The sequence below is a fragment of the Lactuca sativa genome, chromosome 4 (assembly GCF_002870075.4).
Source record: "Lactuca sativa cultivar Salinas chromosome 4, Lsat_Salinas_v11, whole genome shotgun sequence".
NCBI classification, from domain to species: domain Eukaryota; kingdom Viridiplantae; phylum Streptophyta; class Magnoliopsida; order Asterales; family Asteraceae; genus Lactuca; species Lactuca sativa.
The window spans coordinates 79,955,516-80,027,604 of NC_056626.2; the positions used below are offsets into that span (position 1 = coordinate 79,955,516).

Below are 72,089 nucleotides of genomic sequence, written 5' to 3' on the forward strand. Positions count from 1 at the left end.
GATCTCATTTTATTAAGACTGATTACAGAATAGGCTGAAGAGAGTTTTTGTGTTTCGATCTCTTTTTCTACTTCAAGCCTAAGTCCCTATTTATAGGGAACTTACAAAAAGTATACTAAGTCTGATACACTGAAACTTCGCATGCTACACTTCGCATTTAAAATTGACTTAGTAAAATACATATAAAATGCGAATCATTACAAGACACTATTCGACTTTTACAACTTAACACCTACAGTTCAGGGATCCATCGGGAAAGGAGATCCCATTTCTAGTTTTTGTCATCAGGGGACAGGAGTGAGTGGGGCACCCTGTCTCCAAGAGAGACCTTTGCATGGGTGGATAGTTAAGGAGGTTACGCGAGCCATTCGCGAGGATCTGCCCGACATGGTTGTGAGGATCACTGATAGGTTGATTGCGAAGCTCCAGGATCAGACAGTTGTTGTTCAGTCGACGGGCGGTGTCAACAAGGTAACGCAGGAACGAGAGACAGGCAGGGAATCAGAAAGGAAGAGGAAAACGGATGAAACTCAGGGAGCCGCAGATTCGGGCAAGAGGCCCAAGGGGTCGGATTTGAGGACGAGGAACTATCAGAGCCGCAGTCGATGCGGGAAGTGTGGTAAGACGCACATGGGTACATGCAGGCGTAGAAGTGGGGGCGATGCTGGATGTTTCAAGTGCGGCCAGATTGGCCATTTTAGCAGAAATTGTACTGTTACCATCGCCCAGGGACTTGATCTGATATGTTTCCATTGCAGTCAGAGGGGCCACAAGAAATCCCACTATCCGAGTTTGTATACAGCAGGGCAGGTGCCACCTCCTGCCCTTGGGACTTCAAGTACCTCTAGTGGTTGCCGAGGCCGGGCAAGGGCGCCCACGGCTCGGAGCCGAGTTTTCAGGTTGATTTCAGCAAGGATTCGAGCAGCGCTGAGTGATGGAGGTATGTATCTTTTACCTCCCTAACAATTATTATTCATGTTATTATTTGTTATGTTGTTGCATTGATATCAATAAGTATATGTGTTGCGGGTATTATATTACCTACTTGTGACGGAGTTTTATGCCATCTGCATACCATGGGATTAGAATGGTGAATTGGAGGCCGTTCCCTCTAGATCAGGTTACTTCAGATGCGGTGACTGTAACATGTATGTGTAAGATTCAATAGTGCCTTACTACTTGCGGAAGGCGTTAGTCGGGTAATGATCAGTTACATTCTCAGTAGTGATAATCCAAAGTTTTTAGTGGAGTAGCTAGCGGTTAGTAAGGAAGTGGGTTGGGGATGTGCACCCCCAAACGCAGGTTCTCGGGATGTAGTCCCTAAAGCAAATACAGTTAAGGATCGAAGGGTGCTCAGTCAGATAGCGAGAAGGGTGCGGATCTGGTAAGAGTTAGTTGGAGCGCTGGCAAGGGTAAACGTTGGCGGACAGCATATCGCCCTTTTAATGGAAGGAAGGTTGGGAATCCTTTCGACCAATGAGCAGTAAGGAATTAGCCGAATCCAAGTAGGGGAGAACCCTCCGAGTATACAAGGATAAGAGCCACGTAGACCCAGAATAAGTGCGCAGCCCCTAAGAAGAAAAGACAGTAGCACAGTGATTGATGGATTGAGGAGTTCAGAATTGGGAGTTTGAGGACCTTCCCAGCAGTTAGTTCATGTAATCGAGATGGTTAGAAGCTGGTTGGGAATCCGGGATTGGAGGACCACCTGTAGGGCTCAAGTGAGTCGGAATGAGGATCCTGAGATGCTTTCGTATTAGTAGCCAGTGACAGAGCTAGCATGCAGGATTGTGTAGATTCAGGAGTTGGGAGTTTGGAAACTTTCCAACAATTGCTTCTTGTATCCGGATTAGTAGACGGTTGGTTTGGGAACCAAGCCGAAGAATTCCTCGGCGAAGCGCTAAGTATATCAAGGATATAAGATGTCGAGGTTGATGCAGTATTCAAAGACTGAGGGCTGGTTTTGAGAAATCAGGATGAGAAATCCCTAGCAGGACTAGGGATAGTCAGGATGTCGTCAGATAGTAGTAGTAGTGTTGTAAGTCTGCAGGGGTAGCCGTAGCATTCACTAGCAGTCAGATAGTAGTAGTAGTGTTATAAGTCTGCGGGGGTAGCCGTAGCATTCACTAGCAGTTAGATAGTAGTAGTAGTGGTGTAAGTCTGCGGGGGTAGCTGTAGCATTCACTAGCAGTCAGATAGTAGTAGTGGTGTTGTAAGTCTACAGGGGTAGCCGTAGCATTCACTAGTAGCCAGATAGTAGTAGTAGTGTTGTAAATCTGCGGGGAGTAGCCACAACATTTACTAGCAGTCAGATAGTAGTATAGTGTTGTAAGTCTGCGGAAGTAGCCGTAACACTCGTCCAGTTAGTAGATAGCATGAGCGCGTTATTGGGCGCCGGGGGGGGGGGGGGGGGGGGGGGAATAGTAGTACCCACCAGTTCGGGTGCAGCAGTGAAGATATGGGATTCCCGGGTTAGATTTCGGATTTTCCAAATGGTTCAGTTATGGTTAAGTCGGCGATTCGACAGTCGGATCGTCACCACAATTATGAGATCAGAGTAGCAGTGGATCGTTGGGGTTCGCATATGTTAAGGGCTACCATTAGTCTGGGAGCCATCATGTTGTTAGTCGTGGAATTGATGATGTCAGGATGTGACGTTTGGACCCGATCGGTGGATCGGAAGACTGTTAGAGCCACAATGACAGGATAACTAGTGGAAACTAGTTCCAGAGAAAGATTTAGTTTAGAAGTCGTGCGAGCGACTAAGTAAGGAGTCCTTTGACTCCACAGTTGAGTTGGAACTCAGTGTTTCAGGCAGTTCAGTGTTTCAGTCAGGTCAGTGTTTCAGGCAGTTCAGTGTATCAGGCAGTTCAGTGTTTCCGGCAGTTCAGTGTATCAGGCAGTTCAGTGTTTCAGGCAGTTCAGTGTTTCAGGCAGTTCAGTGTATCAGGCAGTTCAGTGTTTCAGGCAGTTCAGTGTATCAGGCAGTTCAGTGTTTCAGGCAGTTCAGTGTTTCAGTCCATTTAGTGTTTCAGGCAGTTCAGTGTTTCAGGCAGTTTAGTGTTTTAGGCAGTTCGGTGTTACAGGCAGTTCCGTGTTTCGGATAGTTGCAGTGTGAGGGTCAGTATTAGTATAGTTGGTTGATTTGGAAATGGCAAGTCCCTCTCAGCAGGATCAGTTGAGCCTTCTGCCAAGTATAAGTGATCTGTAAGGATAGTTAGGCAGGTAGCTTTTCTTTCAGAATGGAAGACTCGAGTTAGTAGGAGTTGAGTAATCAAATGAGAGATAAGTAGGCTGGTTCCAGCAGCATCGATTCAGTATGGATGGTAGAATGGATAGAACAGTTATAGATAGTCGAAGTATCTTCAGGAGTCGCTGGGGGCGACTAGGAGATTGCGATGGAGTGTAGTGACCGGTGGGAGTCCGGTAACTCAGATATCGGCAGATTAGTTGGACCAGGGTGGTCTCAGTGCATCCGGTAGGCGGATGAGGGGTAACGGAATTTTCAGTCAGAGGAAATAACGTTAAGGAAATTATGGAAAAGAGAAGGATTCAGTATGTACCAACATTAGTGACCAGCACTGTGAGTGGCTGGAGTGATGGACAAAAGGGTGTTAGTTTTGCCAGACAGAGAGTTGGAGGCAGTTCACAGGACAGTTGGCCATAGCAAACTTCGAGGACGAAGTTTAGTTTAAGTGGGGGAGAGTTGTAACACCCAAGATCAGAAAGGCCAAGAAAAGGAAAGAAACTCTAAGTCAAGGAGTGGACTCGCCGAGCCCAGGGAGGAACTCAACGAGTCGGAGCGGGATCCGGGGGATCGAGTAAGTGACCAACTCGGCGAGTCGGCTCGTGGACTCGGCGAGTTGGTTCTGAACGAGGAAAACCCTAAATCCGGGACTTGGAGCCTATTTAAACGTCTCATTCTCCTCCCTAGGGTTCCTTTACTGCCTCTCTACCCCATAACACCAAACCCTAGCCACCATATCCGTTTTAGAGCTAGATCTTGCCTTGAAGAGTGCATTAAAGCTTGGAGAAGGAAGAAAGGCCTTGGAGGTGCAAGAAGGGACTGTAGATCCGAGATTGAGAAGACATTTCAGACCTATTGGAGGTAATAAGTTGTTGCTTGGACTCCCTTTTGCACCTAGATCTATTCTTATGTGTGAGTTTTGGACATTTTTGGGATGATAAGTAACCATTTCGAGCTAGTGGTCCAGATCTGAGGTTGCTACCTCATATCCATGCTTGCTTTGGTCTAGAATCCCCTAAAGTATCAGCCCTTGGTATGTTGGAGAAGTATGTTTGCCATAAACCCTAGTTTGAATGTGTTTTGAGCCTAGATCTCTTTAGCTACACATAAAGTTTGCCACTTTATGTGAGGAATAGGCCTTAGAAGTATGGATCTATGAGTTGGAACCCCTGTTTGGCTCGAAAATCCACTGCATGGATTAAGTGTTGGATAAGGTGTCTAAGTCCATAACTTATTTGGTATATACTTGACCCGACCCGGCATGGTCCATTTGGGTTGCACTTCACCTGAACTATTTATGGATAATTTTATGAGAGTTATACACATATGTTTATTAATATATTATAAGTTATAATATATTAATATGAGGTCATGTTATTTAATTAGTCTTAGTCTTAAATTAATTATGAATTAATTTAGAGATTAAAAGGAAGACTAATTAGATTATGGGCTATTGGTTTTATATGGTGTGGGCTAACACTCATTTGTTAATGGGCTAGGCTTATATGGAAGTCCATGGATGATCCATGGAGCTTTTAACCCATGGATCCTTGGAAAAGGAAAGGTCATGGGTTATTAGGGTTTCACCCTAATCATGCACACTATATAAGCATGCTTATGTTGCATGAAATAGCCACTAGTGTCACTAGTGTGTGTGTTTGTGTGTGACCGATTTTATAAGTGTGTATACACTCTCTCAAAGTTTTCCAAGAGTTTGTGGTGATTTGTGATTCCATTTGAGGCATTCACACTATTGGTGCTTGGCCCTCAAACTCCTTAGGAATCAAACTCATCATCAAAAAGGTATGTAATCTCATCTAATTCTTTTATGTTTAAAAGTACCCCATGCCATGTTAAAAAGGTTATGAACCTTGGAAAAATTATTATTTTGCATGTATTTAGACAAACATAGATCCAAGGTTTATTAGGGTTGCATGCACACTTAGGAAGTGTTAGATTGCTCAAAACCCAACAGTGGTATCAGAGCCTAGGCTTGCTTGTTTGATACTTGATGCAAAATAGTAAAAAAAAAGTTGAAATTGTTGCTGTCTGGCTGATGGACTCGCCGAGTCAATGGGGGGACTCGCCGAGTTCAAGGCAAAATTCATCCTACTCGGCGAGTAGGTTCATGCACTCGGCGAGTAGAATGATCAGAATGCAGAGACTTTTGCTGCTGGAAATGGACTAGAAACATTACCCTAACCTATTTTGGTGTTTTAAAACTTGTTTTAGTTGGTGTAATGGTTGTTCTAATCCATTTACAATAGCATATATCAAAATTCCATGTTTTTTATGTGTTCATATAATTCTTGAAATTTTGATGATCATGTTCATGTTCTTATGAATTTAGAAGATGATAGGAATTATTTGCTGAATTGTTTAGAATTAATTCTTGATCATTTATGTGTTTTAATGGAGTCCATAATTTGTCCTCAAGTTATGGATATCCAAAGGTCACTTTTATTTAACACACACTTAAAACACATAAGTTACATGAAAATGAAGAGTCTTCATTTTTATGAACCTTTAATTCATAAGTTATGAAATGAAAAGTCTTGGATGGTTACAAAAGATGAAGAGTCTTGTCCTTAAGTTATGGAGGTTCAAGAGTCACTTCGTTAATAAATATATAAATAAAGTGTAACCTTAACTAATTCCATAAGTTATAAAATAAAGAAAAGTAATTATTTTATTAGTTTAAAGTCTTCCATAACTTGTCCTCAAGTTATGGAACTTGAAGAGTTTTTGGATTAAAACTACTTTAAACACATAAATCATGGAATTAATTAGTTTTGAATAGTTTCAAAACTTGCCCTCAAGTTTTGGAATTTGGAAAAGTTTCACACACTTTAACAAACTTTAATTCCAACACTTAGAATTTTAAAAGTTAAAATTCAACCCTTATACTATTTATAACATTAATGGTTAATTATATATATATATATATATATATATATATATATATATATATATATATATATATATATATATATGTATAAGAACAAGTCGTTTTACCGTTATTAGGCCTCATTCACGAAGCCGGTCTATAAGGTGGGTATAAGGTTGTTGCCTATTAAATGGCGACTTAATGGGTGTCCACTCTCACCCACCGCTTGCTTGACTGGTGGAGGGTCGTTAGCCGAACGGGTAGGACAATGACTTTAAATTCTCATTAAAAGTATAATGATTATTATAAAGTAACTAAATATTTTTTATTTAATTCCCAATCTTAGTTACTTTAGGAAAAATGTGAATTTGGTGCTAGCCCATGGAATTCACACTTTGTACCTTACCAAGTCGTTGGTGGAGCGTGTGTGGTTAACCGGCACACTAACTTGGACTAGTAAGGATCACGAAGGGTGACTTAATGTTTGTCATAGATCAATGGAGCGTGTGTGGTTAACCGGCACATTGATTAGGTGATAATATTAAGGGTACCAAGTGAATTGGTATGGTTATTCACACCTTGTTTTGTGATCCTCGGCATCCCAGTCACAAAATTTGAGAGGGCACACTCGAGATTGAAACATGCCATTGAAAAGTTCAATGAATCTCAAAAGATCTAGGAATTTCAAATCCAATTAAAAGCTAATAAATTATTTCGTTTTTCATGGTGGAAATTGGTGAATCGTCATTCGCCTACCTTCAAATATTTTATAGCTTGGATTACGACATCCCTCTTCCAAATTATAAAATATTGTGTTGGGTCCTAGCCTTAATATTTCATATTGGGTGTTATATTAAGGACTTTGAATCAACTAACTTGATTTTCTCCCATTATAGATGTCTGGTTCAGACAACTATGATCTTCCCAAATCTCTTGAAGATGGTGTCCCTCAACATCATGCTTCACTTCCTCCACCTCCTCCAATTATTCTCCCTCACTCACAAGTTCTTGAAAAGTTTAAAGTCACTCAATCCCTATTGGCAAGCATAGTCTATGTGTGCTCACATCTTGGAGATAAAGTCACATATTGACAAGCCGGGAGAGTTGGGTGTCAAAGTCCCGTGAAAGTTGGATGTTCAATCACTTTCTTAGTAACATAGTGAGTCTCTTTGGGACTACTATGAGACGGACTATGACATGACCCTTAATGATGTTATCTATTTGCTTGGTGTTGTGGAATCAGCAATGATTTGGAACACCAGTAAAGCAAATTTGATTAAAAGAACAACTTCCCAAGTCTTAAAGGGACATTGACAATGGTAGCATTGGATATCTAGAAAAAGATTTCTCTTCCCAATGGAAAGGGATCGGCTATAGTCAACTCGGTTGACCAAATAGTAAAGAGAAAGGCAAATTCTGAGATAGTCTCATGTGCCATTACCAAAGGGTCCATGTGTTTTGTTTCCAAAGGAAGGGGCATTGGTTGCGAAGCTGCCCTATTCACCTGAAAGGTCATAAGGTTGATCAAGTCAAGAGGTTTGACTCTACTTCGGGTAAAGTCCACTGTCTAACTCTATTAAGTTCCTATTTGGAGATTCCTATTACATAATGTGAATGGGTTACATGCTGATGTTTTAAGAATCAAAGAAAATATAGGAAGCTTAAAGTAAGTATATGTTGATTCTGATTGCAAAGGTGGGTTTTCGATCGCATGGTTCGGCAATTAGAATTTTGAGTTGTTGCTTAAGAGTTATAATATATTGCTTATGAATAGATAACAACAAGGTTTTCATGTGGATTGTAAGGATAAGTTTTTCCGCAAAGTTTTAAAATAAAAGAAAAAAAAGGTTTTAAGTTTATTTATTTTAAAAATATCCTTACAATGGCATCTGTGGAAAATTGTTGCTTATATGTTTCCAGTAATAGCAATATTGGAAAGTGGATTTGATTCTTTCATTTGTGGTAGTGACTGAATTTACCAAATGAAGAAAGTTTTTCATCACCCAAGTTTCAATTGGACAGAAACTTGGAATCATACAAGTTGTATTGTATAATGAATGAGAATTTTCATCTTTGAAAATTAAGACTAATTCTTTGATCACATGTATATGTGAGTCAATTGAAGGACTAAGGAATTAGGTACACTGGGTGTGCGCTGGTCAAGGTCCACCACAAAGATTGATTTGTCATGATTTACTAAAGATTAGTAAATATGATTATACTTATAAGGTTAAGTATAATTCTGTAACATTGGAAAGGTTACAATGTATGACAAAACAAATGAGAAGAATCAAATTAGGCAGAAAGATAAAAGTTTCTCAAATCTGAAAGGATGGGAGAGTACTTTAGTATCGTATTTCATGATCATCATAATGATTATGAAACCATATCACAAATTCATACTCTAAGGACATCTTAGTGCATTGTTATGGCTAAGAAGAGAGGTCATGAATTGTTGGATTGGTTAAAATCAAGAAGATGAGTCATACTTCGTTCCAAAAAAATTCTTAGAGTCATACTCCAAGATTGTAACTTTGAGTGACATAAAGGAAGTTTTATTAACACTAGTCAAATGTAAGAGTAAAATGTTTTCTACTCTTGTACATTTGAGATTGGTAAGTTGTGATGTCTTGGATGAGACAAAGACCAACTAAGACCCATTGTGAAAAGTGTTAGTCTTGATAAGAATCCGAACTATCCCTTGAATATTTGTTTTGTCAAGGAATGGTTCTTGACTGGGGAAACTTATATGTCAAGGGGACAGTGGGAGCCTTAAAGATCCTGAAAGAGTTTCAAGATTTAATCAAGAGTAAAATCTGTAATTTATCACTAGCACACAACTTAAGGTTTGCAACCTATCGTGTTGACATAATTCTTATTTCTGTACCTACTTCAAATAAGTTGAATTTGCATGTGAGTTATCAGAGTTCAATTTGGAAGCATTGGTGGGCCTTGTGCTACCAGGGTGACAAGAAACTAAGATTGAACAAGTTTAATCCATGTAAGGCTGAATTTGTCACTAACCTGATCTTGTGATTATGGTTTTGACAAATTCACATGGATAGGAACTCATACACTATAAAATCTAAGTGTCATAAGGTTTCTCTCCGATTCATGAAAATGATGGTGAGGAAACGCTTTCACTAAGTAGATTTTAGGTAGATATCAATTGTGTTATTTGCATTTTCAAAAGTCGTTAGTGGAGCGTGTGTGGTTAACCAGCACACTAACATGGACTTGTGAGAAATGGCAAATGCCCAAGCAATTGAGACTATGATTACGGCATCCCTTTTCATAGTTCTGAAAATTGTTTAGACACACATGTGAGCTATCTAAGAAAGGGTGTATGAATCTAAATTTCAGAAGTCCAGCAAATTTCTGGAAATATGTCAGAGCTAGTGGGAGCATAAGTGTTATGCTGATAATCATCATGTTAGTGGGAGCATGATTATTACGTTTAGTGTTGCAAGTTAGCAATGTTAATTATAGAAAACAAAGTTTCAATTCGTGAAGTTGCAGGGGTTGAAAATTTGTTTTGCTATAATTAAGGGAGAGGAAATTATACTTCATTTCAATTCTAAAGCTTAGATTGGGATTTTAATCATCTTTAGTCAAGAATATATATATGAATTTTATGTTGGAATGGTTCAACTTGAAGAAATTCTATATATATTGCGTTTTCAAAATTTGATTATGATTACGGCATCCCTTTTCATAGTTAAATTTTGAAAACATGGCAAATAAAAAATATTGTAGCAAAAGACTGGTCTAGTATCATGTCTTTATGTCAAACATCATGAATCGTGTCCCATATGCTTCGGATATAGGATCGATTGCATGTGTTATAATATTCATCTTTTCTAAATTTTCCAAATGCTTAAGGCATTGAGAAGAGAAAAACCTAGAACTGGATATGACTAAAGTGATTAAGCAATTGTCGAGGACAAATCTGAGGTTCGCCAAAGATTGGTTGCTCAGGGACAGTTGGAAGTATGATGTAAGTTGTCGGAAAGGACCATATTGACATATTCTGAAAAGAAGTAACTCTTGTTCGGAAGTGATAGTCAAAATGGGACTATGGAAATGTCTCCATAGGTGGAAGTTATTCAATATATGTAAGATTAGAAAACCTTAATGCAAGAAGGATGTTCAAAGCAATGTACTTTGAATATGAGACTTCCGTTCCATAGAAGTTGACCGTCTTTGGAATACTCTGTAATGACTGGTGACAAGGTTTTGGTGACTTTGTGAATAATCATTACAAGAGGAACATTGCATAAAAGTTTAAAATCTAACAGATTTTTTGGTAAATGATAGGAATCGGGGATTCTCACATTTACAATAAGGATTTGGGATTGTGAAATGAGTATCATTGGAATCATGTTCAATTGATCTACATCACAATGTAAGTATCATAAACAAACATAGTGTGCATACTTGGAGTATGGCATAACTATTGTTTAGAAAAACAAAGTGTACATGCTAGGAGCATGGGACGACTGTTGTTTTTATTCAAGTCTTAAGTTGATTGTTTGAAACATTATACAATGAATAATGTGTAATCAATATGGTGATAAATAAAAGGTGGTTCTATTTATATTCAAAAGGGTTCTGAGACCATATTGGATTCGATTATTATTGTGTTTCACTTTGCATGTTTTGACTTCCAAAATAGCTAGGTTATTCTTTCTGAATGACTAAGTTATTTAAACACTCCACAGTCGTTCATATGTTGGAAGTAGGTATGAATCAAGACTGTCATGAATCGAGTTTGTAGATGGCTAAATGGGTTTAGTCATAGCAATGGTTGCTACAACATTCATGAGTGCTCATAAGTTATGAGTATTGGAATAAACCCACGCTCAATTGTATCACTTCATGGAATTTATCTCGAGTGATCGTGAGACGGTAATATCATATAAATCTTCAAACCTAGAGATATGAGTTGTTACCTATGAGTTGGTTGTGCATTGATTGCACGTAAACGCATCAGTAACTTGATGTTATAAAACGTGCCTTTGTGTACAATTCAACAAGTAGTAGAACAAGCATATGAGTCGAAGTTTATCTGTTCCTTCTAGAAATAGAAGCGATATCTGGGCCCCTCGATGATTTTGTTGTGACCTATGTACCGGCCGGTCAGAACTAAAATTGATGTGTTCGATTAAGTTCTTTGTTAAACAAATCGAAAATCGGGAAACAAATTGCTGGACAATAAGTACGACGTTGTTCCATGTATTTGTCCGGCTGATATCATGAGAACAGAGGATTATATGATCACTTATCTAAAATGGCGCTTCATAGTTCAATAGAGTTTTCGAGAGCTACGATTACTGGTTGGTTCCTGAAGTAACATACGCAAATATAGTTATTAGACTTATCCAAGTGGGAGTCTGTTGGATAAGGTGTCTAAGTCCATAACTTATTTGGTATATACTTGACCCGACCCGGCATGGTCCATTTGGGTTGCATTTCACCCGAACTATTTATGGATAATTTTATGAGAGTTATACACATATGTTTATTAATATATTATAAGTTATAATATATTAATATGAAGTCATGTTATTTAATTAGTCTTAGTCTTAAATTAATTATGAATTAATTTAGAGATTAAAAGGAAGACTAATTAGATTATGGGCTATTGGTTTTATATGGTGTGGGCTAACACTCATTTGTTAATGGGCTAGGCTTATATGGAAGTCCATGGATGATCCATGGAGCTTTTAACCCATGGATCCTTGGAAAAGGAAATGTCATGGGTTATTAGGGTTTCACCCTAATCATGCACACTATATAAGCATGCTTATGTTGCATGAAATAGCCACTAGTGTCACTAGTGTGTGTGTTTGTGTGTGACCGATTTTATAAGTGTGTATACACTCTCTCAAAGTTTTCCAAGAGTTTGTGGTGATTTGTGATTCCATTTGAGGCATTCACACTATTGGTGCTTGGCCCTCAAACTCCTTAGGAATCAAACTCATCATCAAAAAGGTATGTAATCTCATCTAATTCTTTTATGTTTAAAAGTACCCCATGCCATGTTAGAAAGGTTATGAACCTTGGAAAAATTATTATTTTGCATGTATTTAGACAAACATAGATCCAAGGTTTATTAGGGTTGCATGCACACTTAGGAAGTGTTAGATTGCTCAAAACCCAACATTAAGAGTTGTAGCGACTCGGCGAGTCACATGGGTGAACTCGGCGAGTAGTATGAAGATGAGGAGGAACTCGACGAGTGGGATGAACAACTCGTCGAGTCGGATGAAGTTAGGCATGAACTCGGCGAGTTGGAAGAACAACTCGACGAGTTGGTTGAAGATTGCCTTGGGCTCGGCGAGTCTACTATTGAACTCGGCAAGTCAGGTCACGAAACCCCAAACCCTTCGAGTTGAGACTCGAATCAGTGAGTCGGGTGGTGACTCAGCGAGTTGGACAGGACAGGACACTGAAATAGTTGGACTCGGCGAGTCATGGACTGACTCGGCGAGTCGAGTCGCGAATAGAAAGACCCTGAGCATATGAACTCGGCGAGTCATTAGGAGGACTCGGCGAGTAGGGTTGACCTGGAAGGTTGACTTTGACCAGGATTTTGACTTTGACCAGAGTTGACTTAGTTGACTGTCATACTAAGTGTCATATTGATATTGGTAGCTCAGAGAGCTAGAGGAGCAGCAGCTCAGGGGATTGTCGAGTAGTAGCCAGAGGATTTTCGGCAGAGCTCAGCAGTTCAGGTGAGTTTCCTTCCAGTAGGAACAGGTCTAAGGCCACAATGCCGGCCCGTTTAGCTAGCAGTAGTTTCCGGATTTTGATCTGATGCAGTAGTTAGTATGTTTGATGCCTTCATGGCTCAGACAGGACTTATGGGTTATGTGTTACGGGCTACGGCCCGATGCAGTATGCAGTATGTGTGTGTTCATGCTAGTTGAAATGTTTATGTTATGTGATGTTCATTTGGTTTCCGGACTTCGGTCCGATGCAGGGGCAAGGCCCCAGTTAGTCCGGACTTCGGTCCGATGCAGGGGACAAGGTCCCAGTCAGTTTCCGGACTTCAGTCCGATGCAGGGGAAAGGTCCCAGTTAGTCCGGACTTCGGTCCGATGCAGGGGACAAGGTCCCAGTCAGTTTCCGGACTTCGGTCCGATGCAGGGGCAAGGCCCCAGTTAGTCCGGACTTTGGTCCGATGCAGGGGACAAGGTCCCAGTCAGTTTCCGGACTTCGGTCCGATGCAGGGGAAAGGCCCCAGTTAGTCCGGACTTCGGTCCGATGCAGGGGACAAGGTCCCAGTCAGTTTACGGACTTCGGTCCGATGCAGGGGGCAAGGCCCCAGTTAGTCCGGACTTCGGTCCGATGCAGGGGACAAGGTCCCAGTCAGTTTCCGGACTTCGTTCCGATACAGGGGGCAAGGCCCTAGTTAGTCCGGACCTCGGTCCGATGCAGTGGGCAAGGCCCAGTATGTGCTTTATATGTTATTGCATGGTATGTGGTAGTTTGGGGGAGCTCACTAAGCTTCGTGCTTACGGTTTTCAGTTTTTGTTTCAGGTACTCAGTTTTCAAAAAAGGAGCTCGGGAAGATTGCAGTGCACACACCGTAGTCAGTTAGCCTGGGAATGTTTGACTCTGATAATGAGATTATGTTTTGAATTTAATACTCGAAAGTTATGTTTTGACTTATGATACGTTTTTATAAATCTAGTTTTAGTAATGCTTTTACAGAAATTTTTAGTCGTGATTTTTGGGTCGTTACAATTTTACATCAACACACAATATCATTCACATATCATCGTAGCATCATTATGTCATATCACAACACTAACATGATTTGTCCTAATAATCATAGACAAATATTTCCAAGAAATTATTGGAGGAACAATTGGAAGAAATTATCGAGAACACACAAATTGATGACTTTCATGACACGCACACGGAAGTTCATTTAGAGCAATCTGTTGCTCAACAGAGGATTGAAGAAGGAAGGAAAAAGAGACAAAGGGAACAACCAAGACACTTGTGTGATTATCAAGTGAATCATCCCCCATCCGTCGACCACACGCTATCAGGTTCCAATCAAGACTCTTCCACGGTACACCCATTAACTCATTATGTTTCATATGAGAATTTTTCGAATACTCACAAAGATTTCTTGTCTGCCGTCACAAATCATGATGAGCCAAAATTATTTCATCAAGTAGCTCAAAGTGAAGATTGGAGGGAAGCCATGCAAAAAGAGATACGCGCCATTGAGCAAAATGGGACGTGGACTCTGGAACAATTAACGAAAGGAAAAAGGGCTATCTATTCAAAATGGATTTACAAGATTAAGTTCAAACCAAACGGCGAGGTAGAAAGATATAAGGCAAGACTCTTGGCGAAAGGTTTTACACAAATGGAGAGAGTGGATTACCACGACACGTTTGCGCCTGTTGCTAAAATGGTGACCTTGCGAACACTCCTAACCATTGTCGTGAAGCTGGGATGGGAGATACAACAATTAGACGTAAACAACGCTTTCCTTCATGGAGATTTAGAGGAGGAAGTTTATATGAAAATTCCTCAAGGGTTCTCCGAAAAGGATGAAACAAGGGTGTGCAGACTCAAAAATTCTATATATGGCTTAAAGCAGGCATCTCGAAATTGGTACTACAAATTCACAAAATCTCTTGTTGATCTTGGTTGCAAACAATCCAAGGCAGACCATTCCCTTTTCATTTACAAAGATGGTCGTACTCACGTTGCAGCTCTCATCTATGTAGATGATGTGATACATGTTGGAAACAATATGAAGTGGATTGAAAGAACAAAGTCCCATCTTGACAGATAATTCAGCATTAAGGACCTTGGACCCTTAAAATATCTTTTAGGAATTGAACTGGCGAGAACATCCGAAGGGTTGGTGTAATGCCCTGTTCTAAATCATTCAATTATGGAATTTCAGAGGCCAAGGCTAGGGGTTTTTTAGTCTTTTATGAATCTTAGAGGTATTATGTGAGAAGGTTTTGGACCGGGGTGCGTTTTTAGTGTTGGATTAGTGTCTAAGCCCGTAACTATATTTGGTATGTACTTGACCTGGTTATGCATGGTCCTTTTGGGTTGCCTTCACCAAAACAACTTGACAAGGTAATTTTATGAGAGAGAGAGAGAGAGAGAATATTATGATTTATTGATATATTATAAGAATAATATATTAAAGGAGAAATCATACTATTTAATTAATATTGGCCATAAGTAAATTAGGAAATAATTTGGTGACAAAAAGAGATTAATTCAATCAAGGGGCTTAAACTGTCAAATGTCTGATAGTTAGATTTAGGGTTGGTAAGCCTTATGGATCAAAGGGGGAACGAAATTATGATGGGGATCCATCAAAATTTCGTCCATAGGCCCTATTCCGGAAGGTTCCATGGGCTGTTGGTGGTTAAGTTGTCCATTAGGGTTTTGGCGGAAACCCTAGCAGCCTACAGTATAAATAGAGACCCCTATATGCAATTTTCGGCCACTTGATCCCAAGAGAAACCCTAGGACAGATTTTAGCATTCTCTCTCCTCTCTCATAATTGCCTTCTTGCTTGTGTGGTGTTTGTAAGCCATTAAAGGAGTTACACTTGTGACTCTAAGCTCCAAGGAGAAGAAGATTCAAGGTTTTTGAAAAGGTAAATATCTAGATCTGGTATAACTTGATATTTTTGAAATATGTATGCTAGATTAGGGTTTGTAAGTCTTGGATACAATTGCATGTACAATACAGAAACCTAGATCCAAGCTTTAGGGTTTTGCATGAGCACATAGGATGTTCTTTTGTATAAAACCCATCAGTGGTATCAGAGCCTGGTTGGATTCTGTTGTATGTGATGTAATAGTCGATTGTTTGCTGAAAATCGTTTTTCTGGCCTCTGCCCGACTCGACCCGACTCGGCGAGTCGGTATCTGGACTCGGCGAGTCGACCCAACTCGGCTAGTCCAGGTAGTGACTCGGCGAGTCCAAGAGTCAGGCAGAGGATATCTCTGGATTTCTTGCTGTTTTGCTAAAGGATAAATGCCAAAATCATTTTTAATGATAAAATCTGTATTTTATTATATTTAAATGATTATCCTTACCAAAACAAAAGATAATTTCAAATCATTTGAATAGTAGTTTCTTTATATGATAAATGTTCATTGTTTAAATAATTTGGTAATTATCTTGTGAATAAAATAGGATTAAGTCAAATATAGATAATCACAAAATTAATTGTTTAATTTATATTATTTGTTATTTGTGTTTTGAAAAGTTCAAAACTTGCCCTCAAGTTTTAGAATTTAAATTTTTGATTAAAATTAAAATTTTTGAATTATTTAAATTTCAAACCCTTAGAATTTTACAAGTTTAAAATTCAACCTTATACTTTATTTATTATAAGATCTATATATATATATATATATATATATATATATATATATATATGTGTGTGTGTATATATATATATATATATATATACATATATAAGAATAAGCTAGTCTTATCGCTAGTATGACTCATTCATGAAGCCGGTCTATAAGGGGGGTATAAGGTTGTTGCCTATAAAATGGCGCTTAATGGGTGTCCACTCTCACCCACCACTTCCTTGTTTGGTGGAGGGTCGTTAGCCGAACGGATAGGATAGGGCACTTAATTCCTCATTATAAGTAACTACAATGTTTTTACAAATTCCCAATCTTAGTTACTTTAGGGTAATATGTGAAAATGATGCTACTCCATGGAATTACACTTTGTTCCCTTGTCAAACGTTAGTAGAGCGCATGTGGTTAACCGGCACACTAATTTGGGATTGACATTGGTAGCGAAGGGTGGATCGATGTTTATCATAGATCAATGGAGCGTGTGTGGTTAACCGGCACATTGATTAGATGATAGTGACATTGAGTGCACCATGTTAATTCGCATGGTTATTCACACCTTGTTTGTGATCCTCGGTATCCCAGTCACAAACTTGAAGGGCATATCGAGATTTAAACATGCCATTGAAAAGTTCAATGAATCTCAAAAATATCTAGGAGTTTTCAAATACATTTAAAACTTAATTTCTTTTCGTTTTTCATGGTGAAAATTAGCGAATCGTCATTCACTTACCATCAAATTATTTACATTTAGATTACGGCATCCCTTTTCTAAGTTATAAATAATGTTGTTGGATCCTAGCCCTAAATTCTCATTTAGGTGTTTAATTGGGGATTCATTTCTAATTAAACTTTGTTCCTTTCTATTTTAGATGTCTAATAACAACAACAACAACAACAACAACGCTTTTGGGTCATTCTCGCCGATGAACTTGTGAACGAAAGTGACATTTGATGGGTCAATTTCAATGAGTGGATGAGATATATTCGTATGATCACTCGCTACGAGTACAAAGAGTATGTCCTTGATGAAAAGATTGAAAAGATCCACCCAGATACTGATACTACTGAAGAGTTGGCTACCTTTGACACCCATGAGCGTGATGCTACGAAAGTTCATTGCATCATGCTGGCCACCATGACCCTAGAACTCCAAAAGTCCTATGAGGACATGTATCACTACGAGATGCATCAGGATTTTCTGGAACGGTAACACAAGAGCGCAAGGTAAGAGCGATATGAGATCATCACTAATATGATCACCGCTAAGATGGGGAGTGGAGAATCCCTAACCTCTCATTTGCAGAAGATGCAGAGGTATGTTGATCGTCTTCTCAAATTAAATGTTAAATTTGATGAGGATTTGGCTATCGATATCATCCTCTACTCCTTGCCTTCCTGCTACAACCAGTTAAGAACCACATGAATAAGGAAGAGGTCTCCTTGAGTAAACTTCAAGGACTACTGAGGACTGCTAAGAGCAACCTTAAGGACAAATCTGTTGCATCAGCCCCTACTATGGCTGCTTTTGTGTTGGCAATTGGTCAAGGGAAGGGTAAAAAGATGAAGGCTCCTTCAAAGAGCTACCAAAAGGGAAAGCCTCGTGATGCTTCATCCTTTAGTGGGACCAAAGCAGGACCTGCTAAACCCTCCTCTGACCCTAAGGAAGTAGAGTGTTTCTATTTCCACGAGAAGGGCCACTGGAAACGAAGCTGCCCTAAATATCTGTAGGATATTAAAGATGGGAAGATAAAGCCCGCCTTTGCAGGTATGTAATCTATTAAATCTAACAACTCATCACTTGCTACTTCATGGTTCTTGATACAGGATGTGGTTTCCACATTTGTTCTAATTTGCAAGGCCTAAGAAAAAGTGGGGAGGTGGAGCATGGGAAGATAAACTTGATTATGGGAAACAGAAGATCGTCGCCTGTGACTAGAGTTGGAGTTTATTCTTTAGTGTTGAGTAATGGGTTAGGGTTGGATTAAAATAATTGTTGCTACTTGCTAGATATGGCAAAGCACATCATTTCTTTTCATGGATTATATAGACAGAGTTTCAGATATTCATTTGATAATAGTAATGGTTCTATTAATGTTTATTTGAATGGTGTTTTCTATTTCAATTCATTACATTGTAATGGAATATATGAATCTGTGTTGGTTGTAGATAACTTAGGAAATGATGTGTTGAATAATGATTCGCCTGATAGTTTAGACAAAGCATGCTTGTGGCATTGTCGCCTTGTCCATGTCAAAAAGAAACGCATAACCCAACTCTAAAAGGATGGAGTGTTGGAGTCATTCGACCTTAGGGACGATGACATGTGCGAGTCTTGTTTGCTTGGGAAGATGACCAAGTCACCCTTTACTGGCACTTGTGAAAGGGGTGAGGTTTTATTGGATCTTATACACATGGATGTGTGTGGGCCCTTTAGATCCACCACAAGGGATGCTTGTCGATTCTATGTGACTTTTACAGATGATTATAGCAGATATGGATATATCTACTTAATCAAGCATAAGTCAAACACCTTTGAAAAGTTCAAAGAGTTTAAGAATGAAGTGGAGAATCAGCTGGACAGGAAAATCAAGATGCTTCGATCTGATCAAGGAGGAGAGTACCTAAGTCTTAAGTTTCACGACTATCTAAAGAAATGCGGAATTGTTTCGCAATTGACGCCTCCTAGAACACCGCAATTGAATGGTGTGGATGAGAGACGTAATCGGACCTTGTTGTACATGGTTCGTTCTATGATGATTTGGGCTTCATTACCATAGCTTTCCGGGGGTATGCCTTAGAGACTGCCTCCCATATCCTTAACCTAGTTCCCACCAAAAAGGTTGCCAAAACACCTCACGAGATGTGGACAGGGAAAGCTCCCTCGTTGGAACATATCAAGGTTTGGGGTTGCGAGGCTTTCGTAAGACAAGAGGCTCACGACAAGCTCGAACATCGTAGTGAGAAGTGTCATTTCATCAGCTATCTACAGAAGTCTTTTGGCTATCTCTTCTATAGACCGAGTGACAATGTTGTCTTCGTTGCAAGAAGAAGGGTTTTCCGAGAAAGAGAACTCATAAGCCAAGAGGAAAGTGGGAGGAAAATTGATCTTGAAGAGATTCAAGAGCAGAGCGATGAAGGAACTGATGGGTTTTATACAAACAATCCTATATGTGCATGCAACCCTAATTGGATCTATGTTCTCACTATTCGACATACAAATTTATGAACACAAAAAGAAACCTGGGATACTCCTATGATTTTCAAAATCCATAAAGGAGAATAGAATACATACCTTTTGTTGTTATATAGCAATAACAACTAGTTCCTTGAATTTCCTTAGCTCTTGAAAGCAAGTACCACAAGTGTAGTACCTCTAATGGCTCACAAACACACTTTGGGTGATAGGATGAATATGAAAGAGAGGAAGGGAGGAAAGAGGCTCTAAAATTCGACCCTAATAGGGTTTCTCCAAGGGTTGGCCGAATTTAGTGCCTTAGGGTGCTATTTATATTTAAGGCTAACTAGGGTTTCAAGGTGGAAACCTTAATCCCTTAGCTTAGGGCCTAAGCAAGTCCATGAACTCCTTTCCTTAAGCCCTTGGACGAAAACTCCTAGATCCTTCTAGGATTTTTGTTCAAGCCTTAATAAAGGTGATCAAAAAGCCAAAGTCTCAACTACCAAATAATTACAAAACAGCCCCTGTACTTTTAATTAGTTCATTTAATCCCGAAATTAATTCCTAATTAATTTCTGATTAAATACTAATTAATAATGTGATTCCAAATTAATATATTATTCATATAATATATTAAAAAATAATATTTATACCCCAATTTATTATTCTTAACAATAAACCATCCTCTCTCCTCAACAATCATCATGTCTAGTCACCAGTGTGAAGACAACCCAAAAGGACCATGCTCACAATCAGGTCAAGTACATACCAAAATAGTTATGGACTTAGACACTAATCCAATAGTCTCCCACTTGGATAAGTCTAATAACTATTTTGCGTATGACTTCAAAACCTGATCAGCAATCGTAGCTTTCAAAAGCCGCTATCAACTCTGATCGTATCAGAAGCTTGTCATTTAGATAAGGGATCATATATTCCTCCATTCTTGATATCGCATAGATGTGAGACATGGATTGAAATCATTATCTCAGTCTATGTGTTATTTCCCGATTTCCGATTTATGACGATTGACAACAAACTACAATTGAACACAACAAATTAGTCCCGGCTTGGCAAAGCGCTTAGGGTGTCATCAGTAAATCATCGAGGGGCCACAGATATCGCTTTTATCCCATTTTGGGAAAAAGGAAGGAATAAACTTCAACTCAATGCTTACTTGTACTCACTCATCGAATCATACATAACAATAAGTTTTATAACACCAAGTTACTGGTGCGTTTACTTATCATCAATGTGCAACCGACCAGCAAATAACAACTCACACATCTCGGTTTCAAGAATAAACAATATTATTGACTTACAATCACTCGTGATAAAATCCATGAAGTGATTTTTGTGAGCGTGGGTTTAATCCAATACTCTAATCTTATCAAAGCAATCATGAACTCTGCAGCAAACTTGTGCTATGTCTAAACTCTTTAGACAATCTATAGACAGATTCATGACAGTCTTCCTTCATACCTACTCCCAACATATCACCGATTGTGGAGGTTCGAATAACCCAGTTATTCTGGAAGTCAAAACATGCAAAGAGAAACATAATGATAATACTTAATCCTATATGACCCCAAACTTGTGAGTATAAATAAAACACCTTTATTTAATCACCATATTGATTAATCATTATTCATTGTTTAATGTTTCAGATAATCAGCTTTACAACTCGAATTATAATCACAATTGTCCCATGCTCCAAGCATGCACACTTTGGTTTCCTATGGTCCATACTTTGTGAAATAGATCAATTGAAAAACTTTTCCAATGAAAATCATTTCACAATACCCAATCCTTATAATTAGTGTAAGAATACTAAATTCTTGCCACTTTTAGAATATGTCAAACTCTAATATTTTACGCAATGATCCTTTTGTGAAGTCACGGAACAAAAGTCACAAACACTCGGCCAATGAAATCACAAGGTACTCTATCAAAAATTGTTACAAAGCAATTCTATAGATGTGATGTCTCTCACTCAAAGTATATTCCTTTGAACATCCTTTTTGCATTAAATTTTCTAATCTAGACATAAATTCTTAATTTCCAACTCCCAATTATGGAAACATTTCCATATTTGCCATATGAAAACTCATTCTAAATAGAATCTTATCTATTCATAATAATGTCGATATGGTCCATCCAATACTATACTTCCAACTACTCACAAGCGACCAATCCTCGGCAAACTTTGGATCGTCCTTTGATAGTTGTTTAATTATTTTAGTTAAAACCGATTCTAGTGCCTTTTCCCTCTTAATGCCCTTGGCATTTGGAAAATTTTTAGAACGGTCAAATATTATAGCATATGCAATTGTTCCTATACTTGAAGTGTATGGGACATGATGCATAACATCTCTCATAAAGACATGATACTTTATCAGTCTTCTGCCATAATATTTTATTTTATGTGTCATGTTCTCACAATTCGAACTATGAAGAGGGATGCCATAATCATAATTAAATTTTGAGAATGCAGTATGTATCCTTGACTAAATTTATTAACATTCCACAATCTAAGCCTTTAGATTTGAAATGAAGCATAATATTCTCTCCCTTAATTATAGCAAAACAACTTTTCAAACCTTACGACTTTGCAAAGTATAACTCTTGGTTTCTATAATTAATATTTCTAACTTGCAATACTTTCCATAATAATCATGCTCCCGCTAACATGATGATTATTTCCTTATTGACATAACACTTATGCTCCCACTAGCTTTGACATGTATTCAAAAAATATTTGAACTTCTAGAAAACAATGCTTATTGAATTCCTTAAGTTCATATTTCTAATACCAGATGCTTTGAAAATCCTTTATCTAAGCTTCTTAACAAATTCAGAACTTATGTTACTAAGTCCTAAATGTTCAGACTAATTGTCAAATATCACAATTCGAACTATGAAGAGGGATGTCGTAATCATAATCGAATTTGAGAATACAATTTACACAACTGATATCTCCTTAAAATATCTCTTAGTGAAAGCATTTCCTCACAATCATTTTCATAAAGGAGGGAAACCTTATGACACTTAGATTTTATGATGTATGCATTCCTATCCATGTAAATTTGTCATAACAACAATCATAAGACAATGTTTGTGACAAATCCATCTCATATGGACAGAACTTGTTCAATCTCAATTTCCTGCCTCATGACAGCACGAGTGCCCACCATTGCTTCCAGGTTGTTAAGTAGCTCACCCTTACTTATCAATGTACTTTCCATTGATCAAGGTGCTTGCCTTTATGCGTTCAAATGAGAACTTATAGAACTCACACACATAGTTAATTCAAATGGAATGGCACAGAAACTAGATTATGTTAGTCACGATACGTTATAAACCTCAAGTCGTGCGCTAGTGATGATCAACTAGGTTTATTCTTGAATTTGTTCTTGAAACTTTACAAGACATTTAAGACTCCCACTGACTCCTTGACATATAAGGTTCTCTTGTCAAGAAAATTTTCTTGATAAACAAATATTCAAGAGTTAGTGTAGATTTTATCAAAACAAAACACTTCACAAAATTGGTCCTAGTTGGTCTTTGTCTTATCCAAGACATCACAACCTACCAATTTCAAATATCCAATAATAATAATAATACTTTTCCAAATTCCACATTTGATGAGTGTTATAAACCTACTTAAGACTTTTCACTCAAGTCGCAATCTTGACTCTAAGACTTGATATTTGAACGAATTATGATTAACTCCTTGATTTAACCATTTCTACAATTCTCTATTCCTCTTCATAGACATACATATGTACTAAGACTCATTTAGAGGACCAATTGAGAAATAGTTCTTAATCATTAAGATTTATCATAAAACACAATAAAAGGTACTATCCCTTCTTCTTAGAATAGAGAAACTTTTATCTTTCTGCCTAATTGATTCTTCTTATTTGTTCTGCAATTGATTGAAACTCTTTCAATCAGCTCAAAATTATACTTAATCTTATAAGTGTAACCATATTTACTAAACTTTAGTAAATCATGACGAATATCTTTGTTGCTCTTGTGGTAGACTTGATCAACGTACCACCTAGTGTACTCGATCTCCTAGTCCTTCAATTGACACTTTGTCAAAGAATTAGTCTAAATTTCCCAAATGTGAAAGTTTTCATTCATCATACAATACACGTTGCATGATTCCAAGTTTCTATCCACTTGAAACTTGGGTGATGAGAAACTCTCACTATTTGTTAAACTCTCGACACTTCCACAAATAACCTAATTAAGAATCCAATCCATTATTGCTAATAATAGAAACCTTCAAACATCAATTTTTCAAATACTCCATTGCAAGGATAAATAAATAAGATAAAATCAAAATTTATTTTATTGCGGAAAAATCTATCCTTACAATGCAATTCAATTGAAAAACTATATTATTACATACTTTTTAGCAATCTATTCTAACTCCAAGTAGTAGCTTAAGAATCTAATCTTCAAGCAATGCGATCGAAATCCATTTCTTCACGGTTAGATTCAGCTCACTTCTTCCCTTAAGCTTCCTATCTTTTCCTCGATCCTACAAAACATCAAAATGTAATCTTATCACATCATGTATTAAGAATCTAGAATAAGAACTTAAAAGAGTTGGTTAATGGATTTTACCTGAAGTAGAGTCATACGTCTTGACTCTCCCATCTCTTAGATTTCTCAGGTAAATAGGGCAGATTCGTCTCCAATGCCCTTCTTTTGGCAATAAAAGCAAATGGACTCTTTTGGAATGGCACATGGAACTATCTAAGAGTTTACCTTTTCTGGATTTCCAATGTCACCATTTTCAATGTCCATTGTAGTTTGGGAGTTTGATTCACCAGACAAATTTGCTTGACCAGCACGCCAAATCATTGCCGATTCAGCAGCTATAAGCAAATAGGTGAGATCAATGAGGGTCACGTCATGATCCATCATATAGTACTCTCTAAAGAACTCACTATATGATTCAAGAAGTGACTGAAGAGCCTAATCCATAGCCAACTCACCTGAAATCTCGACACCTAACATCCTTAACCTATCAATGTGTGACTTCACCTCTAAGACGTGTGCACACACAAGTTTCCCATCTTCGTGTTTACTTGCCAAAAGGGATTGAGTGATCTTGAACTTTTCAAGCCTTTGTACTTGGGGGTTAGGGAGAATAATTGGAGGAGGTGGAGGAAGTGAAGCATGATCTCGTGTTCCTCGATCGAATCGTGGAATATCATCTTCATGTGGAAAGCTTGTTCCACGGGATTTGGGAAGACCATAGTTGTCATACTTTGACATCTACAAAACCGGAGAAAAAATTCAACTTAGTTGATTGATTAAGTCCTTAATAAATCACCCAAATGAGATATTAAGGCTAGGACCCAACACAATATTCCACAACTTGAGAGAGGGATGCCGTAACCCAAATTGCAGAACATTTGAAGGCAAGTGAATGAAGATTCACAAATTTTCCACCATGAAAAACGAAAAAGAGATTTGGTTTTAAATGTATTGAAAATTTCCTAGATCCTTTGAGATTCATTGAAATTTTCAATGGCATGTTTAAATCTCGATATGCCCCTCGATTTGTGACTGGGATGCCGAGGATCACAAAACAGGGTGTGAATAACCATGCAAACTACATGGTGCCCCCCAATGTTACAGTCACCTATTCGATGTGCCGTTAACCACACACGCTCCACCGAACTATGACAAACATTGAGTCTCCCTTTGCTACCTTTGCTTAGAACCATTTAGTATGTCGGTTAACCACACATGCTCCACTAACGTCTTCGCAAGGGCACAAAGTGTAATTTCATGGAACTGCATCAATTCACTTTTGCTTAAATTAACTAAGATTGAGAATTTTGTAAAAACATTTAGTTACTTTATACTTCATTATACTTTTAATGGAAAGGGTTTGCCCTATCCTACCCGTTCGGCTAATGACCCTCCACTAATCAAGGAAGCGGTGGGTGAGAGTGGACACCCATTAAACGACCATTTTATAGGCCATAACCTTATACCCCCTTATAGATCAGCTTTGTGAATGAGGCCTACTAACGGTAAGACTAGCAGTTTAAGTTATACATATATAATATTATACTTTTAATGTTATATATAGTATAAGGGTGTATTTTACGCTTTTAAAATACAAGGTGGTTTAATTTAATAAATTACACTTTTAATTTGATTAAATATAAACCATATGATTATGGATTTATTAACTCTCTTTTATTAACTTAACAAAACCATAAGGGTGTAATTTGAACTTTTCAAAACTAGGGGTTTTAGAATTTAAACTTTAAAAATTAAACCTTTTAATCAAACAATTTAAATTCCAAAACTTGAGGGCAAGTTTTGAAACTTTTCAAAACAAATTAGGTTTTAATTTTATTCAAAATTTTTGAAAATCCAACCCTTAAATTTTAAAATTTTAAATATTAAAACATTGATTTAATAATTATCCAAAATTAAACAATTAATTTTAATTATTAAATCTTGTAGGATTATCAATTAATTTAATCTAATCCCATATACCCTAAGATTTGAAAATTTATGGAATGAGATAATTCATAAGATCTTTAATTATCTATTTAAGGAATCAAGGATAATAACAAGATATGGCATTATCCAAACCCCTAAAATTTAGGGATCATATCTAGGGGAGAAATCAATTTTCGAAATTCTAGGGTTAGGCAACCCTAAAATCGAAATCTTGGGGCCAAAGGAAAAAGTTTAGGAAACCCTACCAAAAATTTCGAAAGTTAGGGTTTAGAAACCCTAATTTTGAAAATCAAGCCTCCAGGGTTTATTAGCCATAAACCCTCATTGTCATATTCATACATTTGTATCAAATCTAATTGAAAACAAAAACCAATGGCTCTGATACCACTAATGGATTTTATACAAACAATCCTATGTGTGCATGCAACCCTAATTGGATCTATGTTCTCACTATTAGACATACAACTTTATGAACACAAAAAGAAACCTGGGATACTCCTATGATTTTCAAAATCCACAAAGGAGAATAGAATACATACCTTTTGTTGTTTTATAGCAATAACAACTAGTTCCTTGAATTTCCTTAGCTCTTGAAAGAAAGTACCATAAGTGTAGTACCTCTAATGGCTCACAAACACACTTTGGGTGAGAGGATGAATATGAGAGAGAGGAAGGGAGGCAAGAGGCTCTATAATTCGACACTAATAGGGTTTATCCAAGGGTTGGCTGAATTTAGTGCCTTAGCTAGGGTTTCATTTTTACTTAAGGCTAACTAGGTTTCAAGGTGGAAACCTTAATCCCTTAGCTTAGGGCCTAAGCAAGTCCATGAACTCCTTTCCTTAAGCCCTTGGACGAAAACTTCTAGATCCTTCTAGGATTTTTGTTCAAGCCTTAATAAAGGTGATCAAATAGCCCAAAGGTTCAACTATCAAATAATTACAAAACAGCCCCTGTACTTTTAATTAATTCCTTTAATCCCGAAATTAATTCCTAATTAATTTCTGATTAAATAATAATTAATAATATGATTCCAAATTAATATATTATTCATATAATATATTAAAAAAATAATATTTATACCCCAATTTATTAGTCTTAACAATAAACCATCCTCTATCCTCAATAATCATCCTGTCTAGTCACTAGTGTGAAGGCAACCCAAAAGGACCATGCTCACAATCGGGTCAAGTACATACCAAAATAGTTATGGACTTAGACATTAATCCAACAGGAACTTCTAACACTGGCACTCAACCCGAGGAGGAAACTCATGTTGAACAAATTGACTAGTCCTTACTTCTTAGACGTTCCAGTAGGGTTAGTGTTCAACCCCAGTTTTCTGGTTTTCATATTACGACTGAAGGGGATACATTTATTAATGATGAAACACTAATAAAATTGGATGAACCTAGCAGCTACAAGGAAGCCTTGGCAAGCTCGGAGTCTGCTAAATGGAAAGAGGCAATGGACAACGAGATTCAGTCCATGTATGACAACCAAGTTTGAAATTTTGTTGATAATGTCTCGGGTCGTCAGACAGTCGGGTGCAAGTGGATCTTCAAGAAGAAGACGGACATGGATGGGAATATGCACACTTATAAAGTGCGATTGGTTGCAAAGGGCTTTACTCAAACTCCTGGAGTTGACTATGATGAGACCTTCTCACCAATTGCGAAGATAAAGTCTATTAGGGTAATGCTCGCAATAGCTACGTTTCATGACTATGAAATATGGCAGATGAACATCAAAACTGCTTTTCTCAATGGGAAGTTGGCTGAGGATGTTTACATGAATCAGCCAGAGGGTTTTGTCGATGCGAAGCATCCCAATAGAGTGTGTAAGCTTGAGAAATCTATTTATGGATTGAAGCAAGCGTCTCGCAGATGGAATCTTTGTTTTGACGAGAAGGTCAAAGAGTTTGTTTTTCTGCAAACCGAAGATGAGTCATGTGTATATGTCAAAGCCAGTGGGAGTATAGTGAGCTTCCTCGTATTGTATGTCGATGACATAATACTCATAGGAAACTACATCCCAACCTTGCAGGAAGTCAAGTCCTGACTTGGGAAATGTTTCGCTATGAAGGACCTCGGAGAAGCTGCATATATTTTGGGAATAAGGATAGTAAGTAAAAGGAGTAAGAGACTGATAGGACTTAGTCAGGATACATACTTGGATAAGGTACTAAAGCGTTTTAGTATGGAAAATTCCAAGAAAGGGGAGTTACCAATCCAAAGCAATACCAAGCTGGGTAAGACTCAGAGCCCGAGTACAAAGGCTGAGATAGCTAAGATGAGTCGAGTACCTTACACTTCCGCAGTTGGCTCAATAATGTATGTTATGACTTGTACTCACCCTGATGTGGCATTTTCTTTGAGCATGGTCAGCAGATATCAGGTAAATCCTGGTAGAGCTCATTGGCCTGCAGTTAAGAGCATTCTTAAGTACCTTCGGAGGACCAAGGAATGGTTTCTAATCCTCGGTGGGAGTGATGACTTAAGGGTATGAGGGTACAGTGACGCTAGTTTTCAGACGGATCAGGATAATTACCGTTCACAGTCAGGTTGGGTCTTTACCCTTAATGGAGGAGCAGTGACATGAAAAAGTTCCAAGCAGGAGATTGTGGTTGATTCAACGTGTGGATCAGAGTACATTGCAGTGAATGAAGCGTCAAAGGAGGCAATATGGTTGAAAAACTTCATTGAAGACCTTGGAGTTGTGCCATCCATAAAGGAGCCCATGGAGATTTTCTGTGATAATGAAAGAGCGGTTGCCTTAACCAAGGAACCAAGGGATCACGGTAGATCCAGGCATATCGATAGAAAATACCATTTCATTAGACATCGGGTAGAAGAAGGACTCTTCATAGTGAAAAGAGTATCGTCAGAAGATAACCCAGTAGATCCCCTTACAAAGGGACTAAGCAGGGTTAAGCACTTGCAGCACGCTAGGAGCATTAGGCTAAAGGACGATATGAGTTTAGATTAGATAGATAGGAAACATGTAATAGATAATTTGTACTTGACATTTGATATAAATAAAGGTGCTTTATTTAAAGTTACTATCTTGTGTTGGTTATTTATCTATTGTTTCAGTTTTGAATGTTTTGACTTCCTAAATAATAAGATTATTCAAACGGTCCACAGTCGCTCATATGTTGGAAGTAGATATGAAAGAAGACTGTTATGAATTTGTTTGTAGATTGTCTAAAAGGTTTTAGACATATCAATGGTTTGCTGCAAAGTTCATGAGTGCTTATGAATTGTGATTTGAGCATTGGAATAAACCCGCGTTTGCTGGTATCACTTCATGGAATTTTACCTTGAGTGATCGCAATGCGATAATATCTTATAGTCTTAAAACATTGCTGGTTGGTTATGCATTGATGATGTGTAAACACATTAGTAACTTGATGTTATAAAACACATTATTGTGCGTGATTTAATTAGTAAATAGTAAAAGCATATGAGTCAAAGTTAATCTGTTCCTTTTATTCTAAGAGGATAAATGTGATATCTTGGCCACTCGATGATTTGGTTTGACTTATGTGTCGGGCCCGGTCAGAGCAAGGTTCATGTGTTCAACTAAGTTCTATGTCAAACAAATTAGAGATGGAGGAAAAAATTTTGGACAATAAGTATGTTCCATGTGATTTTCAGTATGATATCTAAAACACAGGACTATATGATCCCTTATCTAAAAAACAAGTTACTGATCAGAGTTGACAGCGGCGTATAAGAGTTATGATTGCTAAGCGGATCCTGAAGTCATATGTCAGATATAGTTACTAGACTTATCCAAGTGGGAGACTGTTGGATTAGTGTCTAAGCCAGTAACTATATTTGGTATGTACTTGACCCGGTTGTGCACGGTCCTTTTAGGTTGCCTTCACCAAAGCAACTTGACAAGGTAATTTTATGAGAGAGATAGAGAGAAGGGATATTATGATTTATTAATATATTATAAGAGTACTATATTAAAGGAGAAATCATATTATTTAATTATATTATTTAATTAATATTGGTCATAAGTTAATTAGGAATTAATTTGGTGACTAAAAAAGACTAATTAAATAAAGGGGCTTAAACTGTCAAATGTCTGATAGTTTGATTTAGGGTTGAGAAGCCTGATGGATCAAAGGGGGAATGAAATTATGATGGGGATCCATCAAAATTTCGTCCATATGCCCTATTCCATAAGGTTCCATGGGATGCTTGGTGGTTAAGTTGTCCATTAGGGTTTTGGCGGAAACCCTAGCAGCCTACGGTATAAATAGAGACCCCTATATGCAATTTTCGACCACTTGATCCCAAGAGAAAACCTAGGACCAATTTAGCATTCTTTGTCCTCTCTCATAATTGCCTTCTTGCTTGTGTGGTGTTTGTAAGCCACTAGAGGAGTTACACTTATGACTCTAATCTCCAAGAGGATGAAGATTCAAGATATTTGAAAAGGTAAATATCTAGATCTGGTATAACTTGATATTTTTGAAATATGTATGCTAGATAGGGTTTGTAAGTATTGGATACAATTTCATGTACAAATAGAGAAACCTAGATCCAATCTTTCAGGTTTTTCATGAGCACATAGGATGTTCTTTTGTATAAAACCCGTCAATTAGATGCATAGGGCTTCTCGCCACCTTTCCATAGGTATAAATTTAATCGAAAACATATCTAGAATGAAGGAGTTATGACACTTTGAAGATATTGACATTTATGGCCCCTTAATGGAAAAGTTGACAAGGCAGCCATGCATGCATTTTGCGACACACGTGGGTACGCCCAGCGTAAGCTGGGTTATGCCCAGCGTAGTGGAGCAGGTGAGCGCGGGTTTTTAAGGCATACGCCCAACGTACAAGGAGTACGCCCAACGTACGCTAAAAGCCTTTAAACCCCAATTTTGGGTTGAGCCACTATATAAAGAACATTAAGGCTCCATCCCTAGCCCCTTATCAGCCTCCCCAACTTCAAAGAAACCCTAGAACGCCCCAACCCTTCATTTTGTGAGATTGTGACCTTGGGAAGCTTAGTTTGGTGGTTTAAAGCTTGGAAGAGAAAAGAAGAAGAGCGGCAAGGAGGAACTTTGGATGCCAGGGCTTATAGATCTGAGATAACATCATCTTCTGGAACACTTTGAAGGTATAAAGCTCACAACTTTACTTATGGGTGCTTAGATCTAGTATGGTTTAGTTTTTGGTCCAAAGGTGAAAGCTTTGTGGCTTAAATCCGATTTCCAAACCAAGGGTTGCCTCCCTTGGTGCTAAATGACTCCCTAGAACAGAAAGTTGATATCTTGAAGGTCCAAATGAGTTCATGCATGAGTTAAGACCTTTTTCCATGGAAATAGATTATGGTTTTTGGAGTTGGAGCTTATGTGAGTCATGGAAGCCATAAAGTAAGCAACTTTATGGTTTAAGACATGGATTAAGACTTGGATCTAAGTTTGTAGCTTCTGAATTGGAGTATTAATCACTTAATAGAGAAAGGACTTAACAGGCTATTACGCTGAGCGTACATGCCGGTACGCCCAACGTACTCGTCATCAAGCTTGTACGCTAAGCGTACATTGGAGTACGCCCCATGTAACGCCACCAGATGGGCCTTGAGCTTTTGGGCCTCGGTGTGGGCTGTGCTTTGGACTTTGGGTCTTTGGGTCTTAGTGGGCCATGATGATTCAGTGAATACGGGCCCAATATAGCAAATTGGGCCATTAGTGGGCCATTAGTAGACTTAGAAAGAATTAAAGGGTTTGGGCCTTGGTTATGACCCACACCATAGCAGGGGTAAAATAGTCATTTTACCCATAGAAGGATCCTTATTGTGATTAAGTAATTTAATTGGTCATGATAGTCGGGGAGCAGCCAGAACAGCAGCCAGGGATTCTTTGCTCAGGATTTCAGCAGTCAGTTCTTCAAGGTGAGTTTCCTTCCGGTAGGAACGGGTCTACGGCCACAATGCCGACCCGTTTAGTTAGCAGTAGTTCCAGACTGCGGTCTGATGCAGTGTGTTCAGTATGCTTGATGTCTTTGTGATTCAGGCATGTCTATGTGTTATGAGTTTCGGACTACGGTCCGATGCAGCATGCAGTATATGTGTTTATGTTATATGTTATGATTATTCTATGCTATGTTCAGTTAGTTCCGGACTTCGGTCCAATGCAGAGGTCAAGGCCCTGGTTAGTTCCAAACTTTGGTCCGATGCAGAGGGCAAGGCCCTGGTTAGTTCTAGACTTTGGTCCGATGCAGAGGGCAAGGCCCTAGTTAGTTCCAGACTTTGGTCTGAAGCAGAGGGCAAGGCCCTAGTCAGTTCCGGACTTTGGTCTGATGCAGTGGGCAAGGACCAGTATGTGATTTATATGTTATTTTATGGTATAAGGTAGTTTGGGGGAGCTTACTAAGCTTCATGCTTACAGTTTTCAGTTTTGGTTTCAGGTACTTCCGGTAGCGGAAGGCAGAGCTTGGTGTGATCGCATGGTTTCAGTTTTGGTTTCATGCTTACAGTTTTCAGTTTTCAGTTTTGGCTTGTATTTTTGGGATGTTACAAGTTGGTATTAGAGCCTTGGTTTGAGGGATTCGAACATACTTTCGAGTGTGTCTGAACTCAATACGATTCTTAATCTATTAAGTCACAAAGTTGGCCCAAAAAGCATAAAATTTCCATTTTACCCTTTTGACAAAAAAATGCATCTTCTCATATATTCTTTCTCTTGAACTTACTCATCTAACCTCTCCTAAGTGACTTAAACTTATCTTTGCCATTTTCATGAAGTCGCAACTTCATATTCTCGTCTTTTTCTCATAATTGACCATTTTGTGATTTTGATCAATATTTAATTAAAAGTCAATTATCTAAATTTCAAGTTCTTATACGACTCTTCTAGTTGAACCTGTTTTTTTTAAACGAGCTGGTTTTTACGATTTTTACTGGTCCGACTTGATCCGACTCAACACGTCACAATTATTGTTGACTATCTGTTATTATAAACTTTACTTAATTAGGAAACCATGTTATCTTGTATTCTAGATTCATTATTGTCTATGGCTGCATTTTCAAAACATCTAATAGTGGGACGAATTTACTTGTGCAACTATCTTCTGTTTCTATGTGTTCTTTTGTATACATCTACTATTTATTTTGAACTTTTTATAAACATGTTTCTATTTGAAACCTTTGTATAAGTTGTGTTATTTAATCACTCGTTTGATTTCTCTCGTAATATGGTATTAGAGCGAATTGAGCTTCCGATCAATTTTTTGATCAGTAATCCGTGATTCATTTTTACTGATTTACCTTTTCTGATTGCATTTCTTTCGATTCAGCATCTCTGATTGTATTCCTTTCAATTCATCATCTTTTCATTTGTTTTTCGTTTTTCATTCAACATGGCGAATACGAATAACAATCAAGCATCAAATTCAAGTTCTTCTAGAATCAATATTTCTCCGATTGATGACAGAATGCATCCTTATTACCCACATCATTCTGATAGTCCCGGCTTTGTCAATTGTTACTGGTGACAATTATAGCTTGTGGAGTCCATCAATGCAGATCGCTCTATCTGTGAAGAACAAAACAGTATTTATCGATGGTACACTTTCTAAACGTAATTTTTCTAATCAATCCAATTATAATGCAACAATAAACTCATTATTTCCTTGATCCTAAGTTCTTTATCAAAAGAAATTTATGCAAGCCCCCAAAATACTGTCAAGAACACAAATAGAGACAGGCCTTACTGCACACATTGCAAATTTCAACGTCACACTATTGACAAATGTTAGAAGCTCCATGGATACCCTCGTCGTTACAAACCAAAGAACATATCCAGTCATGTTATTGATGTGAATACAAATGAGGATCTAAATGTTCAGATGTCCACCATCAACAATGATTTGGAAAATATGTTTGAAGGTTTTCTCAAGAACAATGCCAACAAGTTACGTCTTCCTTTGTAAATCACATGATTACTGTTACTCCTAATGACAAACCTACAACAGGTAAATGTTATTCTCTTTCTTTAAATTTTGGACAAAAATCACACAAGGGGATTATTGATTCTGGGGCAACTCGACATGTATGTCATGAAATTGCTATGGTCATGAATTAACGAAGAGTGCACCATGATATTATCAAATTTCCAAACAAAATCACTCTTCCTGTGAATTTCATTAGGGACATAAAAATTGATCATTTATTTGTTCTCAAAGATGTTTTATATGTCCCATATTTTGACCAGAGTTTGATCGCTGTTAGTGATTACTAAAGATCAAAGACTTATGATTCAATTTATATGTCATCGGTTTATATGTTATATGCGGTTTTGAGTTGCATGATAGTAATTGTTAGACAGTAGTAGGATAGCCTGTTTAGGTTATGCCTGAGTCTATGAGCTTATGTCGCATGCTAGTGCAGATTCTTGTTATGTGAATATGATTGCTTGATTATGTTATGGTTAGAATTTCCTTTGTCTGAATGTTGCTTACTCTGTGCTTTGTGGGATTCTGAGTGATGGGAGTTAGCTGTTAGGTGAATACGTTAAGTCACATGTAATCGGGATTGAATAATCTCAGAGTATTGGATTTGACCCCATTGCATAGCTCTCGTTTGAGTCTTAATCGTTGTAGGGATGAGTCCCTTACTAGAACGATTATCCAAGCCTCGTTACATGTGATGGTATTCAGGTGATGGCTAGTTGGCATTACGAGGAGACCTTCAGCAGCTGAGGACTGGTTTGGGGTCGGAGATTTCCCTAGGGTAAGCCTACGATGAATTTAGTACTAGGAGCAATAGTAGTAGTGAAAGTGACTTGGTGGAGTCGAGGTAACTCTTGAGGAAAGTATGGATAGATGTGGAAGGTAGTATGGGCCCGTACTAATGAAAGTAGAGGATCCGTACTCGATTTAAGAGGGGCCAAGGCAAAACTAAGGAACTTGTAGAGTATGTGTGTGATTCCCCAACAGTGATGTATATTCTGATAGTTATAGTGATATGTATTTTAATGGTTGTTACGGCATGTTTTCAGTATGGTGACGCTACGAGAGATACCAATTGGCAGTTCAGGTGCTAGGGTGGGATCTGGCTCAGGCTCTAGAGTCGGGCATTTTGGTGAATGGATAAGAGAGTTTATGTCATCGGAAATTATGCGCAACATCATTGATCCTACGCCTGTGGTATTCGGTTCGGTCAAGGAGGCCATTATGGAGCTTTTGGACAGTGGTCTTGAGGCCTTTCGGGCCGAGATTGTAGCACAGCAGGTGGGGGCTCATCTGGAGCCCGAAGTTTGTGGACCTCGGCGACCCTTCTGGAAGAGGAAGAGGGCTTTCGATCTAGCTCGGCTAGCTGGACAATTAGACGTTGCCATAGCTGGTGCCAGAGACCTGCGGGGTCGAAATGGTTACATAAGAAAGGAGGGAATGCGGGATGACGTGTGCAACAAGTCTAAGTGCGGCAGATGCGGATGGAAGGGTCATAGGCGCCAAGCATGCACAATAGAAGTAGATTTATGCCATCGTTGCCATCATCCTGGTCATGTCAGGGCGAATTTCCCCGCTCAGCAGTTGGAGCAGTTTCGGTACCATCGCAGGCTATGGAAGGAAGGATAATTAGAGGGTTCTTCAGGGCAGGTTACATGTATGAATCTTTCTCTCTCTATCATCTTATGCAATGATCCTATTGTTATGGTATTTCATCGATATTAGTAAGCATATGTATTGGAGTATTATATTACCTGCTTATGATTGAGTTATATGCCATCTGCATACCTTGGATTTTAGAATGATAGTTGAGGACATCCCTGTAGAGCAGGTTACTTTGGATGCAGTAACTATAGCAAGTATGAGTGAGACTCGGTAATGTCTCGCTATATTCGAGAAGGTGACATTTGGGTATAGATCGGTTATATCCTCAGCAGTGGTAAGCTTGAGTTCCCAGTGGAGTAACCAGAGGACGATATGATAGTAGTTCGAAGATGTTCCCCCTTAAGCGCAGGTTCTCAAGATGCAGTCACTATAGCAGGAACAATCGGGGATTGAAAGGTGCTTGATTAGTTGACAAGATTGGTTTAAGTCTGGTAAATGGATAGTTGAACCGCCAGCAGAGGTAAACATTGGTTGACAGCGAATCGACCCTTTAAATGATAGGAAGGATGGGGAATCCTTTTCAAGCTGTGAGCTGTAAGAGATTAGCCAGATCAAAGTGGGGGAGAACCCTTCAAGTATTTAGGGTCGGTAGTATGCTAAACTTAGAAGGGTTAGTGACCTTCGAGAAGAAAGGGAAAGCAGTCTGAGGGGTCGTGTGGGTAAAGGAGTTCAGGAGTTGGGAGTTTGGGAAACTTTCCAACGTTGGGTTCATGTAATTGAATTAGTAGAGGATTGTTTTGGGAAACCAAGCTGAAGATTTTCTCAACAGAACGTAAGTGTAGCAAGGATGTAAGACTACAAGATAGCTATAGCATCTGATAATTGAATGCTAGTCTGGGAAATCAATTTGGAGGATCGCCAACAGGACTCGGGTGAGGTAGGATGCATTTGAAGGAGTGGTCAGGGGTAGAGGCAACATGCAGAGCATGGTAGGACTGTGGGGGGTGGTGGCCGTAGCATTCACTAGTAGCCAGATAGTGATAGAGTGTAGTGATAGAGTGTTTTAAGTTTTCGGTTGTAGCCGTAGCATTCACTAGTAGCCAGATAGTGATAGAGTGTTGTAAGTCTGCGGGTGTAGCCATAGCATTCACTAGCATCCAGATAGTGATAGAGTGTTGTAAGCCTGCGGGTGTAGCCGTAGCATTCACTAGCAGCCAGATAGTGATGGAGTGGTGTGAGACTGCGGATGTAGCCGTAGCATTCACTAGCATCCAGATAGTGATAGAGTGTTGTAAGCCTACAGGTGTAGCCGTAGCATTCACTAGCAGCTAGATAGTGATGGAGTGGTGTGAGACTGTGGGTGTAGCCGTAACATTCACTAGATTGGTAGATGGCATGAGTGTGTTGGTAGAACGCAAAAGGAAAGAACAGTAGTACCCACCAGTTCGGGTGTAGCAATGAGGATATGGAAATTCACGGGTTGGATTTCGGAATTTCCCAAACAGATTAGACATGGTTAAGCCAGTGATAAGGTTGTAGAAGCACCACTACAACTATGAGAGCAAGGAAGCAGTGGACTGTTTAAGGACATTTATGACATAAGGCTACCAATGGTCAGGTGGCATTCACTACCAGTTTAATTAGCGGAGTGTAGGTGAAGGCCCGTGCGACAGTAGCTAGGCAAGTGAGACTAGAGGGATAGACCGCTCTAGGATATAGCCGGGTGAGACCTATGGGTGAGGCCCATGAGATTATAGTAGCACAGGTGGGACCTTAGGGTCAAGGCAGGGGATCGAGGATCCCATGACTTGTAGCGCCAGAGTGGCAAAGTAGATAGAGCATTTTTAGATAGCCGAAGTTTCTTCAGGAGTCGCTGGGAGCGAATAAGAGATTTGTGCGGGGCTATAGTGACCAGTGGGAGTCCGATAACCCAGATATTGACAGATCAGTTGGGACCAGGGTGGTCTCGGTTCATCCGGAAGACGGATAAGGGACAACAGAAGTTTCAGTTAGTGGTAGTAATGATAAGAGGAGTGGTATGAGGTGGCTAATTAACCGAGGGTGCTACGCCTCTCATAGCAGGGTTAGATAATCTCAAAGGGAAGGGTTTGACCTTGTTGCCCAGCTCTCGTATGATTCTTAACGGTTGCAGAGGTGAATCTTTTACTCAAAGGATTATCTGATCCATTCGCTTCGATGGGTGCTCAGCACTAAGTTATAGTAGTAAGAAGTATTCAGCTTGTATCGGCAGTAGTGACCAGCACTGGGAGTAGCTAGAATAATGGATACCGTGAAGGATATGTCCTTCACAGTGACAGAGAATGTGGTTAGCTATGGAACTTTGCCTTGGGAAGGCCAGAAAACGCGCAAGAAAAACGTGGTGAACCCCTAGGATGTCCAGTATAAGTACTCTGGGAGCACCGGAAGGATTGTCAGTTAAGTAAGTTGTGTTCTGAAGATTGATGGGATTAGAGTGCACTCGAGGTTATTATCTACAAGAACTAGAGTTAGTCAGAATGACTGGGCAGAAGGCCATTGGAGACAGTCCTCCGAGGATTGATTTGAGCAGGTGAAGTGAGTATCGGAAAGAAAGGCGGAGAGTAGATTGCAGGATAGTTGGTCGTAGTGGACTTCGAGGACGAAGTCTAGTTTAAGTGGGGGAGAGTTGTAATGCCCTGTTTTAAATCATTCAATTATGGAATTTCAGAGGCCAAGGCTAGGGGCGTTTTAGTCTTTTATGAATCTTAGAGGTATTATGTGAGAAGGTTTCAGACCGGGGTGTGTTGTTAGAAGCGTAGGGCTTCTCGCCACCTTTCCGTGGGTATAAAGTTCATCGGAAACAGATCTAGAATGAAGGAGTTATGACACTTTGAAGATATTGACATTTATGGCCCCTTAATGGAAAAGTTAACAAGACAGGCCATTCATGCGTTTTGGGACACGCATGGGTACGCCTAGCGTAGTGGAGCAGGTGAGCGCGGGTTTTTAAGGCATACGCCCAACGTACGAGGAGTACGCCCAACATACACTAAAATCCTTTAAACCCCAATTTTGGGTTGAGCCACTATATAAAGAACATTAAGGCTCCAACCCTAGCCCCTTATCAGCCTCCCCAACTTCAAAGAAACCCTAGAACGCCCCAACCCTTCATTTTGTGAGATCTTGACTTTGGGAAGCTTAGTTTGGTGGTTTAAAGCTTGGAAGAGAAAAGAAGAAGAGTGGCAAGGAGGAACTTTGGAGGCCAGGGCTTATAGATCTGAGATAACATCATCTTCTGGAACACTTTAAAGGTATAAATCACACAACTTTACTTATGGGTGCTTAGATCTAGTATGGTTTTTGGAGTTGGAGCTTATGTGAGTCATTGAAGCCATAAAGTAAGCAACTTTATGGTTTAAGATAAGGAATAAGACTTGGATCTAAGTTTGTAGCTTCTAAATTGGTGTATTAATCACTTAATAGAGAAAGGACTTAACAGGGTATTGCGCTGAGCGTACATGCCGGTACGCCCAACGTACTCGTCATCAAGCCTATACGCTAAGCGTACATTGGAATATGCCCCACGTAACGCTGCCAGATGGGCCTTGAGCATTTGGGCCTCAGTGTGGGTTGTGCTTTGGACTTTGGGTATTTAGGCCTTAGTGGGCCATGATGATTCAGTGAATATGGGCCAAGTATAGGTGTTTGACTTAGGATAAGGCCCAATAAAGGGATTTGGGCCCAATGTAGCAAATTGGGCCATTAGTGGGCCTTTAGTGGGCCATTGGTAGACTTAGAAAGAATTAAAGGGTTTGGCCCTTGGTTATGACCCATACCATAGCAGGGGTCATTTTACCCATAGAAGTTTATTCTGATTAAGTGATTTAATTGGTCATGATAGCCGGGGAGCAGCTGGAACAGCAGTCAGGGATTCTTTGCTCAGGCTTTCAGCAGTCATTTCTTCGAGGTGAGTTCCCTTCCGGTAGGAACGGGTCTACGACCACAATGTCGGACCGTTTAGTTAGCAGTAGTTCCAGACTGCGGTCCGATGCAGTATGTTCAGTATGCTTGATGTCTTTGTGATTCAGGCATGTCTATGTGTTATGAGTTTCGGACTACAGTTCGATGCAGTATGCAGTATATGTGATTATGTTATAAGTTATGATTATGTTATGCTATGTTCAGTTAGTTCCGGACTTCGGTCCGATGCAAAGGGCAAGGCCCTCGTTAGTTCCGGACTTTGGTCTGATGTAGAGGGTAAGGCCCTAGTTAGTTCCAGACTTCGGTCTGATGTAGAGAGAAAGGCCCTAGTCAGTTCTAGACTTCGGTCTGATGCAGTGGCCAAGGCCCAATATGTGATTTTATGTTATTGTATGGTATGAGGTAGTTTGGGGGAGCTCACTAAGCTTCATGCTTACATTTTTCAATTTTGGTTTCAGGTACTTCCGGTAGCGGAGGGCAGAACTCGGGGTGATCTCATGGCACACACCAAAGTTAGTCAGCCTAGGATGTTTACTCTGATAATAAGGACATGTTTTGAATTCATACTTTGAATTTATGTTATGACTTATGATATGGTTTTATAAATATGGTTTTAGTAACGTTTTCAAACGAAATTGTCGGCTTGTATTTTTGGGATGTTACAGTTGGTCCTTAGCCAACACAAATACACGTTGGATATCCTACAAGATAGTCGGTTATAGGGATTCCGACCTAGTTCCTTTCCCATGGAACCAAACTTCAAACTTAACAAAGCTGAAGAAGAAGAAGAAAATATTGACGCAAGCCAATATCGAAGACTCATAGGATGATTACTTTATCTACAAGTTACTCGCCCTGACATAGCCTATTCGGTTAGTGTACTGAGTCAATTTGTTGGAGATACAATGCGTGCCCACTTAGATGCAACTAATAGAGTCTTGCGATACCTTAAGACCACCGTTGGTCAATGGATGCTTCTCTTAAACGCCAATAATACCGACCTAGTGGCCAACTGTGATGCTGATTGGTTGGGACGCCCACTTAGTAGACGATCGAGGTCGGGTTGCGTGTTGTTGTTAGGAGGAGCCCCGATATCTTGGAAGTCGAAGAAATAGTCTGTTGTTTCATGTTCTTCGGCTGAAGCAGAGTACCGAGCAATGGCCATTGCTGTTAGCGAAGTCACTTGGGTTCGTTGGCTGTTGAAAGAAATCGATGTCATAGTGACTGGCCCTACACCTCTATTTTGCGATAACCAAGCAGCAAAACATATAGCAAATAATCCCGTTTTTCATGAATGGATGAAACACGTTGAGATGGATTTTTTTTTTGTTTGTGAACATGTTGAGCGCAAAGACATTGTTCCTGGTCACATCAACTCAACAAGTTGCCGACTTACTGACCAAGCCTCTTGGTTCTCACCTTTTACAAACCCTTTTGGTCAAGTTGGGCATTCGTAACTTACATGCTCCAACTTGAAGGGGAGTATTGGAATCCAGTTGTCATTCCCTTGATCTTCTCTCTATCGTATATATTGTTTACTTGTATAGCCCTTAATCTTAGCTCTTTCGTTTGTTTGTAATCCGTGTATTGTATAAATTCCATTTTACCTTAATAAAATACACACTCTTTTGGTACCGATTTGTATATCAACATCAAACTAAAAAAAATCATAACATACATATAACACCGAGGCATATGGAAACCGACAAAGTAACATTCAAGCAACTAAAATCATCATAACTTACAAATACCTCATAGAAAAAAACTCATAGAGTTCATAATTTACAATCACCACCAATATGACACCGCCATTATGTAAAATCAAGACAAAACATTTTATTCATGACATTAACCAAAATGTTGTTTTCACTATTGTGGGTTTGGAGGGCGACTATTAGCAGCAGAGACTCGCGAACCCCACTCTAGTAACTCTTTGCTTGTGTCATCTTTATGCACAAATATTTCTATGAAACACAGTGAATCCTTATGTGCTCCTATTGATGTAGCAATTGCTTCCACCAACTCCTCCTCCGTCCGAACCTGTTACCACAATTTAAGTAATTCATTTTGTGTTAAGAGTTAAAAATTTATTATTTTAAACCTCATAAGTTGTAAACACAAGAGAGAAAATGACTTATTAAGGTAATTAACTTTTCGGTATGTTCACATCTAGGTAACTATCTTTTTTTGTACACATTTAGGTAACAAACTTGTTGGAAGTGTCCACATATGACTATTATGACTTGCTATAGCCAGGTTAAATCCTAGATGTGAACATTTTCAACAAGTTCATTACCTAGATGTGTACAAAAAAATAGTTACCCAAACATGAACAAAACGAAAAGTAAAAATAAATTACAAAAATGATCCTTATGGTTTGGGAGAATTTGTGTTTTTGGTCCCTAACTTATTTTTTTAACTCGGATGGTCCCACTGTTTATTTTTGTTACGCGTTTGGTCCCTGTCTTACCTAAAAAGACTATTGTGTCCTTATTAATTTATTTTTTAATTAATTTTCTTATTTATGTATTTATTTTTTATATATTAAAAAAATTAATAGACCCCACATATCTGTATCTCCTCACCATAAACCTTAAACCATATTTGAGAAATTTAATTCGAATGATCCTTACTGTTTATTTTTTGTTGCGCGTTTGGTCTCTGTCTTATCTAAAGAGACTATTGTGTCCTTATTAATTTATTTTTTAATTAATTTTCTTTATTATGTATTTATTTTTTATATATTTAAAAAAAGTTATTAGACCTCACATATATGTATCTCCTCACCGTAAACCTAAAACCATATTTGAGAAATTTAATTTGGGTCTTACCTGTCACCATCCCATTTCTCATCCTCCCCAACTTCTATTTCTTTTCCATCTTTAGTAACATCGACATCTTCACCATCTTTCTTTTTTTGGTACTTCAACTCTGGCGAACCAACACCATACCTATTGTCTCTTCATCTTTAGTGGGTTATGGTGTTGATTTGACGGAGTTGAAAGACCGAAAGAAAAAAAGATGATGAAGACGCTGGTATCACTAAAGACGGAAAATAAATAGAAGTTGAGGAGGATGAGTGATGAGATGGTGAGGAGATATAGATATGTGGAATATACTATTTTTTTCTTAAATATATAAAGAATAAATACATAAATAAGAAAATAATTTAAAAAAATAAATTAATAAGGGCACAATAGTCTTTTTAGGTAAGACAGAGACCAAACTCGTAACAAAATTAAATAAAAGGGATAATCCGAGTTAAAAAATAAATAAATTAAAAAATAAACTGCAGGGATCATCCGAGTAGATACAAATATGTGGGGTCTATTAATTTTTTTTAAATATGTAAAAAGTAAATACATAAATAAAAAAATTAATTAAAAAATAAATTAATAAGGGCACAATAGTCTTTTTAGGTAAAACAGGGACCAAATGCGCAAAAAAAATAAACAGTAGAAACCATCCAAGTTAAAAAAAAATAATAATAAGTTAGGGACCGAAAACACAAATTCCCCCAAACCACAGAGACCATTCATGTAATTTACTTTTACTTTTCGTTTTGTTCATATTTGGGTAAGTATTTTTTTATACACATTTAGGTAACAAATTTGTTTAAAGCGTTCACATCTAGGATTTACCCTGCTATAACAAGTTATAATGGTCATATGTGAACGCTTCCAACAAGTTTGTTACTTAAATGTGTAAAAAAAAAAATTGTTACCTAAATATAAAAATACGGAAAAGTTAATTACCTTAATAAGTTATTTTTCTTAACACAAATGAAATATGATTTTTATAATATAACCTTCGAAGTCCAACATTTGCCTTCGCCATTGTGGATAGCATTGACAAGGCCAGTGTAGTCCCAATTCTTGATGACATTATAAGGCCCATCATGGATTTCCACTTCGATTGTGTAACCCCCGTTGTTGATTAGGAATATAATTGTATTTTGTCCACATCGAATCATTGTTGAAATATCTTGAGCTGTTACCTGATTAAAAAAAAGTTAACGATGAATTAAATATCATTTATTTATTTAACTTTGTACAAAATTATTTCCCATCTACGAAAATTAAAACAAATTGTTTAATGTTTAATAATCTGACCTGGAAACTACCATCGCCAATGCAAGCAATAACACGCTTGTGTTTGGCTGCTTGAGCATAACCCAGAGTCGCACCTACAGACCAACCAATTGATCCATATTGCATCTGGAATTCATAACTTTATAAAAATGAAAAGTATGTCAGTAAAAAAAAAATTATATTTTATAATTATATTGTAAAATTTGTTCATAATTTGCGAAATTTCTTACCCACAATTTTCAGGAAGACGAAGTTTTTGACAATTGAACCACGAGTCACCTGTCTCAGCAATTACAGCAGTTTCACCACTCAACATTTCCTGTCGATGAAATAAATGTTAACGACAAAGAAAAAACAAATAAACTTGTAACTTGATAAAAATAAATAAATAAATAAATAATCATACTTGAATATGTTTGAAGAGGATATTAACCCTAAGAGGTTCATCTTTCTCGTACTTCAAAGGCACGCCATTGGGCACAAAGATTCTCTGATAGTTCTCCAATGCTGTGTTGTTCTTTTTTACCTTTTTAGCTAAAGCGCTCAAGAAATCTGCCATGAACACCCACCCTAAAGAAGGACCATGTCCAATTGTCACACGATTAGGTTGAACGATGATGGATTTTTCTTTCTTTATCAACAATGAGTACCCAACAGAGCTATAATCATTGAAAATGGGTCCCACAAAAATGTACGCATCAGCTGATTCGACTATTTCGCCTACAAAATTGGTGCTGACTGCGCCCCAATAAGTGCCAATGAAGTTCGGGTGGTGTTCGGGTACAAGTCCTTTGGCTGATGGCATTATGGATATTGGATACCCTGAAGCTTCTGCGAATTCCATAAACGCTTTTTGAGCCTTTGAAACTCTCAATTTGGATCCGGCTATGATGACTGGTTTCACAGCTTTGTTTAAGAATTTTGCTGTTTCTTCTACTGCTGCTTGTAGCCCTAATGGATTGCTGGATCTGTAGAACATGTGGTGTGTAAATTATAGAAGTAATAGCAGTGAAATTTGTTCACTATAAATGTGTTGATGGATCATAAGACTTACATTGGTGGAAGAAAGTAAGGAACGGGTTCTCTGGCAAATGTAGGATGAGGAATTCCAGGCAGATTACAACTTATACTGATGTACACTGGTTTGCTTTCTTTCAACGCAGTTGAAATTGCAGTGTCAATTTGTTCATGTGCATCTTCCAAGTTATTCACCACTGCCTGTTGTTTCATTCATCATAAATCCATCAATATCATATAACAAGATCATATAAAAATCATTGTTACTCAATTTCAAAATCGATAAAATACAAAAGCTTTGGAAATTAAAATCAGCGTACCTGAGCACAAGTGACAGTTTGAAAACACTGCATTTCCTGTGTAAAATCCGGCAACCCAATTGTATGATGAAGAATCCGATTCGTCCCATAATCATTCGAATTGGGTCCACCGACTATACAAATCACGGGCAGATTCTCACTGTAAGCACCGGCGATCGCGTTGAGCACACTCAGCCCACCGACGGTGAACGTCACCACGCAGGCGCCGACTCCCTTAGCTCGTGCGTATCCATCGGCTGCATAGCCGGCGTTTAGCTCGTTGCAGCAGCCAACGAGGTTGAGACCCGGCTCGGCGATCAAGTGGTCAAGTAAAGTCAAGTTGAAGTCGCCGGGAACAGAGAACACGTCCTTCACACCAATCTGAACTAAACGGCGAGCCAGGTGCGCGCCAAGGGTTTCGCTTGGTAACGGCTTGCTGGTTATCGGCTCTGTCTTGGCGCCAACTTCATAATCAGCTTCCATGGGATTAAGTTGATGCTGATAGCAATTAGCAAAATCTTAGAGATAATAAATGAGAAATTGTTTCTAAATTGGGATTAGTTTAACGTTTGGGATTTGCGGATGTGTACTTATACGCATAATTTTAGTGGAATCATATTTATAAACAAGGTGGTGGTTTTCAAATTTGGACTCTATGGGCTGTGAATATAATAGTTTTACTTTTCATGTGTCGACTATGAAGTCAAAAACAAAGCAATACTTTATACTATATATCAAATACCAACGTCGATGGAAATTGGCTGGTATAAAATAATATATATATTTTTTCTTTTTAGTTTTTTTAAAATGTAATTTTTTCCTTTTTACTTCAATTTTATAAAATATCAAATTAAACCTTTCTATTTTATAAACTTTTCATTAAATATATTATATATATTAATCACCGAGTTAGATAATAAATCATTAAATATATTATACATATTAATCATATATGTGCGTGTGTTTGATAATAAATCATTAAATATATTATACATATTAATCACCGAGTTGGCCGAATTTTATAACACTGTTCGCTTTTGTAAGAGACCGATCTAGGAGTACTCGGATTCTATAACTCGCCTCAGTAAGGGCAGTAAGAGGCCGAGTAAGGAGTACTCGACCGAGTTTTACAACACTGGTCATATCTCATTGACTTAATACGAGTCTTAATCTATTAAGTCACAAAGTTTGCCCAAAAAGCATAAAATTTCCATTTTACCCTTTTGACCAAAAATGCATCTTCTCATACATTCTTTCTCTTGAACTTACTTATCTAACATCTCCTAAGTGATACTTATCTTTGCCATTTTCATGAAGTCACAACTTCATATTCTCATATTTTTCTCATAATTGACCATTTTGTGATTTTGGTCAATATTTGACTAAAAGTCAATTATCTAAATTTCAAGTTCTTATACGACTCTTCTAGTTGAACATGTTTTTTTGTAAACGAGCTGGTTTTTACGATTTTTACTGGTCCGACTTGATCCGACTCAACACGTAACAATTATTGTTGACTTTCCGTTATTATCAACTTCACTTAATTAGGAAACCATGTTATCTTGTATTCTAGATTCGTTATTGTCTATGGCTGCATTTTCAAAACATTTAATAGTGGGACGAATTTACTTGTGCAACTATCTTATATTTCTATGTGTTCTTTTGTATACATCTACTATTTATTTTGAACTTTTTATAAACATGTTTCTATTTGAAACTTTTGTATAAGTTGTGTTATCATATTTTCCTTGAACAATTAAATGTCTTTAATATTGACTTGTCATATGCTGCAAAAAAATAAAAACATAAATAAAGATTAGTGTTTTTTACTCTTTCACTCTTTGATGTTAGAGCTAATCTAAAAGCGATAGAAATTGTATCATTTTATGCAAATGTTGGAGCTAACCTAACAAACATTTTTTGCAACAAAAAATTGTGTTTGACACATCACAGTTAGCTGATAAGCTAGCTTATTTTTCGAACTTTTTTAAGTTGCCATGTTTAAGGAAAAAATAGCTTAAAAGCTAATTTTTTTTTAAAAAAAAAGCTAGTTAAAGTAGATTTTCATGAGCTTTTTAAAATTTTTCCAAATATACCCTTAATTAATTATAAAAATCATAATTTTTTAAATGTCCTTATATTTTAACTAGCTTATCAGCTAATCGTTAGCTTTTCAGCTAGTGTAATGATAGGTACACACACACACACACACACACACACACACACATATATATATATATATATATATATATATATATATATATATATATATATAGAGAGAGAGAGAGAGAGTGTGTGTTTGAACTGTTTCAACTCTACAACCAAACCATCATAAATAACTACAGTAACTGCCATTATGTCCGAATAACTAATAAATATAATTACAGAAATAACTATTGTGTCCAAATAACTAATGCATATAATTACCAAAATAACCCTAAGTCTAGCCTACATTTCAACATTTGAGAGCTTAACAAAAAGCAAAGACCAAAACCATCATCAACATGAAACTAAGAAAATTCATAACATACAGTAACACCAAGGCCCAATGGAAATATCGACCAAGAAACATTTAAGCAACTAAAATCATCATAAGTTATTATCAGGGGTAGTATAGTAAATTAGCAAGCTAATTAGTTAACAGTTTGTTAGAGGTTTAGTTAACAGTTTGTTAGTGCTTATATATAGAGTTTTTAGTTCATTTGCAGTTACAGTTAGATGAATACAATTTCTCTTTAATCACTCGTTTGATTTCTCTCGTAATATGGTATTAGAGCGAATTGAGCTTCCGATCAATTTTTTGATCAGTAATCCGTGATTCATTTTCACTGATTTACCTTTTCTGATTGCATTTCTTTCGATTCAGCATCTCTGATTGTATTCCTTTCAATTCATCATCTTTTCATTTGTTTTTCGTTTTTCATTCAACATGGCGAATACGAATAACAATCAAACATCAAATTCAAGTTCTTCTAGAATCAATATTTCTCCGATTGATGACAGAATGCATCCTTATTACCCACATCATTCTTGATAGTCCCGGCTTTGTCAATTGTTACTGGTGACAAGTATAGCTTGTGGAGTCCATCAATGCAGATCGCTCTATCTGTGAAGAACAAAACGGGATTTATCGATGGTACACTTTCTAAACGTAATTTTTCTGATCAATCCAATTATAATGCTTGGATGTGCAACAATAAACTCATTATTTCCTTGATCCTAAGTTCTTTATCAAAAGAAATTTATGCAAGCCCCCAAAATACTGTCAAGAACACAAATAGAGACAGACCTTACTGCACACATTACAAATTTCAACGTCACACTATTGACAAATGTTAGAAGCTCCATGGATACCCTCGTCGTTACAAACCAAAGAACATATCCAGTCATGTTATTGATGTGAATACAAATGAGGATCTAAATGTTCAGATGTCCACCATCAACAATGATTTGGAAAATATGTTTGAAGGTTTTCTCAAGAACAACGCCAACAAGTTACGTCTTCCTTTTTAAATCACATGATTTCTGTTACTCCTAATGACAAACCTACAACAGGTAAATGTTATTCTCTTTCTATTAATTTTTGACAAAAATCATTATCGATTCTGGGGCAACTCAACATGTATGTCATGAAATTGCTATGGTCATGAATTAACGAAGAGTACACCATGATATTGTCAAATTTCCAAACAAAATCACTTTTCCTGTGAATTTCATTGGGGACATAAAAATTGATCATTTATTTGTTCTTAAAGATGTTTTATGTGTACCATATTTTGACCAGAGTTTGATCGCTACTAAAGATCAAAGACTTATGATTCAGTTTATATGTCATCATGGCATCATTCAGGATATGGAGCAAATGAAGATGATTGGTGAAGCTGATGTATTACAAGAGTTATATGTGTTGAATTACAGCAAGATCGTCATAAATGCAAGGATTTATATTGTTTCATTAGATGTTTTGCATATCAGATTAGGACATCCATCTAATAAATGTTTTACTTTTCCAATAAGGGAACATTTGTATGTTAATTCCATTAAACCAGATATGGTTTTTCATTGTTATATATGTCCACTAGCAAAGCAAAGACAATTGCCTTTTATTTCAATGAAAAATATGGAAGACGCTTTTTTTCTCTCTTATACATTGTGATATTTGGGGACCCTATTCCACTCCATCAATCCAAGGGTACATTTTTTTGCTATAATTGTTAATGACCATTAGCAAACGGCATAATCCATTGAACCTATTGTGTTCCAAGACCTCAAAAAAATTCAGTTGTTGAGAGGAAACATCAGCATCTTCTCAATGTTGCTAGCGCTCTTCCCAATTGATCTTTGGATTGAATGCATTCTCACTGTTGCTTACTTAATCAATCAGATTCCTTCCAAACTTCTAAATAATCAGACTCCTTATCAACGAATGTTTAACAAGATTCCATCATATTCTCAATTGAGGACTTTTAGATTTTTGGCATATGCTTCTACTCAATTGAGGAAGCTCTCAATTATGATAATATTTCTGATAACCACAAAACCATGGTCATGAATATATCAGCCAATGTTGAACCAAAAAAACTACACTCAAGTTGTCCAAAACCATTCGATTCAGATCGATCACAGATCATAGTTCCATCTTACCGATCTATTCGCTAAACCTTTTCCATGCACGAAGTTACAACCTTTTATGTCCAAGATGGCGTTACAGAACATTTATGCTCCACTGCCATCTTGAGGGGGAATATCAGGGGTAGTATAGTAAATTAGCAAGTTAAATAGTTAACAGTTTGTTAGAGGCTTAGTTAACAGTTTGTTAGTGGTTGTATATAGAGTTTTTAGTTCATTTGTAATTACAGTTAGATGATTACAATTTCTTTTCAATCTCTCGTCTGTTTTCTTTAGTAATAGTAACAAACACCTCATAATTTACAATCACTACAAATGTGACACAAGTATTACACTACCATTATGTAAAATCAAGACTCAAAACATTTTTTCATGACATCATTACAGCGATAACAACACTGTTTTCACTATTGTGGGTTTGGAGGGCGGCTATTAGCAGCAGAGACTCGCGAACCCCACTCCAGTAACTCTTTGCTTGTGTCATCTTTATGCACAAATATTTCTATGAAACACAGTGAATCCTTATGTGCTCCTGTTGCTGTAGCAATTGCTTCCACCAACTCCTCCTCTGTTCGAACCTGTTACCACAATTTAAGTAATTAATTTTTTGTTAAAGAGACAAAAAGTTATTATTTTAAACCTCATAACATAAGTTATAAACACAAGAAAAAAGGGTTTTTTTTTAATCTAACCTTGGAAGTCCAACATTTGCCTTCACCATTGTGGATAGCATTGACAAGGCCAGTGTAGTCCCAATTCTTGATGACATTATAAGGCCCATCATGGATTTCCACTTCGATTGTGTAACCCCCGTTGTTGATTAGGAATATAATTGTATTTTGTCCACATCGAATCATTGTTGAAATATCTTGCGCTGTTACCTGATTAAAAAAAAAGTTAACGATTAAATAAATATTATTTATTAAACCTTGTACAAAATTATTTCCCATGTTCTAAAATTAATAGGAATTGTTTAATAATCTGACCTGGAAACTACCATCGCCAATGCAAGCAATAACACGCTTGTCTTTGGCTGCTTGAGCATAACCCAGAGTCGCACCTACAGACCAACCAATCGATCCATATTGCATCTGGAATTCATAACTGGATAAAAATGAAAAGTATGTCACTATAAAAATAAAATCATATTTCATAATTATATTGTAAAATTTGTTCATAATTTGTGAAATTTCTTACCCACAATTTTCAGGGAGACGTAGTTTTTGACAATTGAACCACGAGTCACCTGTCTCAGCAATTACAGCACTTTCACCGCTCAACATTTCCTGTCAATGAAATAAATGTAAACAACAAAGAAAAAACAAATAAACTTGTAACGTGATATTAAAAAAAAAAAAAAAAAAAGACAAAATAAATAATCATACTTGAATATGTTTGAAGAGGATATTAACCCTAAGAGGTTCATTTTTCTCGTACTTTAAAGGCACACCATTTGGCACAAAGATTCTCTGATAGTTCTCCAATGCTGTGTTGTTCTTTTTCACCTTTTTAGCTAAAGCGCTCAAGAAATCTGCCATGAACACCCACCCTAAAGAAGGACCATGTCCAATTGTCACACGATTAGGCTGAACAAAGATGGATTTTTCTTTCTTTATCAACAAGGAGTACCCAACTGAACTATAATCATTGAAAATGGGTCCAACGAAAATGTACGCATCAGCGGATTCAACTATTTCGCCAACAAAATTGGTACTCACTGCGCCCCAATAAGTGCCAATGAAATTCGGGTGGGTTTCGGGTACAAGTCCTTTGGCTGATGGCATTATGGCGATTGGAAACCCTGAAGCATCTGCGAATTCCATAAACGCTTTTTGAGCCTTTGAAACTCTCAATTTGGATCCGGCTACAATGACTGGTTTCACAGCTTTGTTTAAGAATTTTGCTGTTTCTTCTACTGCTGCTTCTAGCCCTAATGGATTGCTGGATCTGTAGAAGATGGGGTGTGTAATTATACAAGTAATAGCAATGAAATTTGTTCATTTGTTCATTTGTTCATTATAAATGTGTTGATGGATCATAAGACTTACATTGGTGGAAGAAAGTAAGGAACGGGTTCTCTGGCAAATGTAGGATGAGGAATTCCAGGCAGATTACAACTTATACTGATGTACACTGGTTTGCTTTCTTTCAACGCAGTTGAAATTGCAGTGTCAATTTGTTCATGTGCATCATCCAAGTTATTCACCACTGCCTGTTGTTTCATTCAACATAAATCCATCAATATCATATAACAAGATCACAACTTTCTGAGTTTAAATGTTTCATTTTTGTAAGACTATATATGTGAAAGTTTTCATCTTAGCTGAGTAGTTACTAAGTAAACACTAGTTAACAATCATTATTACTCAAGTTCAAAATCGATAAAATACAAAAGCCTTGGAAATTAAAATCAGCGTACCTGAGCACAAGTGACAGTTTGAAAACACTGCATTTCCTGTGTAAAATCCGGCAACCCAATTGTATGATGAAGAATCCGATTCGTCCCATAATCATTCGAATTGGGTCCACCGACTATACAAATCACGGGCAGATTCTCACTGTAAGCACCGGCGATCGCGTTGAGCACACTCAGCCCACCGACGGTGAACGTCACGACGCAGGCGCCGACTCCCTTAGCTCGTGCGTATCCATCGGCTGCATAGCCGGCGTTTAGCTCGTTGCAGCAGCCAACGAGGTTGAGACCAGGCTCGGCAATCAAGTGGTCAAGTAAAGTCAAGTTGAAGTCGCCGGGAACAGAGAACACGTCTTTCACACCAATCTGAACTAAACGGCGAGCCAGGTGCCCGCCGAGGGTTCCGCTTGACAACGGAGCGGTGGTTATCGGCTCTGCCTTGACGCGAACTTCATAATCAGCTTCCATGGGATTAAGTTGATGCTGATAGCAATTAGCAAAATCTTAGAGATAGTGAATGGGAAATTGTTTCTAAATTGGGATTATTTGCGGATGTGTACTTATACGCATATTTTTAGTGGGATCATATTCATAAACATAAACAAGGTGGTGGTTTTCAAATTTGGAGACTATGGGCTGTGGCGGCCATGAAGAATAGCTAGGGCAGTAAACTCCGCTTTTTTCAGCGGTTATATTAGTATAATAAGTAAAATATAATATAATTTACTTATATATGACAATGAAAAATTAAATATCAACTTCCTATTTATGTTTCTGTGCCAACTTACATATTTAGATAATATTAATTATATTTTAATAGATTTGTTATAATTTCAAATGGATAAGAAGTCAAGTAAAGGATATTTAATTTCTTACATTATAACAATATATTTCTAATTTGTGAAGATATTTTCAAAATGTTTAAAAATATAACAATATAAGTAAAACCTAAAAACATCTTAGAATAAACACAAAGAAATAAAGACGTAAAATTAGAATATATATATATATATATATATATATATATATATATATATATATATATATATATATATATATATATATAAATAATGAACTCAGGGGTTAAACTTGTAACCTTTTAGAATACAAAGATGTCGTTTGCTTTTTTGAAGCAAAAATTCATGAAATCTGCTAACCACCTCTGCAACACTCTGTAGTAGAAGTGTAACATCCGTAAAATTCATAAAAATTTTAAACTTTTCAAACATTCTAAAATCATCCATTGTTTACAAATTGTTTTCAAAATAATCTATGATCAGAATTTTCCCAGAAATCACAAGATGAAAAATGAGGAGGTGCACGATCAAGCTTTCGTCTTTCCATGGTCATCCGAAGTACCTTAAACAAAATCCACAACTGTAAGCCCGAAGCTTAGTGAGTTCCCCCAAAATACCGATACATAACAAACAATACACATAATAACAACATGTAATGGGTCCACAACTTTACAGACTGGATTACCCCTAAGTCCATAGCATGAGTCTAGCTTGCTTATCAAGCCCACAACTCATGTCGGGATTGCTCCCGAGCCCACATCATAAGTTTGGCTTGCCCCTCGGGCCCACAGCTTATGTCAGGCTTGCTCCCTCAGTCCTTGGACTGGAATATAAAGATTAGCCCACAGTATGAGTCTGGCATGTCCTATACGACCCTCAGCTTGAATCTGGAATACTCATGAGTCCTCAGTATGAGTCTGGCATGCCCTCCCTGGCCCTCAACTCATATCTGGCATACTCTAGGGTTTGTTGGCTACAACACGGAGCAGTACAACCTCAACCCAACCCACACAATATGCCGACATGTAACAGATAAATATACATACAGATAATCAGGCAGTGTCACAGGTAGTCCTACAGATCTACTATACTAGCATATCAAACTAGCATGCATATTTAACTCATACTCAGCATATCAATCACTATTAGGATATCAATCCAACGAGTCGGCCTTGGTGCCTTCGAACCCTAAGTATAGTGAGGAAAACTCACCTAATAAGTAGTGTTGAACCTGTAATATCAATCTCAACTCACGACTCCAACTCAACTGCCTACAATCACCAATGACTACTTCGTTAAAATCCTAAAATACCTTCAGAAGTCAAACTTGGTCAACCATGGTTAGAGTCAAAGTCAACAGTCAAGGTCAACATTCCATGTTGACCCAACTCGTCGAGTGCATCTTCTGACTCATTGAGTTCCTTCATGTCTCAGAAAATTATGAAAAAGCTCGAGGCAATTTGTTGAGTTACCAGATCAACTAGTCGAGCTCTTCAGCATCCAGAAAGTAGGAAAACCCTAACCAACTTGTCGAGTTGTGTAACATCCCGACTCCCAGGTATAAAAATTTAAAGCTTATAGTCATATTCTTAGACCTACTTGACGAGTTGGATGCCCCAACTCGTCGTGTAAAAGAGAATCAGGCAGCGTGATTTAGGAGGTCTACTCGACGAGTTGGAGGACCCTAACTCGACGAGTAGGAGCTGGAAAATGAAACTCTAATTTCCAGGGTTCTACACCCTATTTAAAGGGTGATTAGCTTCCCTCTGCCTCCCTTATCGTCCCCCTTGAGCTTAGAAAACCCTAATCGCGTCTACTCTCCATTTTTGTGTGTTAAGAAGCATGGAAGTTGGATTTTGTGAAGAGAGCTTAAAGTCTAAGGAGCTTGGAGCAAGGAGAAGCTTGTGGATTTGATTTATACTTCATCTTAGCATCATCTTGAAGGTAAAAATTTGTTACCTTGGCTTCTATCTAGTTAGATCTGAAGTTGTAACTTCAGATCTGGACTCCTCTAGCCCCTTATAGTCATAAAGTTCTAGTATTTAGCAAGTTATGGCCTTCTCCTTACCTAAAACTCCTTCTTTAGCTTGGTTTTGGCCTTTAAGACCTTGCATACACGTAAAGTTTGCAACTTTACATGGTAACTATGCCTTAGGAAGCTAGATCTACAATTTGGAGCTTTGAGATGGCTTAAAAGCGTCTGAGTGAGAATTGGACTGGAGGAACTCGACGAGTTGCATGGTCAAATTGACAAGTCGGATGAAGATTGCGTGTATTGGTTCTGCATAGACTCGGCGAGTCAGTGAGATGACTCGATGAGTTAGTTAGGGTTTTCCCGACATTTAGACACCGCATGGACTCGACGAGTTGTCTGGAAACTCGACGAGTCAACTAGGGTTTTCACGGTTTCTCGAGTTCTTAAGGAACTCGACGAGTCAGTGGACTACACTCGATGAGTTAGGTCAACATGGACTGTTGACCTTGACCGTTGACTTTGACTTTGACCAAGGGTTAACCGGTTTGACTTCTGGGGGTATTTTAGTAATTTGGAAATTTATGAAAGTGGATCATTAGTGGATGTAGGTGATTAAGTTTGGAGCTGTATTTGGGGAGTTTCACATTTATCATCCCGAGCTACTTGTGAGGTGAGTTGTCCTCACTATACGAACAGGGTTAAAGACACCAATGCTGGCCCTTTTCAGATTTGTATCCGGGTTTATTGCATGTTGATATGCTAGTGACCTGTTAGGTTGATATCCTGGTATATAGGATGATGTTATGCTAGTGACCTGTAGGTCGGTATCCTGGTATATAGGATGATGCTATGCTAGTAACCTGTTAGGTCGGTTTCATGGTATATAGGATGATGCTATGATTAGTGATCTGTTAGAACGGTTTAACTAATATATATGCTAGCATATGATATTTATGTACATATGATTGTTTGTTTTGGGGTTGGGTTGAGGTGGACATGCTTTGTGCTGAAGGCCAACATACCTAGGGCAGACCGGATAAACTGCAGGCCCGGGAGGGCATACTAGTCAGGCCGAAGGCTCGACGAGCAGTCTGGATAGGCTGAAGGCCCTGAGATGTCGATGGCTCGGAGAGCGGTCCTGATACACTGATGGCCCTGCGAGGTGGTCCAGTCAGGCTGATGGCTCATTATGCATGTTATTTGTTTACATGATATTGATATGGTTTGTATGGCGTTGGTATTTTGGGGAAAATCACTAAGCTTCGGGTTTACAGTTGTTGATTTTGTTTCAGGTACTTCTGATGATCGCCGAAAGGTGAAGACGTGATCGTGCACCTCCTTATATTTTTATGATTTGATTCTGGGATACTCTGACATGAAACCATTTTTAAAACAAATTTGTAATAATTATTAGTTTTTGAGTAATTTAAAAAGTTTTAAATTGGCATGATTTTTATGAGTGTTACAAGTTGGTAGAGTAAATCATCGATTTTTCCTAGCCTTAATGCATTCAGACACTTCCAAGCAAAACCAAAGCCCCAAGCTATAGATCTGGTCCCCTAGGACTGAGATACCACGTAAAGTTGCTAACTTTACGTCCATGCATGGCATCAAAGGGGCTAAAACTCTAAAATAAGGCTTGTCAAGGGATTTAGGGCATGAAGGAGGGCCAATATTTGATAATGCTTGGAACTTTAGGCTCAAAGAGCCACAAAACATCCAGATCTGAAGTGGCAACTTCAAACAATGCATCTTTCCAAGAATGACCCTAATATGGACCAAGAATAACAATATCTTTCCATATAAGTAGATATAAGCAACAAGAGGCCAAGGTATCAACTTTATACCTCAAATTGGTAGCCACAATAGAGCAAACACCGGATCTAGAACCTCTCCCTTCAGCCAACTTATTCAAGCTTCTTGTTCCTTCCAAAATAGCACCAAAAACCACTCTTTAAGCTCACACACACTCAATAAGGGCAAAATCATGAACTAGGGTTTTCTCTGGACAAGGAGGCCATGAAGGAGGGCAACAATGAGAGTTAAGGCCTTTAAATAGGCTGCAACCCCTAAAAATTAGGGTTTTCATGTTCAGCCTTCAACTCGTCGAGTTGGGGCCTTCCAACTCGTCGAGCAGACATCAAAATAAATGCGGACATTAAATACTCTACACAATGAGTTGGAGCCTTCCAACTCGTCGAGTTGCCCTGAAAATATAAATAATAAGCCTTAAGTTCATACCTGAAGATTGGGATGTTACAAGAAGAGGTGGACCAAACGGTTGCAGACTATAATAAGAAGCGTATTTGTTTTTTTTAACATCTTCATGCTGCTGCAGATATTAAAAAATTAAAATAAACTGATTTTATAAACAGAAAATAGTTTTTTTAAAACCGAAAATTTAATAATGTATGACATTTCAGCAAGAATTTATGATATTTGATACTTTATTTTATTTCCTTCTTTTTATTAGTTTATTTTAGATTTTTTTAGGTCTTTTTATTGGTATTGCATTGTATATTCTTTGTTTTCTTTATCCTGGATCGTTTCGGGTACTTTCTATTTTGCATGAGATATTTTGCAGGATTTTGGAGCACGTTGCGGTTGCGGTTTGACTGGAGTTAGGCTTGGTGGGCTTTTTGATGCATTATTGGGCTTTACGGATCCATCAAAGGAGATTTGGGCTTAAAAAGTTGAAGACTTGGATGAAGTGGGCTTGTGAAGATGGGTCATGGATTCTTATTTTGGGCTTGGACTATCCATATTTAAAGATTGAAGATGATTGGTCAAATTGAATCATGTGACATGTGATGTATGGAAGGGACCAAGGGAATCTTGTGTAGTGGAGAAAATTGAGCCAATAACATTCCAACAATATTTGCGAGGGTGGAGTCTCGGTCGTGCAATACTTGCGAGGGTACCCGCACAACTGCACACTTTTGGGCATTTTGGTCATTTTGCTCACCATTTACTTGGGGGGTTAGGTCTAGCAACTCATTCTTCGATTTTCCACCATTGGAGACCATTAGAGGCGATTTTTGGAGCTCGATAATCATTCTTCTCATCTTTCTAAGTAATTGGTAGATTCTTGATGCAAAAACACTTTTGTGATTGTTATTTTGTTCCCATGAGTGGCTAGTTTCTCTGTTTTGGTTAAATTTGGCTAAAAGCCTTGGATATTTGTGGGTTTTGAAGGATTCATGCTTAATTGTCATTTATCTTATGTTTATGATTCTAGTTCATATTTCTTATGCTTTGTTTAATACTTTGATCATGAGCTTGGTACTTGAATGAGAAATTGTTGGTTTATTTCTTTAGTTTAGCATTGAATCATTGAATTTACTTAGAACAAGGGCTTTATGATGGTAGAAATCATCTCTAGCTTATGAATCATGGCTCCTTTATGGATGTGTAAGCATTGACATCCTCTAGGAATTGGGGATTCCTTCATTCTTAAGGCTAATCAACTTCTTGATTTCAATTGCTTCAATTGAATCCTTGATTTTGATTAAGAAGGTGTGTTGTGGGCTCCCTCAACCTCCATACTACCTACGAGGAATATTGGCATATCATGCTTCATGATTTCTATAACCAAATTGGTATGAATGATAAGCTTCATATTGAATCCTAATGATAAACACACAAATGTTCATTATGTTGAATTGCCTTTGTTAACCAATTCTCCCCAATATTCGAGCATCTCACCATCTCGCTTGATTGCAAGTTTTTTAGTTATTCAAGTCTTTTAGTTTTCAAGCAATCACAACACCCCCCCTCCTTTTAGTTTAATTGTAGTTAGTTAGTTTTATTACACTAGTTCTATTTGATTGCATTGGTGATTGAATACAACAATTTCCCCGAGGACCGATACCCCTTTTTACCATTATATTACGTTTATTTGCAAACAAAAGGGTGTAATTTGTTTGGTGGACTTGACATCCCACCAAGTTTTGGCGCCGTTGTTGGGGATATTTGAGCAAAAAATAATGATATTTCAACAAAAAGTAAAGATATTTTTAGCAAAAAAATAATGATATTTCATCAAGAAATTATCATTATTCAATATAAAGAAAACGAAAAAAAAAAACAAATCAACATGAATAAACAAAAAAAATGTAAAATAAAATGCAACTTATAATCAAGATTTCAATAAGAAAAGAGAAGAAGAAGGGGTTGCAAGATACAATACAAATGTTGCACCAAACAGAACACGCACATATGTTTTTTACTCTAAAAACTTCTAAAAAACAAACAACTGCGAGATTAAAAGTGTTGCGTGTATGCTGCGCCGCGCAACAATAAGAGGTCTGAAGAGACGTTTTATAAAAAAAAACAAACAACACCAAAATGTTTAAAGAAAATGAGTGTTGCTGGTTTGTAGGAAAACACTTTAAAGATTATTTAAGTGATCTGGATGGTTTGTGAAAGAGTATATATATATATATATATATATATATATATATATATATAGAGAGAGAGAGAGAGAGAGAGAGAGAGAGAGGGCTTCAAATGTTTCCAATAAGTGTTGTGTGCCTTTAACAACCAATCAGAATTGACAAAAAATAAATTTAATAATAAATCATAAAAATGTATAATACTAATCTTAATTATGATAAATATGGTAAATAATTAAAATCATTAATAACCTTTAAATATGGAAAATTTGTTAATAAATACTACAAAATCACAAAACAGGTCCCTTTATTCGGCATCCTCCTCTTCTAACCCTAGCCCACTGTACTTCTCGCATCGTCTTCTCCCATCGTCGACTAATGTCCATATGAATTAAACAAAAGAAACCACTATCGATTCTCCATATTTCTCTTAAAATCATTGTGCAAAACCACCATCATCTTGTTCTCTATTCACAGGGCCCGAGAACCCTTCTTTTCTTCTTATTTCGACACCACTAGAGTAGTAGCACCACCCCACACCACCTTCGAACCACCAACTTTATGAATCGGAGAACAAGGGGTTTTAACAGTGCTTAGCGTCAAAACAATATTCCATAGTTGTGAAATTTCTAGGGTTTGAAAACCCTTTATTAGAAGGTGCTTTTCCACTTGTTGTTTCCGAGAAGATGAGAACTTTTGTGAGTTTTTTTCATTGTTAAAAAATTCTCCAACTTCATCTGTATCTATGTGCAAGTTCCAAATATATTTCACAATTCGTTGGATGAAATTGGATTAAATTTTTTGTCTAATAATCAGTGAGTTAAATTTGGATTAATTTTTGTGTTTGTTCCTTTTTCTTCGTTCCTGATTGTTTAATTAATATGGACATTATACATTTTTTTAATGTAAACACCTTCAACAGTTTCATTTACAAACAATTTAGTTTATTCTGATAAAATTTTAGCATGTATATGTTGGTAATGCATTCTAATAGAATTTTACTGTTGCAGTCTAATAGAAATTTATTGTTGCATTATAATAGAATTTTAGTATTTATATGTTGGAAGAATTTTTAGTTGATAAGTGTGCATTCTAATAGAATTTTACTGTTGCATTCTAATAGATGTGTTTCATTCTAATAGATGTATTCTGCCAGAATGTATTCTATGTATTCTGTCATATTCTATGTATTCTACCAGAATATATAAAGTGATAGTTAATTGCAACTAACATGTTTTTAAACATTATTAGTTTTTGTTGTATTTATGATAGGATTGGTTGGACGAATGCGTTGAAAACCTAATAGGAATAACTTGAAGAATGAATAAAGTTTGATCATACTCACAATTTAAGAAAGTTGTTATTTTTTAAGAATTTTATTCATTTTTGTTGATATTCTTTTAGAATATGTATAATTATATTAAAATGTATAAGACTTTTAGTCTCTAAGAATATGTATGAATTTGTATTTAAGTTCGGATGTATAAGAATATATTAGACTATTGTTATTTTTCAACCTCGGATTCAAGAATTTTGTTATTCTTCAATAATATTCTAATAGAATAAAATTCTAAAAGAACATCATTCTAACAAAATAGATATTCAGACAGAATAAAATCGGTTGTGTTTTCAAATTACGTTAGAAGTAAAATTGAATTAATTAAAAAATTTTAGATTTTTAAAATTAGGAGAATTAATTATCCCTAAAAATCCGAAAATTTCCTTTTATAAATATAGTTAATTGTCCAAAACACCCTTTTGCTAAAATTTGTATTATTATATGGTACATGTTATCCCATTGTAATATCATACACTCTCAAATCATATCTATTGATTAATTACATCTGATGGTCCAGATCTATGCATTATAGTTAGTGAAAACAAAATAACCTAAGCTTATATATATATATATATATATATATATATATATATATATATATATATATATATATATATATATATATATATATATATATATATATATAAGGGTTAAAATGTCTTACTTTATTATTATTATTTAAAAAATAATAATATAGAAAATATAAAATATAGTTTTTAATTAATTGGGTAAATGGCACAAAAAACACTCTTTTTACACAGAAATTCAATTTTGACACCATGTTTTTTTTGTATCAATTTTGACACTGTGTTTTCCAATTTGTTACAATTCTGACCACTTGACCGGTTAATCAGGTTACATGCTGATGTAGCATGATGACGTGACATGCTGACATTATATGCTGACGTGTCAAAATTGATTTTTTTTCCACAAAAACACTAACTTTTCATTTTTTTTCGATTTTGTCATTAAGTTTAATTTTATGAGACCCAAACTCGAACAAAAAACCAAAGTTATAATTTGGTTTTATTCATGGACCAAACCAAAAAACGAATTTAAATATGGTTTGATCTGAAATTGAATAATTTATTAGAGTTTAGTGTGCTAGAAAAGGGTAGGCGATGCATAATATAAAAGTTCATTCTTTCGGTTTAAAATTGAGATTTGTAATTGTTTTTGGTTAATTATAAAAATTGGTAGACCAGAAATATAAACAAATATACACACCCCTCTAGAAGTTAATACCACCTCTCACTTGTTACTGTGGGTACTTGTTATCATCCCACAGATGCACAAACCTGCATACCGAACAAACACAATCATTTACATGGTTCAACTGGCATTTACGATTCTTGTTAATTCTATGGGACAAACTGTATATCTCTATTACAAATTATATAAAAATTTGAATTTGTTTATAAAACATTGCAATAATTTAAACATGCTCTCTTATCTTCCACCTTATGCATCTTGTCTATATGACTATAAGCTGAAACAACACATTCGAAATCCCTACCCAAATCAGACACTCACATAAAGATCAAGCCTCACACACACGCATACAAATCAGATCACACACAAATATACAGACATAAAAAATGAATTTACTTGGCTATTTTTTTCATTTGGCGCTAACATTTTAAAATATTGGCAAAAAAATTAAAAATATAAGTTGGGGAGGGGGGGGATTGGGGTTTACATGCAAACCAACTTCAGAGCTAAAATGCACCCCAAAATATATAACCTGAAGCTACTCCTTTTTCTCATTAAAGAGAACAATGTATTTCATCTCTTGTGCTCGATTTTTCACAAAACCACCTGAAAAGCAAATTACAAACCATTTTTTTAAAGTTGTTGCTCGTTTGTATAATTTATAATTGGTGAATTTTGCAAAGTATAATCCCAACAAAGGAGTAGTAATAAAAATAAATGTCGTGACTAAAAAAAGTGAAAGTAGAATGTTATTATGTACAAATAAGTTAAATTATGTTGCTATCATTCAATAAAAATGACATATTTTCATAAAAATCTTTTTTTCTTATCTTCTTATTGAGTTGTACTGACTTACAGAGGGTGTATGTGGTATTTTGGCATATTTTTTCTTGTTTGAGAAAATTGTTTGAGCACCTTGATAAACCCGCATTCACCAACAACTACAATATCTAACAATAACAATCTTGTTTTCTGCATTTTTCTACACGTGTTAAAAAAATATAAGAATCTCACTATAAAGCAAAATGGAAAGAATACCTACAATTTATAGCATTCCACTTTCTTTTATATGTTTAATATAGAATCTCATTTCCAATTTTTTATAGTTAAACTCACTATTAGAATCCTCAGTTTCACCTCGAAGCATCTCTTCTTCAACTCCATGGTAGGGTGAATTAACAATTCTTGTAATTCTTTTTCTCAACCAACTGTTTTAAATTGTTTGAGATATTGGAAAATCATCGTTATAATCTATTAATTTAGGAACAAAATACAATCTAAATTAAATCCACGAATTCACAAGTATGTATATGTTACTAACCCAAACAGGATAATTGGAATCGCAGACAAGCCTGGTCCAATAACATAGGGATTAATTAATTAAAATAAAGAACAACACAAGAATAATAAGTTAAATATAGTATGGCCAAGGATTGCAATAGAGAAATAACAAATGCAAAAATTTCACACACACACATACTTAAAAAAATAGTTTGTATGTTTAGTTTACCTTTATAAACCAAACAACATTTGAATGTAAAATCCAAGCCATCAACAATTTCAAGGCATAGTAAATTTGATTTCCCTGGTGGATTTCAACCTAATAATGGTTAATTGACAACAAAATGAATAAGAACAAAAGAAATCAACATGAAATTACCAACAATCAAATGCCAAGCGTTCGATCTGGAATAAGGGGAATGTGGAATCCTATCACAATCAATCTCTTCAAGTTCTGAATGAAGAATTTTGAGAAGCCAATTATTCCAAAGTATATCCTTCAGCGGTATTCCTGAATCAATTAGGCGTTGAACTCGTGAATAATTGTTACAGAAGAAGTCAAATTTCAAAATTGATCCATTATGACACAATTGAATTTAGTAGAAATCCAGACCCTTATAGATCACACAAAGCTTTCTGAAAGGATATGAAAGAAATCATAGAAAAAACAGAAGAAATAAGAGATGTTTGTGACATGTAATTGAGGAAAATCAAAATCGTACCGATCTATTAAACTAACTCCTGATCCAAACCCAAATCATTAAGATTCTGATTAAAAAAGAAGGGGTCATCTGCGTGGGGATTCGTCGCCCGAGAAGTGGTGTAACGGCAGATAATGCTTAGAGATGGTGATAAGAGGCGGTTTGTGGTGCAACGACCAGATTATTGAACCAAAATAAACACAACAATTGTTAACCAAAAAAATAAAACCTAGTGGTTAAGGCGTTTCCTTTAATATCTCTTTATAATCAAAACCCTAAATTAGAAAAACCACAATACAAATCTAACTAATATGATTGAACAATAGCTTCAAAGAAACAATCAAAATCATTTACACGCATAACCATTTACTTTTAAGGCGAAACAATTAGGTTTAGAATAAATGCATTGCCTTTTCTAGTGAGAACCGTAGCAGGGATACCATCAACACTTGGGCGTTGGTTGGTGGCGGAAGTAGGGGCAGCAGCGATGGTGGTGTTAATGACAATGAGTGGTGGTAAGATGGTTGGGTAGAGAGAGAGAGAGGCAACGATGGATCATCGTGTGGAATCGTTACTAGAAAAGTGGTGCGAAGCCAGAGAGATGGTGGAGATGACGGTCAGGTGGGTGGTGGAGGTTGGAGAGTGGATTGTGGTACACTATTTGTATAATGGTAGAGAGAGATAGAGAGAGGTGATGGACGCCGGTGGTGAGAATGACCCTATCATGGTGTGTAGAGGAGATTAGGGTTTTCAGCATGTACAACAGGTAATACAGTAATACATTTAGGTGCGCGTTGTTTAGATAGCAAGCTTAATATGATTGTACGGGATGTTCAAATAGTTATACCTCTTAAATTTTAAGAAACATCTAAAATGTCTATCTATCTATCTATATATCTTATAAAGCTAGCATTTTTCCTTGAACTTCATGCATTTGAAACTCCGAAGATCAATTTTCCTTGAACCTCATGCATTTGAAACTCCTAAGACTATTCAAGTTATACAAATTAATTTATGATTAATTAAAATATTATGATTTGTAACTCTTAAAACTCTTCAAATCATGTCATTTAATTGACGAGTTAAATGAAATATTTAGCCTATATAAGAAATTATAAGATTACATATTGCATGTATGTCAGCACAAAATTATAGATTATATTTGTAGGGTTTGAAGAGTTATGTGAATGGTTCCATGGATCTAAGAAAGCAATTGCAACTTTTCCAAATATAAATTCATGTAAACTCAAATTGGGTGCATGTAAAGTTCTAGATATTAACCAAAATTCAAATTTAGGTATGTTTGTAAATGTATATTTGAGATCATTTTTTAATTTTATGTGTTATGCATCTTTATATAATCATATGATGATGAAGTGAGATTGATAATTACTTCTCATGAGCTTTTGGTAAATCAACCATCAAGTTATTTATCAGTTAGAACAATTAACTTTTTAACATGTGTGTATCTTTATGTTGTTTCTCTTTTTTTATGTTAAGTAAATATATTTTATGTATAAGAGAACATTATTCAACATGTATTTTATGTTATGTATATACTATGTTAGTTTCTATCGCTTATTTTGTTGTAAATAACATCGATGGAGTTTTTTATAATTGATTTTGATGAAAGGAGTTTACAAGTATTGTTCCAAATTGTTGGTGATAATGACGAATTAGAATGAATGATTTTTTTATATGATATAACATTATTGTTGAAAACCAATAACTATTTGTGTTATAAAAAAGAATTCTTTATGTTCTACAAAAACTTATATGGATGTATCCAATTTTAAATGTTTTTATAGTTATTAAAATAAATTATCTTATTACATTTGTCAATTTCCTTTTTCTTTATTCGTTCTTTATCGTAAAGGAAAAGTAAAATAAATAAAATATTATTATTTTCATTAAAAAAATATAAGTGATAAAAATATAACTCAAGTGTAACACTCATTCTCCCTAACCCAATCTTAACATAATTTATAAAGATTGGGCGCACTATATAACAATTACTATAGTTTTAAAATTCAAATTACCATTTTATTTGGACAGTTCATTCTTTTGAAATATTTCATAGCTTTAAAGAAAAAATGAAAGTATAATAAAAAATAATAAGATAGTTTCTTTTAAATATAAGGGAAAACTGCAATAAAATCCCTACATATTGGCCCCATAACCGATTTAGTCCCTATATATTTTTTTTATTCAATTAAGTCCCAAATACCGGTAATCGTATTCAATTTAACCCTTTGAACCGGTCAACAGGTCATCCAAGTTTCAAAAAGTACACTTTTGGCCCAGATTTCAAAATTTATTACAAATTTGGTCCAAAATTTACACTTTTGGCCCAGATTTTAAATTTTGTTACAAATTTGGTCCAAACTTTACTCTTTTTGCCCAAATTTTAGAATTTTATTATGAATTCATCCTAACTTTAGTTTTTTTTACAACTTTTTTTCTCAAAGTATTGTTTCTAATATGTTTTTCTTTATAAAATCATACTTATACAAAAAAACGTATTTTCACTTAAAAATTTTATATTTTCTATATAAAAACTTTTTTTAAAAACTTTTTTTTATATGAATATCTAGTTATAAAAATAAATATTTAATAAGTATATAAATATATACAAATCCGTTTTTCATAAAAAAAAATGTATACAAACACCTATTTTATCTATATTTTTTTTATAAAATCGTGTTTGTTTACATTTTTTTATAAAAACTTATTTTAATAATTTTTACATAATACGTGTTCGTATATATTTTATCAAATGTATACAAACACGATTTTATGAAATATATACAAACATGTATTATATAAAAAATTATTTAAACACGTTTTTATAAAATGTATACAAACACGATTTTATAAAATGTATACAAACATGTATTATATAAAAAATTATTCACACACGTTTTTATAAAAAAAAACGAACACGATTTTGTAAAAAAAATATAGATACACACCTATATATATATATATATATATATATATATATATATATATATATAAAGGTGATAGGCGTTTGTATACATTTTTTTTTGTAAACTAAGTTTTTGTATACATTTTTTATAAAAACGAATTTGTATATCTTTATATACTTAATAAATATATATTTTTATAACTAGATATTTCATATACAAAAAACTTTTTAAAAAAAGTTTTTATATAGAAAATATAAGAATTTTATGTGAAAATACGTTTTTTTTTTGTATTAATATGATTTTATAAAGAAAAAACATATTAGAAAAAAAATTGAAAAAAAAAGTTGTAAAAAAACTAAAGTTGGGATGAATTCATAATAAATTTCTAAAATTTGGGCAAAAAGGGTAATGTTTGGACCAAATTTGTAACAAAATTTAAAATCTGGGCAAAAAGTGTAAATTTTGGACCAAATTTGTAAAAAAATTTGAAATCTGAGCCAAAAATGTAATTTTTCAAAGTTGAATGACCTGTTGACCGGGTCAAAGGGTTAAATTGAATATGATTACCGGTATTTGGGATTTAATTGAATAAAAAATAAATATAGGGACTAAATCGATTATGAGGCCAATATGTAGGGACTTTATTGCAGTTTTCCCTAAATATAATAATGAAAATTTTCAAATAAATAGTTTTTAATTAGTAAAAAGTCATAATTGTTTATAATAACGTAAAACTAAAGAATAGATTATATTATATTAAAAAATTATTGTTATTTCAAATAATAATGATAATAACTAGATGGGGAACCCCCGCGTTGCGGGGGTCAGATGCGACAATTTTTTCCGTTGTTTGTTCTTTGAAAATGTTTATAGTTTGAGTTGCTAATTATTTCCCTCTTTAACTGATCTATAAATAAATAAATAAATCAGAAATAAAAAACATCAATGAATCTGTAAGCAAAACTAATAAAGTGACAATTAAACTAAAACATAGGAACCTATAATGATACAAATAACTAACGGAAGTAGAGGGACCAAAAAAGACAAAAATGAAGCAACTTTAAAATGACCCAAATATAGTTGAGGGACCATTTCTTCCAAAAAAATATTAATATGACTAAATACTAATAATATGTAATAAAAGGCGAGAGTTATAAAAAATTCAAACGAAAGTGAAAGGGTTGTTTGTGAACAAAAGCATAAAGATGAAGGGTGAATGTTGTAACATTAATTGAAAAAAGAAATTCCAACCAATCAAAACAAAGTACTGTTACAATTTTTCATAACTTTAATAATAATAATAATAATAATAATAATAATAATAATAATAATAATAATAATAATTTTAATAATAATAATAATAATAATAATAATAATAATAATAATAATAATAACTAGAAAGGTTACCCCCGCTACGCGGGGGCCAGAAACTTTCAATTTTGTTTCCAAATCGATAAATATGACAGACGTAGAAAGTGCAAGGATGAAAAGCCCGAGATTTGCTACAGACCGTTTTATTTCATGTTTTTATGAAAAAATGTAAAAGTTTTGACTGCAAGGACCAGAAGTGTCAAAATGGTTACAGAATTAAAGGGGTGGGAATTAGCAACTTTTTTGAAAAGGGATTAAAGTTGTCAAACCATTAAAGTTTTGTGACCAAACTTTAAATATTAAAAAGCTCCTAAAAAGTGTAAAATTATTGATTGTAAGGACCAAAAGTATCAAAATGGCCAAAGAGTAAGGAGCAAAGTTGCCAAAAAAATGACAAGTTTACTATTCCTAAGATTTATTTCTTTAATATATAATAATAATAATAATAATAATAATAATAATAATAATAATAATAATAATAATAATAATATAGGAAATAAAAAATATTTAAATAAATTGTTTATAAATTAGTTAAAAATACCTATAGTTTAAAATAATTTTAAATCAAAAACTTACTTCAATTTTATTCAAACACAATTTTTTATATCTTTCTTATCATATATTTAAAATTACTATAATATTAGTTACAACTTAGTATAAAAATCATTATTTCAATGATAAATACTTATAATATTGTTTTTATAACATATAATTGCTAATATTTATATTATATTATTGGACAGAAATCAAGAGTTTAAAACTCTTACTACAACTCAATAGTTTTTTTTATTTAAATTTAATTATGAGTTCAAATTTAATGTAACTTGTCTTTATATTTTCCACTACATTTAAAGCTTTTTTAAACTTTTGGTTATTAATGTGCAATACTTTTTTATTTTCCACTTATTCATTATACATGTTATAGCTATTTAGTATTTAGTAGTATATAACTAAGGTTTGATTAAAAAATCATATGTTTGAAAAGATTTGTGATTCAAAATGAAAGAGTTGAAAAAAATAAGTTTTGTGGCATTAATGGTTATTTCAACACAAAATTTTTATAACAATGTTTCTATATATTAAATATATGTTGATTTCTAAATATTCATTTTGAATGATTTTTAAGTATTTAATAAGTTTTGTCTGATGTAAACGTTATAATGTTGTAGTGTTTTTATTTTATTAAAACTATAGTGTTTTTTGTACTATTAGTTATTTGTTTTATAAACAAATCTACATATATTTTGTATATAATTTCCACAACTTCAAATGTTTTATAAAATCATCCAAAGTTGTAGTATTTATTTTTTCATAGTACTTTGTTTTTTTTATATATAGAAATCAATATATGTTTGATATATAATTTACACAATATAAAACGGTGTATAAAATTATAAAATAATAGTGGAAATAAAAAATGACATAAATTTATTAAAATTAATAAAACTAATATATTAACTATAGAGTTTGTTTTGCTATTGACATTGTTTTTACATGTATAAATATTAAATCACAATTTGTTAAATGTTATTATCTTAATTAAATAATTATATTCACGCACAACACGCGTGATTCGACTAGTTTTATATAATAGTAAAGATATACATACACACACATACACACACATATATATATATATATATATATATATATATATATATATATATATATATATATATATATATATATATATATATATATATATATATATATATATATATATATAAAGAGAGAGAGAGGCCACTTCTGTAATTTTAATTCATTTGTTCGTCAACAAAACAAACGCTTATAGGTGGCCACTTAATTACATAATTAACAGTAACTTTTTTACTTGGTCGACACACATTATATATATATATATATATATATATATATATATATATATATATATATATATATATATATATATATATATATATATATATATATATATATATATATATATATATATATATTTATATATATAGGGTTAGGATTAAATGTGAACTTCAAATACTGAATGAATGTATGACTAATTCTTGTCAATTGGATTAAAAGAAATGAAAGGTTAAGATATGATGGTATATGTTATTAACATGTGGTAGCATTTACTATATAATTGCATTTAATTAATTTTAACAATGGTTATAAAATATATATGGAAAGTGAACTTTCATGGGATATCAGTTTAAATTTTTATTTACATATGTAATCGTTATTTACATAGTACTCAAAAAAATGAAACATGCTTCATTCTTTAAGAATTAGGTTTTTTTTAACCACCTATAATATTTGATTTTTTTCTTGATCATGTGAACAATTAAGAATTAACTATCATGACTTATTTTTTGTCATCCTTATGCTTAAGAATTACAATATTTTAACAATTCCCAAGGTTAACACAATATTAAGAATCAATTTTTTTAAAGTAAAACTTTTTATATATATATCATGAAATCTTTAAGAATTGATTTATTAATTAAAAGTTCATGCTTGATGATAAGAATGGTTATGAATGACATTTTCGTAAAAGTTCTTGTAGAATAAGACATTAATTAGAAGTCATAATTGACATTTTTGAAAAATAGTTTAACATTTTTTAAGAATAAGACGTTAATTCCAAGTGTATAACCAACATTCTTGAAATAGTAAAAAAAATATTCTTGAAGAATAAGACAGAAAATAAATGAAGAAACTATATTTCAAATATAAAAAATGTGACATTATTTAAGAGTTTGTCATCATTCTTGAAGAAAATACAAAAAAATTATAATATATACCACATTCTTTTTTTCAAAAGGCTAAAGTAAAAAAAAACAAAAACCCTACATTCTTCTCCTATGTTCATTGTTTTTATCATCTCTTTTCATCTTCAACCAACCAACACTATCTACAACATTCTAGAACCATCAATTCTTTTTTTTTTTTTTTTTTTTTTTCAGTCTTTCATTCTTAAAGAATACGATGGTTTTAGCATTCCATTCTTAAAGAATACCCTACATCACAACCAACATCTCATTTTCTTGGTTTTATCATGTACAAAAGTGAAAAAAATGAGACCTCGATATCTAAAGATGCAATTCACGGGTACTTAAATGCCTTTACAAACGAATTGAATGTGCATGAAAATTTAAAGATGTATGCCTCACTAACTTCTCACACTAAACAAGATAAGGTTTCGATGATAAATAGCTTCCAAAAAAGATATTCAACCTAGAAAGAAAACTTGGTGCTGTGTCATATTTTAATCAAACTATCTTTATCTTGATAGGTACTTGGATCAAGAATATGAATCTGCAAAGCTCAAATCCAAAACACATGATTAAAAAATTTATTTAAATTAATGTGAACGAAACCAAATTTAAAGATGATCTTTTAAAGAAATTCCCACTAACAAACCATTATTGGAAGATAAATACAAAAATGAAACGTTTGACATTTTTACTTATGGTAAATTATTCACTTCTAGTTTAAATTTTATAAAGCAAGCAAATACTTCCACACATATCCCAAAATTATATAAAAATATGTTATAAAAAAGAAATCATACTTTTAGTAAACTATAAAAATTCAGATTCTAGTGTCACTTAATTTACTTTAACGCATCTACAAAGAAGATCATATTTCCATTAGCCAATTTTAAAATCTTTAACTACATAAAACATGGTCAGAAAAAATAACATACAACATTTTATTGTTTTAAACATTGGGTTACCATCACACAACCTAATAACTATATACTCGATATTGGAAGGGAATGATCTTAATGCAAAGCTTATTCATCATTATTTTGGCCTGACCACTAAAAAAAGTAGCTAAATTTGAAAGTAAACCTAAACAAGCTACTAATATATTAAAACAATGGTTCTTACCTTAAGCAAATCAATCAAGTGTGAGCTTTTGATTAGTACTGTTAATTTTAGAAAAAAAATT

General features: G+C 35.7%; 3 protein-coding genes across 4 annotated transcripts; 1 reads left to right on the plus strand and 2 right to left on the minus strand.

The window, feature by feature from the left end:
- Positions 1–17,931: 17,931 nt before the first annotated feature.
- On the plus strand, positions 17,932–18,240 carry LOC111885198 (uncharacterized). The gene has a single exon (XM_023881480.1). It carries the CDS (start codon positions 17,932–17,934, stop codon positions 18,238–18,240), a length of 309 nt encoding a protein of 102 aa, XP_023737248.1.
- Positions 18,241–41,422: 23,182 nt separating this feature from the next.
- Positions 41,423–45,735, minus strand: LOC111884755 (pyruvate decarboxylase 1). 2 transcript variants are annotated; one of them, XM_052770330.1, is made up of 7 exons: positions 45,157–45,735; positions 44,874–45,037; positions 44,253–44,787; positions 44,050–44,138; positions 43,841–43,958; positions 43,537–43,725; positions 41,423–41,768 (listed from the first exon to the last, which is right to left on the minus strand). In XM_052770330.1, the coding sequence occupies exons 1-7, from the start codon at positions 45,616–45,618 to the stop codon at positions 41,598–41,600; spliced, it is 1,728 nt and encodes a 575-aa protein (XP_052626290.1). In that variant the 5' UTR covers positions 45,619–45,735; the 3' UTR covers positions 41,423–41,597. The 2 variants fall into 2 exon arrangements, with proteins under 2 accessions (XP_052626290.1, XP_023736841.1); XM_023881073.3 differs by having other exon boundaries at positions 44,226–44,787; positions 45,157–45,732.
- Positions 45,736–50,008: 4,273 nt separating this feature from the next.
- Positions 50,009–52,786, minus strand: LOC111884747 (pyruvate decarboxylase 1). The gene is made up of 7 exons (XM_023881062.3): positions 52,184–52,786; positions 51,813–51,976; positions 51,150–51,711; positions 50,962–51,050; positions 50,751–50,868; positions 50,457–50,645; positions 50,009–50,342 (listed from the first exon to the last, which is right to left on the minus strand). Exons 1-7 carry the CDS (start codon positions 52,643–52,645, stop codon positions 50,172–50,174), a joined length of 1,755 nt encoding a protein of 584 aa, XP_023736830.1. The 5' UTR covers positions 52,646–52,786; the 3' UTR covers positions 50,009–50,171.
- Between the last annotated feature and the right edge of the window lie 19,303 nt (positions 52,787–72,089).

What these genes read in the sequence shown, in the direction of transcription:
- LOC111884755 (XM_023881073.3), bottom strand. Translation starts at nt 45,618, where the DNA reads ATGGAAGCTGATTATGAAGTTGGCGCCAAGACAGAGCCGATAACCAGC. An exon ending in CCTTACTTTCTTCCACCAAT is followed by an intron (nt 44,788 to 44,873) that starts GTAAGTCTTATG and finishes CATGTTCTACAG; the next exon opens with ATCCAGCAATCCATTAGGGC. An exon ending in TTGGCGATGGTAGTTTCCAG is followed by an intron (nt 43,726 to 43,840) that starts GTCAGATTATTA and finishes TTTTTTAATCAG; the next exon opens with GTAACAGCTCAAGATATTTC.
- LOC111884747 (XM_023881062.3), bottom strand. Translation starts at nt 52,645, where the DNA reads ATGGAAGCTGATTATGAAGTTCGCGTCAAGGCAGAGCCGATAACCACC. An exon ending in TTGGCGATGGTAGTTTCCAG is followed by an intron (nt 50,646 to 50,750) that starts GTCAGATTATTA and finishes TTTTTTAATCAG; the next exon opens with GTAACAGCGCAAGATATTTC. An exon ending in GCAAATGTTGGACTTCCAAG is followed by an intron (nt 50,343 to 50,456) that starts GTTAGATTAAAA and finishes TTGTGGTAACAG; the next exon opens with GTTCGAACAGAGGAGGAGTT.
- LOC111885198 (XM_023881480.1), top strand. Translation starts at nt 17,932, where the DNA reads ATGAATAAGGAAGAGGTCTCCTTGAGTAAACTTCAAGGACTACTGAGG.